Source organism: Cibotium barometz, chromosome 46, assembly GCF_041138505.1.
Source record: "Cibotium barometz isolate CiBa-2024 chromosome 46, ASM4113850v1, whole genome shotgun sequence".
NCBI classification, from domain to species: Eukaryota; Viridiplantae; Streptophyta; class Polypodiopsida; order Cyatheales; family Cibotiaceae; genus Cibotium; species Cibotium barometz.
Genome location: NC_141091.1, coordinates 19,565,780 through 19,637,868, shown reverse-complemented (window position 1 = coordinate 19,637,868; position 72,089 = coordinate 19,565,780).

Below are 72,089 nucleotides of genomic sequence, written 5' to 3'. Positions count from 1 at the left end.
GATATCATTATAAGTGCAACGCAAAACCTTCCATCTTCCCTTCTTAATCTCGCCATCTGGACATGGTCATATTTCCTTTATCATCTCTGTGGTTATGCATTTATTTATGTCTTTCCATTGGGCATAAGTAGGATTTGTCCATTTCGACAACCTGCATGCTGTTCTCATAGCTTCGCGGGCTGTTAGTCCATGTGCAAGGGCCTTCATTTGCTCATATGCCTTCTTGGCTAACTCTTGATGCTCGTTTGCTTGCGCTTCTCCCATATTTGCATGAGCGTAAATGACTTTAGGATTTTAATGAACTGTAAAGATCAACGTAAGATAAATTGACCATTATCCTCAAAAACTTAAAGTTTAACACCACGAGATGAGATATGTATTGCAAAGACTCAATGAGAAATATCCACTTGACTCAAAAAATACTTCAAACAATGCACGCACATCAAATTTTGAAGAGAAAACATAAACTTAAACACCACAAGAGGAGAGAGATATTGCAAAGACTCAATGAGAAAATATTTCAAACAATGGGCACATATCAAATTTTGAAGAGAGACAAACAAAGAGCCATTCTTGAAACTTAATCTCTTGATACTGTATCATTACGAAATTGGGGTGAATGACACCGATAGCTCTACAAGAGGACGTTGTGCCCTCGTTGGGTCAGTATTTAGTGATCTAAAAAATTCCACTACTTGCAAAACAGATTTTCACTCGTCGCGATTAGGCAGACACATCCAATTTTTGACTCTATAAATAATAGTATCCATGGTAACTTTATCATAGAAACTATTGTCCATCCACAACTCTTGTACTTTCTGCCAAAAGTCATATAAAATTTGTAATAAATACCCTAAAGCAAAAACATCAGATGCAGGAGTGTATGCATCTGCCAAAAACGGATCATAAATTTCCGGGGCTATCCACGGTCGTTTATTTCGCTCTCTATCTGCGTAGGAGACCGCCTGTGCCACCTTCTCAGGGGTCTTGTCTGCTTCAAATACAAAATTGAGAGACATCCGTTTTTTGGGCACTCTCAGTAGTAACCCCCAATCAATAATACCTACGTGTGGCTTCAACTCTTTTGTAAGATCCAACACTACATTGAATGGATGTAGGTCGGTATGTACAATTCCTGCCAAATGTGCTGCCGCTAGGCCTTCCACCAGGGCATGCATAATATGTGGCATGGTTATTACTATTTGTTTTATTTTAGAAAGTTCTAGATGACTTAAAGAAATATTATCGAGTGGGGGTTTTCTCCATCCTCGATCCAAACGGAAAATTGCTCTGGTGAACTCACTGAGTTTGAAGGGGACCTTCAGAAGAGTATCACCAAGTGAGCCGCCATTATAGTATGGAAAAATAGTGATCCAAGGAGATTCTTTTGTGAAGGCAATACACCTGACAATTGATGGGTGTAGAACCTACATGTCCTGCTCTGCCTGGAAGCTCTCAAACTTGGCGCTGCCTTCTCCTTTGGAGTGCTTTCCGCAAAAAGTAATGTGCTCTGGCAAAAATGATATACCTCTAACTGTATAATTTTTTACTGAGCCAAAAACACCAAAGCCTATTGTTCGCCCTTCGAGCAGAGCCTCGTGCGGGACGCCAATGAGGTGTGTGCACATAGAATTGTAGATTGTACGATTAATGGCACCTGTCCCACTCACATCTACCTGGCTGGACGTTGCAGCGATGTCCTGGGCAATGCGCACTCTTTTGGGGAGTGACTCTGCATCCAACGCCTTCATGCGCTTGCTCTTGGCTCTTTGCTCACTCCATACAGCGTCCCATAACTGTATACAATGCATATTAGCTTCAGGCGGGGCAGCATCTCTAAGATCATTGCATGCTACATGCATGCTCCCCAAAATAGTTCGTGTTATATGTTGATGGTTGAAGTCTGCTATCTTTTGTCTATCAAGCAACTCAGCGTTGCCTCTGCTTCGAAGTCGACGCTATGCATTTTCCCATAACTGCTCTAATAGATCTCGCATGAGTATCTCAGACTCATTGATCTTTTTGACGTCTTCTGCACATTGTGACACTGCGATGACTGCTTCAATGCGAATTGCTCGTAGAATGATTTTACGCTCTTCAGGGGAAAGCATGTTGGTCATCTTCGTAAATCTAGCAAATATCACTAAACACAATAAAAACAGAATATTAAACAACATTATTGAAATCAACATCAAGCAATACATTATCAAATGTGAGAGAACAGCAACAAGTGTATCATTACTTATCAATGATCAAATAAAAACGGAATATCAAATAATATTACTGAAATCAACATCATCCAATACATCATCAAACGTGAGACAACCGCAACAAGTGTATCATTGCTTATCAATGATCAATCAAAAACGGAATATCAAACAATATTACTGAACTCAACATCATGCAATACATTATCAAACGTGAGACAACCGCAACAAGTGCATCATTACTTATCATTACTTATCAAGTGTATACATGTTGCACTCATCTACACACCTACCGTGACAGAGAGAGAGAGAGAGAGAGTTGTGAAGTGTATCATGAGAGAGAGAGAGAGAGGGGGAGGAAGAGAGAGAGGTGTGACAGATAGAGAGAGAGGGAACATTAGATGACATTTTTAATAGTTTTGTGAGTTCCTAAAGAGAGGAAAATAATGTTTTGTATTCCTAAAGCACTCCTCATCTACACACCTATCGTGACAGAGAGACAGAGAGAGAGAGACAGAGAGAGAGAGTTGTGAAGTGTATCATGAGAGAGAGAGAGAGAGAGAGAGAGAGAGAGAGAGAATTGTGAAGTGTATCATGAGAGAGAGAGGGGGAGGAAGAGAGAGAGTTGTGAAAGATAGAGAGAGAAGAAACATTAGATGACATTTTCAATAGTTTTGTGAGTTCCTAAAGAGAGAAAAATAATGTACTGTTTTATATTTTAAGAAAATAGAGGGAGAAAAAGGAATTTATTAGGGATTATGTATATTTTAAGAGAAAAAAAAAGAACTCCTCATCTACACATCTATCGTGTTGTGAAGTGTATCATGAGAGAGAGAGAGAGAGAGAAAGAGTTGTGAAGTGTATCGAGAGAGAGAGAGAGTTGTGAAGTGTATCATGAGAGAGAGAGAGGGGGGGAGGAAGAGAGAGAGAGATATTCATTTTTTCGAGTCACGATATTATGAAATTAAACTTAAAGATAATATGATGTAAACTTTCATGCCGCGTTACCAACCAAGTATCGCATGGATCACACATAATAAAAACAATACAAGTCAAATCAAGCAAATTGACGACATTTTTTTGACAACAATATGAAAAAAAACAATAGCGGACGACACCAACTTGCCGCGTTAACAACAAAATGCCACCCGATTCTATGGGAATACGAATAGGATACGGACATGCACTGGCCGCGTTACCGACCATATGCTCGCATTTGACAAAGGGAAGAGAAGGGAAGGTGACATCGCCATAATGATATTATGCTTGCTGCGTTACCGCGACTAGTACCGCTACGGTTTGCCATACTTACCATAGGACACAGACCAGCCGCGTTACCGACTAAGTGCCCCAGGATAAGCACCATTCCAAAGAATGGCCTTACACACACACCCCTTGTGTGGCAGACCACCCACATCCTGTCGTGCATTGCGACAATGGGCGGCTGCCCGCATGAACACACACCCACACACACCCACACACCCACAACTATCACTACCTGTGTATACTGTCAGCAATGAACTCCCAAAGGGCCCCTCGGGCCCATATATATACAAAATTGTAGCCCGCCGGGCTAGATGACCAGCGGAGCTATGAAAAAACTTTTATGAAATTGATACATAATTCATTCTTATGCATAACGTGAAAAGAGACTTCCTACCATATTCTAGGATTGGTCATCCTATGCCAAAAGAATGATTTTCATCACATTCAATGGAAAACTAATTTTTAAACTTTATTCATAATTAAATAATTAAGAAAAGAATAACTTATCTACACTTTCCACGCCTTTGACCATGCTCAGTGATGTCTTTATGTTCTCTACAATCGCCTTCAAAATCATCTGGTTAGGAAACACTGTCTTCTTCACAATTTCTTGTAGTTCTGGATGTCGTAAAATCCTACCAAGAATTTTTTATCGTCCTTGTCTGGCTAAAATTGCTAGTAACGTTGAGGAAGTAACGCATTGTAGACAATGCAAGACCATGCTTGTTCCTGTTCGAGCACTTGAATATCCATTTGATGATCCCGCGGACACACATGGTTGAGTTTGAATGCTCCATACAAATGAGATATCTAGAGAGATAATAAGCGGGGGGCAGGGGGAGAGGGAGAGGCAGAGGCAGAGAGAGAGGGGGGGAGGGGCACTCAATGATGAAGTCGAAGAGAACTACCACGCACATGCAAAATTTTTTGAATTGCGGGAGGATTTCTTTTTTTTGAGTTCTAAATTATCTTTCCATGTATTTTTATTTAGTACTAAAAGTATGCTTAGTACCCGCCAAAATTTTACCAAAAACACTACTAAATGGGTACACTATACCATGCTTTCACCCCATGATCAAACAAGATCGGGGAGTAGCTTGTTACCATTGGATTTCAGATATCCAATGCAATTTTTTCACTATATGTGAAAACGGCAAATAGAGGGATCATGCTATTAGTCATCTATGTGGATGACTTAATTATCACTGGTGATAGTGATGCGGACGTACATGATATCAGGATGCTTTTGAAGTAGAAGTTTCAGATGAAGGATTTGGGTGAGCTCCGGTATTTCTTGGGCATAGAGGTGGTGAGATCACCTCATGGAATTTTTCTATTACAGAGGTAGTATGGCTTGGACATGTTGTCCAAGTATGGTATTACAAGCTGTAAGCCTATCTAGTTCCATTGGAGTAGAACACAAAGCTTTTTGCAAATATAGGTGAGATTTTGGAGGACCCCACTACATACAGGTGTGCATAGGGTTTAGTTTGATCTACATGACCATTACAAGGCCAGACTGGAGCTATGCTATTGGACTTGTGAGTCAGTTTATGCAGGCCCCTAGGAAGCCACACTTGATGGATCCTGAGGTACATAAATTCCACAATTGATTATGGACTTTTCTATGAGGTTGGTATACAGAGATACAGTTGCATGGGTACAGTAGTATGGTAGACAGGAGATCTACGAGTGGTTTTATGTTCTCATTTGGGAGTGGTGCTGTGAGTTGGAGCAATAAGAAGCAACCAACTATTGCCTTGTCAAGTACAGAGGCAGAGTACAAGGGTGCTGCTATGGAAGCTTGGTTTCAAAAGCTACTTGGTGACATGGGAGAGCCTGTGGATAGGGCAGTTGTCATATATTGTGACAACATGAGCATCATACAATTGGCCAATAACCCAGTATATCACCTATGGCAACTAGTCCTTCCTTCTTAGTATGCTTGAAGCCTTGCAGCCGCCCCTTCCAATGATGTAGCATATTCCCCAGTTGGACGCACTCGATGTGGTCCCTTAGAGCTTGGCTGCATGTAGAGCCAAGCCCCAATCCTAAATCTTGTTGGAGTCCAAACTCCATTCTCATCTCTTGTGTTATGTAGCACAAGCTCTTCCACCTTCTCCCTACTGGAGGGAGGAATCTTACATCCTACCCCACTTAAAAAACACGAGATGTTCTCATCTTGCAGTGGTGGAGGATAACTCTTTCCCTTAAGATCCATCTAATTCTGGGGTTCCTTATAGTCTGGTCAACCCAAGAGAATCCTGGGATAAAGATGTAAGGTCTCTCCCAAGCCATGTATGTGTCTCTTTTAATATAGATTTCAATAAGGAAAGAAAGTGTACTTAGAGAAGAGTGAGACAATAAGGCTAGAAACATTAGGAAAGTGTTATAATAAAAATATTAGCTCCAAAAATCCTAAAAGAAATAAGAAGACAAGAATAGTTCTGTTACGAGATAAGTATCTCCAAAAATAGAAATTCGAATTTAGGTGATAAGAGGTTATATTTAGAGTACTTTTACATATTTAGAGTCCATGCATACTAAAAATGTGGAAAAGCAATGCATTTCTAAATATGGCGCATTTGTAGCTATATACAGACGTTTTTGCCTATTCTACCCATGTTAGCTTGTAGACTAGATGCCTCCCAGTTCTTTTGAATGGTTATACAACCATATTCTAAGTTTTTATCAGAGAGTTATGGTCGAAACAATTTGCTGATTCTGTCAGGGTCTCTACACAGGAAAAACTATAAGAAGGCAGCAAGTAGCCTCAAGGTAATCTTAGAGCTCGAGATGTATATATCCCTTAATTCTTATCTAATATCGTAGAAGAGAAGCTTAGATTGCTATGGTTTTTTGGAGGAAGAGACCAAAAACTCCATAGCTTTTCTTTTAAAGAAAGAATAGTATGTCGTAACCCTGCAAGAGAAGGCTATTTTGCCATAGATCTTTGACGACGAAAGAGAGAAAAGTCAGAGTACGAGTAAGAGGAGATAAATCTTAGGGATGATTGGATGATTTTAATCGTAAGAGAAGGTATTAGAAGACTCTCTATTCTCATATATCAAGTTCTAAAACTCTTATTAAAACGAGCAAAGACAATGATAAATGATAAATTTCTATAAGGTATATATATTTTTTATTTTTCAATTATATATCCTTCTTAGGGGTGGAGGTATGGCCCCGACTTCTCTATTAATTGTTAATAGTGATCTATTTGATTGATTTACTAGTTAAAGTTTGCATTCTTTTAAACAACAACAAATGCCTTAATAAAGAATGTCTTATCACAATCTCAAGTTGAAATACTAAAATCTTTGTGAAATGGATTGTTTTCTTTAGAAAGTAGCATGGATTCTAGTCCTATGGTTTAGTTGAGTAAATGGATTGTTATCTTGGTTAAATTAAGATGCAGGTACAACTCTCCCTGCCTTGACGCTGCCCCATTCTTGTGCTTGTATAGCCGGATGACGGCGGAGACGTTAGTAAGGCTTGGAGTTAGCGCATGGTATCCCTCATACCATTAGGAGAATGAGGTTTGCCGATTGAGACGAGTGATTGTGATGCTGCCTAGTTTTGAGGGCCCAGGCTAGTGTGGTGAATTAGCCCACCCTAGGGCATAGACATCCCTGTGAGGGGTAGGAGGATCGAGGGACGAAGCTTGAGAGGGTGACAGGTCGGCTTGAGTCCTCGCCACCAACGGCGGCCGACGATGAGGTGTATGGTCCCATAGGGTTTTCCCCAGCATGTAGAGGCTGGAAGGCCGAATTCTACATCATTGACAGTATAAAGGAAAAGAATAAGAGAGTCGGTTTGGCTTGTATAGAATTGATTCATGTATAAACTTGTTTTATAAATCTTGTCTTTGGCATTATTGGGGCCTTAATTAAGAAACATGTTTATTTATGTCAAACAGTGTGGTAGGATTAATTAGAAAACAAATTGATGCATGAGTAGGGTGGAAAGTGGGAGGATGGAATGCCTCGACGGCACTATCCTACGGACGGGTGGACCCGATTAGTCAGGTAGCTTTCCAACATATTAAGTGAAAGCCCTATGTTAGATAAATAGGTTCTTGGGCAATTCTATTCTAGAAGACTAGGCCAGCGGATGTACTTGAATGGATGAAGAAAAAAGCATTGTCTCTAGGAATCAAGACTAGTAGTTGCCCAAATTATGATCAATTGCCCTATGGGTGATTTGATTTTTAGAAGACCATGCTCCCCCTATGAATCGTATCCTTGAATCTCTACATGGTCAAGGTGTCTACTATGAGTAGGAAATTTTCTCCAAGTTAAGACTTAGTGGACTATCTTAAGTGTTTCATCTATTTTGAAAGGGGGGAACCTTACAAGTGGTATCAGAGCCGATCTTAGTTCCTAGGATTTGTTTTTCAAAGCTTAACTGTCAAGGGATTAAAACAAGTGATTGTTTATCATATGAGGACGAATCAAACATATCTACTGGCCATAGAAGTGATTTGAATATCCTCACATGTTGAGACAATCATCCTATGAAATTGTGCTTGTATCTTGGGGGGCGCACATGCAAAATATTTGTACAATAAATTTTGAGAAATAGGATTGGGGAGGAAACCTTTTGAGGAAAAACATAGGGCGATCAAATTAAGAAACAAGTGAGAGATTGAATGACTAGAAGGATAGACCGAAACTTTGTTTAGAGAAATTTTTAGGATATATCTTATTAATTTGCATATTATAAATTATTAAGATTATAACTCCATTAAGGTTTGAATAGTTGACGTGTGAATGCCATCCAATGGATGCTTTACAGTAGGACGATCATCCAAGATCTTGAATCCATCTCAGACAAAAATGGGTCTAACTTTGGATGTGTAATTCCCAGAGGATCATGCTATTAGATGTGTTAATCCGAAGATACTATATGTGTATTTTTCAAAAAATTAATCATCTCAGACGTGCTAATCTTGATAATCTTTAGATGTGTCAATCCCAAGGCACCAGATGTGTAATCCTCAAAAAATGAAGATCTCAGATATATTAATCCAGAGTGCCTTTACAAAGGTCAATCCATAGTGTGAACACAACTACACGATCTAGTGCTATGACTATGCCATAACTCTAATACACCAAAGTGGTTATCACACAACCTATAAACAATTGGAGACATATCAACCACCATAATCTCGTGAACCATGGCAATGGCATAAGTGCAAAGCTGTGATCATTCATCCTTGCTCATCTAAAAATCATAAGAAATGCTGAATTAGTTGGAAGCATCGTTGTCAATCTAACCATTAGAATTAGAATCAGTTATGGGATGCCATGAAAGTACACCTTCGAGAAAGGTTTTGTCCTCCAAGATTTCAAGAGGATAAAATGAATGAATTTTTGGAGCTAACCCAAGAAAGGAAGACCCTAAAAGAATACCACCAAACTTTTATTAAACTTCTCCAATTTGCTCTAGAGATAGATGAGGCAACTCTTCTCCATCGATTCATTTGGAAGCTTAATCTACCATTGAATAACCTCATCAAGAAGGCAAAACCATCCTCTATTTCAGAAGCCATAATTATAGCCAGAGACTACGATAAAGTTTCTTTATATAGAAAGTGTCGAGAAGGACATGAGTTGTAAGATTCCTCCCCCACCCCCTTTTTGATGTCTAGTATCTTTCCCTGTAATCAATCCCTCTTCAGAAATATAAAGACCTTGTTTCTATCTGTTTTAGCCTAGAGAGAGAAATATTCTAGAGAGAGAATATTCAGATTTTGAATATTTTTGGATAGAAAAATATCTCTTCTAATTCAGATGAGTTCCCCTGAAACAGAAATTCAAAAAGAATTTTCCAATGTGCAATTGGAATTAATTGAAAATAGCTATAAAGAACCTTAGCCTAAGGGTCTAGATTTTCAGAAATCTTTAGACTATGGTCCAATTAAGGTTCCTATGGACCAATAGCATCAATCCATGTGTAGGGAGGAGATAAATCCAACTTGTAAAAAGAAAATACCCAAAAATGAGTAAATGCTCACATAAGATGAAGAGTTGAAAATGTACAAGGTTTATTAGTAAAAAATTATGAGCAATATTAAAAGTATGACATATGTAAGGAAGGGGAGTTCTTTAAAGGAGGTGCATATTTCACATAAGATGAAGAGTTGAAAATGTACAAGGTTTATTAGTAAAAAAAATTATGAGCAATATTAAAAGTATGACATATGTAAGGAAGGGGAGTTCTTTAAAGGAGGTGCATATTTCACATAAGATGAAGAGTTGAAAATGTACAAGGTTTATTAGTAAAAAACTATGAGCAATATTAAAAATATGACATATGTAAGGAAAGGGAGTTCTTTAAAGGAGGTGCATATTTCACATGCTTGAATGAGTTTTAAACTCATAAAAATTGAGATATTTCATCTCTCCTCTCTCCTCATTTAAGTCTAGTTCCAAAAAGTTAGCTTAACTGACCTAAAAATGGTCAAATATTGACCAAACTGATTTAGAAAATTCTAGAATCAGTTTGTTTGGTTAGGAGCTCAATTTTTCCTATAAATAGAAGCCTCCCCCTTGTTGAAAAATATATAGTGTTTATGCATCGTTACTCTACTCCACCTAAGCCAGAAACTGTGAATTCATTTAATAATTCACTAGTTTTTGGAGCTTCCCTCTTTCTTCAATCCCCATTAGTGGCTCCATCAACATACTTAACCAATTGATTGGTTGGGGGCCTCTACCGTGAACAAAGAATCAAGCAAGTTGTAAGGTAATTAGTGAATATTGATCTTTCTATAATTTCTCAATGTTTCTCTCTTCTCAACCCCTCTCAAGCTTGAGAAGTTTAATTGGTATGGTTTTTTTTTTAATGCTATTGAAGTTTGAATAGTAGTAAAGAGTTACATAATGCTATTGAAGTTAATTTTCATTTATGTTTAAATTCTAATGATTTTTATGTAAATTCTCTCTCTCACTCAAGAAATGGTCATACTCATGAACCTTTCTCAATCCAAATCAAGCTTTTCATAAAGCTTTTCCTTAACCCAAGATTAAGCTATGCTTGAGGCCAAATTAATGGCTTTTTTCTATGCTTTTAGTTTATGTATATTAATGATTCAATCCATTATGGATTGATAATCCAATTAGAGATTATTTTAATTATTTTCTTAATGATAAGCATTATCCCTTAGAAAAATTGAGATTTATCAGTCATAGCAGCGGAGCTATGGCAAAATTTTTATAAAAATTATGCATAAAATAATCTCATTCAAAGCATAAAAAGAGGACTTCCTACCATATTCTAGGAATTATCATCCTAGATTAATTGAAAGAATTTCATTACAATCATGGAGAAATTGAATTTTAATATTAGGCATAATGGATAAATTTTTATATCAAAAGTGTTATTTTTACCATTTTTATTTCATGCATAGAAGTATGCATAATGGATAAATTTTTATATCAAAAGTGTTATTTTTACCATTTTTATTTCATGCATAGAAGTATGCATAATGGAAAAAATTTTATATCAAAAGTGTTACTTTTATCATATTGGATTTCATGCATAGAGGTATGCATAAAAGTTGATTATTTTATTATAAAAGTGTGACTTTTATCATAATTGAATTTCATGCATATAGGTATGCATAAAAGATATTCTTTTTATACTAAAAGTGTGATTTTCCTCATAAATGGATTTTATGCTTAACTTAGATACATAAGAGAAATTTTTTTATTCTAAAAGTGTAATTCCTACCAAATTGAATTTATGCATAAGAAGATGCATAAAAGATTGATTTTTTAATTCAAAAGTGTCATTCTCATCTAAATTGAATTTATGTATAGAAAAATGCATAAAAGATTAAAATTTAATTCAAAAGTGTCATTTTCATTAAAAATGAATTTATGAATAGGAAGATGCATAAAAGATTGATTTTTACTTTGAAAGTATTAATCTCCTTAAATAGAATTTATTCATAAATAAATGTGTAAAGAAATCTTATATCAAATGTAAGAATTCTCTTGTATTCTATAAATAGATAAGAGATGTGATAGGATGTGATAAGAGATGTGATAAGATGCTTATGAAATAAGTTAGGAGGTGATAAGAGATGTGATAAGAGGTGTGATAAGAGGTGATAAGATGCTTATGAAATAAGTTAGGAGGTGATAAGATGAATTAAGATGTGTATGGGGGGATGAGGTAAGAAGTGTATGTGATAGGATAAGATGTATATGGGTTGTGATAGGGCGAGAATGGATGTGATGTAAAAGATTAGATGTGAAGGTATATGGGGTTATATAAATGGGAATGTGGAAATGGTTGTATGAATGTGGATATGAGATGTGGATGTATAAATGAGGATGTGAAAATGGAGGTAAGCATGTAGATGTGGATGTATGAACGTGAAAATGGATATATGCATGAAGATATATATGCATAGATGTGAATGTGGATGTAGATGTGGATATATAGATGTGAATGGATGTGGATGTATAGATGTGAATGGGAATGTGGATGTGGATGTATGTGAATGTGGATGTAGATGTGGATGTATAGATGTGAATGTGGAATGTGGATGTGGATGTATTTGAATGTGAATGTAGATGTGGATGTATAGATGTGAATGTGGAATGTGGATGTATAGATGTGGATGTATGGGAATGTGGATGTGGATGTATGTGAATGTGAATGTGGATGTGGATGTATGTATGTATGTGGATGTAGATGTGGATGTATGGATGTGTATGTATGAATGTGGATATGGGATGTGGATGTATAAATGAGGATGTGAAAATGGAGGTAAGCAGGTAGATGTGGATGTATGGATGTGAATGTGGATGTGGATGTGGATGTATGGATGTGGATATGGATGTGTATGTATGAATGTGGATATGGGATGTGGATGTATAAATGAAGATGTGAAAATGGAGATAAGCATGTAGATGTGGATGTATGGATGTGAATGTGGATATGGATGTGGATGTATGAATGTGGATATGGATGTGAATATATGATATGTGATGTGAAGAAATTTGAAGTGAAGAGATGGAAAATGAGGTGATTGGATGAGTACACATATAAATGGAATGTGGAATAAGTAATGTGGATTAATGAGGAACAATGTGGAAAAATGAGAGTTAATATAGAAACTGTATTTGTAAACTGTTTGTAAATGCTGTTTGTAAATGGCTGTTTTATGTCAAGAATGCTGGGGAAGCATTTTGACCGTCTTGTGATTAAGGTCGTGGAGACCTAACTGATAAAGTTGCAACTGCTGACGGAGAGTCAATGGAGGACGTCTCGCGTAGCAAGGTCGACCGAGGTCTTGACCAGCCTCGGTTCGATTAAAATGGTGAGCTTCCGGTACGGTGGATGAGGGACCAAGGAAGCGGCCTATGAGTGAAGCGCTAGGTCACCTGCGAAGGATCCTAGAGGGTGCTGACCATACGGTGCTCGGGCTCTGGGTCGCCTAGGATACCCACGCGTGCGTCGAGGAAGATATTGGAACAAGGAGTAAGAGTTGTTTTGTGAAACCGGGCATGGATCTGGTTGACTGACCTTGCTGGTCCTCAACGGATGAGTCCATGGCTCTTTTATATGGATCTGTTGGTTGATCTTGCTGATCTTCAACGAGAGTCCATCTTGATAAATGATTATATTGCCGAGTATTATGGGCTAGGAACTATGGAAACGGCCTCTGAGTGGACAGGTGGTGAGCGTTCTAGTTGCCAATGATGCCATAGATACTCTGATGATGAAGGAATGATGGGAAATTTGAGAATCAACCGGATAATTTGGAAGACTGTGATCAGTGGTACTATGGTTTCATTAAAGGATTGTTTTAAAGTTAGCTGATGCTAAGAATAAGGCAATTTCATATTGGGTGTGTAAGTGGTGTGCCTAATTTTATGTTTGCATGAACTTCCGGCTAGGGGGCCTTGGAACTCTTTTCCTTGGTACCCGGGACAAAACCTAACCAAATTCCAAATTGGATCCCATCACTACAGTGGTTGGGCGGTTGGCTAACCCATGGGATCGGATGGGGTTAGGCTGGACTGATGGATCCGTAAATCGAGACTCAACTTTTGTTAATACGATAGATAAAGTAAATCCCGGACAGAAATTGTTCTATGGATAGGAATCAACGGCTGTGCCTCTTGAATGGGGAAAAAAGCGTTGATCCCAATGATCCAAGTGCAAGTTTCTTCCTTGATCTGATCTAGTATCTTGAAGATACAATTGGATCAGCTTGATCAGAAATGATCTTGTCTTCGTTAGAGAAAAAAAAAATTATCCTGGTGGAATCGCCCGTGCTTTCCGGTAAGGGAAGTTTTTTCCGGGTTCGGTTTTGGAAAAACCGACGGATTAGTCTCTTGTCCGGATATCCGTGGACGAGGCCCCGAATGTGGGACCCTTGTCCCGCGCGAGAAGTGCTACTTCCGCTGCTAGTACCCGAATCCGTTGCTCGGTGGGAATAGGGGGACCTTACATGAGTCCTTCTATGTTAATCAAGAAGAGGTGCCCTAATTCAAGAGGAACGTCAAGCCCACCCCTGGCTACAAGGAATCATGAGCTAGAGCAAAAATTAGGTCAAGAAATAGGGATAGTAGTGTTAGAGATAACCGAATTCAACAAGTATTTCTATGAGTAAATAGAAGAGGATTGGTGCAAGATTCATGTGAAGTAATGTGCATGATGAATAGAGGTATTCTACAAGACGATACTAAGATTATGAAATTTGCTATCATAGGTTAGATTGCGTAAAGGATTGATTCCCTTATGTTTTTCCATGACAATTTGTAAAGTACCATATTACATGGGGGTATAGAATAAGGAATTCGAAGGTTCATATCATATGAGAGATATATGGATGCATGAAATTAGGTAATAAGGCCAATTAACTTTAGAATAATAAAGACCTTTTGGAGAGGCACAACAAAACGAGCCAAATACATGAAATAAGGGACTCTTTATAAAACAATATTTAGATAAAAGAAGATTTCTACCTAGTGGGGGGACACCACTTTGGATGAGACAACAGGATTTACTTAGATACTACCCTAGCTCGCGAGATGAGGACATCTCGAGTGAGGACATCTCGAATCTTTTAAGTGGGGGAGATTGTAAGGTCCCTCCCAAGCCATGTATGTGTCTCTTTTAATATAGATTTCAATAAGGAAAGAGAGTGCACTTACAGAAGAGTGAGACAATAAGGCTAGAAACATTAGGAAAGTGTTATAATAAAAATATAAGCTCCAAAAATCCTAAAAGAAATAAGAAGATAAGAATAGTTCTATTAAGAGATAAGTATCTCCAAAAATAGAAATTTGAATTTAGGTGATAAGAGGTCATATCTAGAGTACTTTTACATATTTAGAGTCCATATATACTAAAAATGTGGAAAAGCAATGCGTTTCTAAATATGGCGCGTTTGCAGCTATATATACATATGTTTTTGCCTATTCTATCCGCATTGGCTTGTACACTAGATGCCTTCCGGTTCTTTTGAGACTGGCTATACAACCATATTCTAAGTTTTTATTAGAGAGTTATGGCCAAAACAATTTACTGATTTTGTCAGGGTCTCTACACATGAAAAACTGTAAGAAGACAGCAAGTAGCCTCAAGGTAATCCTAGAGCTTGAGATGTATATATCCCTTCATTCTTATCTAATATCATAGAAGAGAATGTTACATTGCTATGGTCTTTTGGAGGAAGAGACCAAAAACTCCATAGCTTTTCTTTAAAGAAAGAATAGTATGTCGTAGCCTTGCAAGAAAAGGCTATTTTGCCATAGACCTTCAACGAAAGAGAGAAAAGTCAGAGTACGAGTAAGAGGAGATAAATCTTGGGGATGATCGGATGATTTCAATCCGTAAGAGAAGGTATTACAAGACTCTCTATTCTCATATATCAAGTTCTTATTAACGAGCAAAGACAACGATAAACGATAAATTTCTACAAGATATATATATTTTTTGTTTTTCAATTATATATCCTTCTTTGGGGTGGAGGTATGGCCCCGGCTTCTCTATTAATTGTTAATAGTGATCTATTTGATTGATTTACTAGTTAAAGTTTGCATTCTTTTAAACAATAGCACGTGCCTTAATAAACAATGTCTTATCACAATCTCAAGCTGAAATGCTAAAATCTTTGCGAAATGGATTGTTTTCTTTAGAAGGTAACATGGATTCTAGTCCTATGGTTTAGTTGAGTAAATGGATTGTTATCTTGGTTAAATTAAGGTACAGGTACAGGTACAACTCTCCTTGCCTTGACGTTGCCCCGTTCTTGTGTTTGTATAGCTGGACGGCAGAGATGTTAGTAAGGCCCGGAGTTGACCCATGGTATCCCTCATACCATTGGTGGGAGAATGAGGCTCCCCAATTGAGGCGAGTGATTATGATGCTGCCTAGTTCTGAGGGCCCAGGCTAGTGCGGTGAATTAGCCCACCCTAGTGCGTAGACATCCCTCTGAGGGGCGGGAGGATCGAGCGACGGAGCCTGAGAGGGCGACAAGTCGGCTTGAGTCCTTGCTAGCGGGGCCGACGATGAGGTGTATGGCCCCGTAGGGTTTTGGCCAGCATGTAGAGGAGGCTGGAAGGCCAAATTCTCAATCATGGGTAGTATAAAGGAAAAGAATAAGAGAGCCGATTTGGCTTGTATAGAATTGATTCATGTATAAACGTTTTTTATAAATCTTATGTTTGGCATTATTGTACTATGAAAAAAGGTTGTTTTAACAAACCTTGTGAAAAGGGCCTTAATTAAGAAACATGTTTATTTATGTCAAACAGTGTGGTAGGATTAATTAGAAAACAAATTGACGCGTGAGTATGGTGGAAAGTGGGAGGATGGAATGCCCCGATGGCACCATCCTATGGACAGGTGGACCCGATTAGTCAGGTAGCTTTCCAACATATTAAGTGAAAGCCCTACATTAGATAAATAGGTTCTCGGGCAATTCTATTCTAGAAGTCTAGGCTTGCGGATGTGCCTTGCATGGATGAGGAAAAAAGCATTGTCTCTAGGAATCAAGACTAGTAGTTGCCCAAATTATGATCAATTACCCTATGGGTGATTTTACTTTTAGAAGACCACGCTCCCCTTGTGGGATAGAACTAGGTCTTACCATGAATCATATCCCTTGAATCTCTGCATGGTCAAGGTGAGTAGGAAATTTTCTCCAAGTTAAGACTTAATGGACTATCTTAAGTGTGTCCTCTATTTTGGAAGGGAGGAACCTTACAAGAGATCCCTTCATATAGAACTCATTATCAGATAACAATTCATTCAGAACATATCATTCATATCCTTAACACAATAATGGTCCATTAGACCGAAAATTCCATCTGAACATTACTCCATGGGAATTTCATCTAAACATTACTCCATGGGAATTTCAGTTATGCAGGTTTTTAATTTGTCATCCCTTAAATTGATCCACTGGGTTAAGTGGTAATGGTAGTAATCTGTCAGCACAATCCACTAATCTCATAGAGTGATTTGCTGAAGTCACAATCATCATTCCAGTTATTATCATCATCACTAGGATTCGTCACATTCAAACTTATCTTCTTTCAACTAGAATTGAAGAATCATCATCTTTCAATCGGAATCCAAATCAACTCATCAATTCTCAACGAGAGTTTTAAAATCATATCAACCAACATTCGAATTCATCATTTGGATAGCATTTTTTCTTATAATTTCAAGGTCTTAGATTTACTTGTATATACTGCCAGTAAAGAGCTGCAGTTATACCCTCGGTATATACGTGTAGTCACGGTCCTTGGAATTATAAGGTAAATACTATCATGTCTAGGCCTCAAGCAAGTCAAGGATTCCATACAATTGCGATACTTCCATCTGAAGACCCAATTACAAATTTATGAATCTTCATTTTGAATATCAATTTGTATGAATTTCATCAAATAATTACAACCTTTTACTATTACTTCATAAATTTTTGACATTTCTTGCTTCTCGATTGATCCACTTTAGCCAATTCACTCTAATATACTAGCTAAAAGATCCCTGCCCCCTCCGTGTAATGAATTCAAGGGTGCTAGCAGTAGAAGTAGCACTTCTTGCATGGGGTAGAGCCTCTCACTCGTGGCCTCACCCATGGATATCTAGACAAGAGACTAATCCCTCGGTTCTTCCAAAACCGAATCCGAAAAAACTTCCCTCGCCCAGAAAGCACGGTTTTTACTCTAACGTAGTCAAAAGCCTTAACTAATCAAACTGATCCAACCAAACCCGTAAAGTCCCATGGTCAGATCAAGGAAAAGACTTGCACTTGGATCATAGAGACCAACGCTTTTTTCCTCATTGACAGGAATAGCCATTGATTCTTTTCCATAGAACAATTTCTATTCAGGATTTACTTCATCTATCGTACCATAACAGAATTGAGTCTCATTTTAGGGATCCATCAGTCCAGCCTAACCCCATCCAGTCCCATGGGTTAGCCAACCTCCAACCACTGTAGTGATGGTATCCAATTAGGAATTCGATTAGGTTTTGTCTCGGGGTACCAAGGAAAAGAGTTCCCAGGCCCCCTAGCTGGAACTTCATGCAAACTTCAAGCTAGTCACACCACTTACACACCCAATATAAAATTGCATTTTTCATAGATTCAACTGTCTCTAAACCAATCTTTTAATGAAACCATAGTGTTAGTGATCATAATCCTCCAAAATATCCGGTTGAATTCTCATTTCCAAATCATTCCTTCATCGGTGTACCTATGGCATCATTGGTAACCAGAATGCTCCACCACCTGTCCACTTAGAGGCCTTTTCAATAGTTCCTAGCTCATAGTACTTGGCAATATATTCATTTTTAAAAATCCAAATGGAATCTCTGTTGAAGATCAGCAAGATCAACCAATAGATCCATATAAAAGAGTCATGGACTCATCCGTTGAGGACCAGCAAGGTCAATCAACCAGATCTATGCCCGAATTCAGAAAACAACTCTTACTCCTTAATACAATATCTTCCTCGATGCACGTGTGTGGGTATCTTCGGCGACCTAGAGCCCGAGCACCGTATGGTCAGCACACTCTAGGATCCTTCACATGTCACCTAGCACTTCACTCATAGGCCGCTTCCTTGGTCCCTAGCACTTCACTCATAGGCCGCTTTCTTGGTCCCTCATCCACCGTACCAGGACGCTCACCATTTAAATCGAACCGAGGCTGGTTAAGACCTCGACCGACCTTGCTACGCGAGACATCCTCCATTGACTCTCCTATCAGCTGTTGCAACTTTATCAGTTAGGTCTCCGCCACGACCTCATTCACAAGACAGTCAAAATGCTTGCCCAGCATTCTTGACATAAAATAGTCATTTAAAAACAGGTCATAAATATAGTTTCTCTAACAAACTCTCGTCTTTCCACATTGTTCCACTTAAATCCACATTACTTAATCCAAGTCTAATCATATGTATTCCCATCATCCTTCATCCATTCTCATCCAATAAAATCATTTTCCATCTCATCACATCTTTTCACATTTATACTCATCACATCTCATCCACTCGCATCTACCCATATCTACATCTCATCACATCACATTCATTCATACCTTTCTTGCAAATGCGCTTTCTACCTTTATATAACACCCGTTGTGCCATACCTTTCTTGCAAATGCGCTTTCTGCCTTTATATAACACCCGTTGTGCATTTCTTTTTTTAGAAATGGAAGTCCCTTGCACTCGAGACACGCCCTCCACAACGTCATTTGTCAGTTGGACCTGAGTCACAATTAAAATGTATTAAGTAGACCAACATGCCAATTAAAATGCATTATGTAAACCAGCATGCCAATTAAACCTGCATTATCTAAACAAGCATGCCAATTAAAATGTATTATCTAAAGTGCATACCTTCACAATCTACTACCCCTTTTGGAAGAGGAGCTCCATCACTTGAATCCTCGTTTGGGTAGCCTTCAGTATTCTACTCAGATCTTAGAAGCTCTTTTTGGTGGAGGGCTTTCCTTTTGCATTCATCTCCATCGTATGAGTCCTCGTGCATCCTCCGTGGATTCCAAGTGTAGGCTGCTGTCACCTCCTTTCTCCTCCTCCCCACCATCTAGGTGGCTGGCATCAAAGGCAGGTGGCACCATATGAATTGGCTTCTCCCTCACACGATGGCTTCAATCTACCGGATGGACATTAAGCAGCTTGCCAGATGAGCCTTGTGCAGACCCATGCACACCTATACTGGCATCTCCCTCTCATGCTTCTTTGTGGGAATTCTTCCGGGCATTTTATATTCAGCACGTTCAGAAGTGGATGTTGCATCTGCAAGTAGTACAAACACAACAATGTTTTAGTACTAAACTAGCTCTTCAAGACAAGCTAAAAAACATAGTGCTAACACAGTACTAATATAGTACTAATAACAACCACATATAGTACTAATATAAGATAGTACTAAGTAAGCACTATGATAGAATGGAATAGTACTAACATAGTGCTTACTTTGTGAGTACTAATAATTAGTACTAACAACTACCAATTAACATTATATACAACCCTTTACCAGATACTACATAAAATAGTACTAAATTTTGCTAACACAGTGGTAGCATAGTACTAAAGAGTAAAAAATTGTATACTACTAACCTCTATTGCTCTGCTAATTCAAAAGCAAATACTACTAGCATACTAGTACTAAAGAGTCCTAAGACAATGGTAGTATAGTACTAAAGTATTGCCATGTATAGTACTAGTATATTAAATTGGACCTCTGAGGTTTAATAGAGTAATAAAATATATCTAAAATGGTACCTAAGGAGTAAAAGGAGTACTAAATAGTTCTAGAAAGCAGTTCGTAGTACTAATAGGAACAACAAAGTAATAAATAGTAAGCAGTACTAATCACTTATGAAATTGTACCAAAAGAGTTACTAAATAGTACTAAATTATAATGAGATAGTAGTATATTAAATTGGACCTCTGAGTTTTAAGAAAACACATACGTGTAGGGGGTCTAAAACCCATTGCAGCCATCCAGTTACAGGATATGCTTTCATTGCATGATTGAGCCACACACTATGTGGAGTTGGAGAAGTGATGTGATGAGCGCAACATATGGTATGTGCGCATGCAAGGGGTAAACACAACATCCAATGCCTCCAAGTGGAAGCCCAAGCCATCTGCTCTTTAATACTAATACGAGTGCACTTTGCAGACTGTAGCTCACTTCTAGTAGTATCTAGCTCTCCTTGCATTGTCTCTGCCTCTTTTTGCAACTCGGTTTTGAGCACCTCGCTCTCTGAATTTTGGATTATGCTTAAAATCCAATCAAAAGTGGTTGTAATGGAGTTGCACTTCTTCTCTACTTCACTCTCCAAGATGGAGACCTTGTAAGATTCCTCCCTCTAGATTTTCAGGTGTAAAGGTGTAAGAACCTCCCCTTCTGTTTTGTAATTATTCCCCTCTCTGAAATAAAAGAAAGATCTTGTTTTACCATGTTTTGGCCTAGAGAGAGAAAATGTCTAGAGAGAGGTAATCCAAAATTGAGATATCTTTGGATATAAAAATCCTCCTAGTGTCTAAAATGGTTTCCCTTGAAAAAACAAAAATTCAAAAAGAACTTTCCAATGTGCATATGGAATTAATTAAAAATATGTATAAAGGACCTTAGCCTAAGGATCAAGATTTTTTGAAAATTTTGGATTTTGGTTCAATTAAGGTTCCTACGGACTTATAGGATTAATCCAAGTGTTGGGATGAGATGAATCCAAATAAAAAAAGAAAATACCCAAAAATGAGTAAATGCTCACATAAGATGAAGAGTTGACTGAGTATAAGGTTTATTAGTTAAAACTATGAGATATTACTAAAATTATGAGATATTTTGGAATAATGATACATTTTTGACACCTTGTAAGGAGGGGGGAGACTTTGAGGTAGGCGCCTATTTCACACATGTGGATGAGTTTTTAATTCAAAAAAATTGTGATATTTTTATCTCTCCTATCTTCTAGATCAAACCAAATCAAAAGGGAGCCAAACTAGGTCCAAATCTTGTCCAAATTCAGCCAAACTGAACCTGGAAAATTCTAGAACCCAGTTGGACTTGGTTAGAGGCCTCCCTCTGTTGAGAGAGGGAGAGAGATGAGACAAGAGACACCACATACGCTCCACAAGAATGAATCATATTAGTCACAAGTCACATATATATAGGCAAGACCTAGAGTGAGTTAGGGCTAGCTATATATAGCTCCAACACCCCCACTCAAATAAAGGTCTCCAGCTCTGTGAGTAAAAAAACCCTTGGGAGCACAAGGGAAAAACCTGAGCTCCTACATATAAATGTACAATGCCACCTTAAAGTCCATGTGCAATGTGCTTCTATATAAAAAGTACAAAGAATAAATGTGCATGATGTGAAGTAATGTGTGAAAAGGTGAATATATGTGATGAGATAAGATGTGAATCTGATAGATGATGAATGAATAGATGAGATGTGATGTCATGTGAATGAGAATGTAAATGAATGATATGGGATGTGAGTGAATGTATGTGATGATAATGAATGTGAATATGTGTGTAAGTAATGGATGCGAATGAGTATGTTAAAGAATGGATAAGGATGTGTATGAGAAGAATGGATGTGAATGTCTATGTAAAGAACGGATATAGATGTGTATGTGAAAGAATGTGATGTGATATGACATGAATATATGTGGATGTGGAATGATAGATATAAATGTATGCATAGATATGAGTAGTCGTACATGTGAACGATTGGATGGATGTGGATGAATGAAATGAGATGTGTATGAATGAGATATGATGTGGATAGAAGTGATGTGATATAACGGTGATGAGAATGAATGTGATGGATATGAATGAATGTGAATGTGATGGATATGAATGAATGTTATGTGATGGGATGTGAATTGGGAAAGATGTTAATGAATGAGATGTGAGGTAAAATGAATGGATGAGTTGTGAGTGAATGCGATGTGGTCCGAATGGATGAGATGTGAATGCGATGTGGTCTTTTCCTATAAATAGAAGCCTCCCCCTTTGTAAAAGCTTAATGGTGTTCATGCACTGTTACTCTGCTTCTGTCTTGAGCCATTTAACATTGAATTTCTTGATAATTCAATTGCTTTTTGGCCTTATCCTCTCCAAGTGAATTTGGTGGCCACTCTTGCTGCAAACAAGAGTAGAACCCTCAATCCCTCAAGCTAAAGGAAATCTCACAAGCTCTATGTAAGCTTAATTCTTACTTATTGTGAATTTTTAAATCTATGGTTTTCTTAAATTTTATGCTTTGTAAATGTTGAATTAAAATCTGATGCTATGCCTTGATGGAAAGGCCACCCCCCTTCCCTTCTTTACAATTCAGCCCTTCTCAATCCTAGAAAGTTTAATTAAAAGATTGATTAAAATCTTTTCATTGTTTACTCTCTTGATTTTTGGAAAATGGAGTAGATTAGAGATCTTAGAATTCAAATTGGATTAATTCAAATCATAAATTAAATGTAAAAAAATGAAAAATGGTCAGCCATACAAAGGAGGTTATGGCAAAATTTTCTTAAATTTTGTGGAAATAAGTTTTATCTTTATGTTATTCAAAAAAGTAATCCCCTCCCTTTCTGTATTCTAAGTGTTATTTTGATTTTATGCATAGAAAGATACATAAAGGAATTTATTTTTGTTTAAAAAGAGTTATTCTCATTAATTTTAATTTTTTGCATAGAAAGATGCATAAAAGAATTTATTTTTGTTCCAAAAGAGTTATTCTCATTAATTTTGATTTTTTGCATAGAAAGATGCATGAAGGAATTTATTTTTGTTTCAAAAGAGTTATTCTCATTAATTTTGATTTTATGCATAGAAAGATGCATAAAGGAATTTTTTTTGTTCCAAAAGAGTTATTCTCATTAAAATTGAATTTATGCATAGGAAGCTGCATAAAGGAATTTATTTTTGTTTCAAAAGTGTTATTCTCATTAAAATTGAATTTATGCATAGGAAGATGCATAAAGGAATTTATTTCTGTTTCAAAAGTGTTATTCTCATTAAAATTGAATTTATGCATAAGAAGATTTTTTTTTAATTTCAAAAGTGTTATTCTCATTAAAATTGAATTTATGCATAGAAAGGATGCATAGAAGATTTATTTTTATTTCAAAAGTGTTATTCTCATTAAAATTGAATTTATGCATAAAAAGATGCATAAAGGATTTAATTTTATTTCAAAAGTGTTATTGTCCTAAAATTTAAATTATGCATAAATAAATGCGTAGAGAATCTTTGTATCAAAAATTAGATTTCTCTTAAATTCTATGTTTAAATTCTATGAGTTAGATAGTTGTGAATGAATGGATGGATGGACATGACATAAATTAGATAGATGGAAATGAATGGATGGATGGATGTGATGTGAATAGAAGTTATGAGAATATGAGGTGAATAGATGTGATGTGAATCAGATAGATGATTGGATAGATGTGATGTGAATAGAAGTGATGAGAATATGAGGTGAATAGATGTGATGAGATAAGATGTGAATCAAATAGATGATTGGATAGATGTGATGTGAATAGAGATGATGAGAATGTGAGGTGAATAGATGTGATAAGATAAGATGTGAATCACATAGATGATGATTGGATGGATGGATGTGATGTGAATTACATAGATGCAAATGGATGGATGGGCGGATGGATGTGATGTGATGTGAATAGAGGTGATGAGATGTGAGGTGAATAGATATGAGATGTGATGTGAATCAGATAGATGGGAATAAATGAATGGATGAAAGCAATGATTTTATATTCACGTGATCATAATTTTTTTTGTTAATAACATGTTATTAACATGTTAGCATGTTAACATGTTCCCAAAAAAGCCGGTGGGAGGTTCCCTGATAACCGGCTAAAATCCCACCGAGATTTTGCAATACCCGACAGTCGCGCCGACGAGAAAATTCAAAACCCGACGGGCCCGTCGGGGTCGTCATCTAACCCGGCAGGCTATAATTTTGTATATATATGGGCCCGGGGGGCCCTTTGGGAGTTCATTTTGTTGACAGTATACACAAGTAATGACAGTTGTTGTGGGTGTGTGTGTTTGTGTGGGTGTGTGTTCGTGTGAGCAGTCGCCCATTGTCGCAATGCACGGCAGGATGTGGGTGGTCCACCACACGAGGGGTGTGTGTATAAGGCCATTCTTCGGAATGGTGCTTATCCTGGGGCACTTAGTCGGTAACGCGGCTGGTTTGTGTCCTATAGTAAGTATGGCACGCCGTAGCGGTACTAGTCAGTAACGTGGCAAGCATAGTATTGTTATGGTGATGTCACCTTCCCTTCCCTTTGTCAAATGCGGGCATATGGTCGGTAACGTGGCCAGTGTATGTCCGTATCTTATTCGTATTCCCATAGAATCGGGTGGCATTTTGTCGTTAACGCGGCAAGTTGGTGTCGTCCGCAGTGCATATATTGTTTTTTGCATATTGCAGCATTTGATCGTTAACGCAGTCGGAAAAATGTCGTAAATTTGTTTGATTTGACTTGTATTGTTTTTATTATGTGTGATCCATGCGATACTTGGTTGGTAACGCGGCATGAAAGTTTACATTATATTGTCTTTAAGTTTAATTTCATAATATTGTGACTCGAAAAAATGAATATCTCTCTCTCTCTTCCTCCCCCCCTCTCTCTCTCTCTCTCTTCCTCCCCCCTCTCTCTCTTCCTCCCCCCTCTCTCTCTCTCTCTCCCTCCCCCCCCTCTCTCTCTCTCTCATGATACACTTCACAACTCTCTGTCTCCTCGATACACTTCACAACTCTTTCTCTCTCTCTCTCTCTCTCTCTCTCTCTCTCTCATGATACACTTCACAACACGATAGATGTGTAGATGAGGAGTTCTTTTTTTTCTCTTAAAATATACATAATCCCTAATAAATTCCTTTTTCTCCCTCTATTTTCTTAAAATATAAAACAGTACATTATTTTCCTCTCTTTAGGAACTCACAAAACTATTAAAAATGTCATCTAATGTTCCCTCTCTCTCTATCTATCACACCTCTCTCTCTTCCTCCCCCCCTCTCTCTCTCTCTCATGATACACTTCACAACTCTCTCTCTCTCTCTCTCTCTCTCTCTCTCTCTCTCTCTCTCTCTCTCTCTCACGGTAGGTGTGTAGATGAGGAGTGCAACATGTATACACTTGATAAGTAATGATAAGTAATGATGCACTTGTTGCGGTTATCTCACATTTGATAATGTATTGCATGATGTTGAGTTCAGTAATATTGTTTGATATGTCGTTTTTGTATGAATGAGATATGATGTGGATAGAAGTGATGCGATATAATGGTGAGAATGAATGCGATGGATATGAATGAATGTGAATGTGATGGTGGATATGAATGAACGTGAATGTAAGATTCCTCCCCAGCCTCTCAAGATGTCCAGTATCTTCCACTGTAATCAAATCCCTCAGATATATAAAAGATCTTGTTTCTACCTGTTTTTGCCTAAAGAGAGAAAATATTCTAGAGAGAGATTATTCAAATTTTAGATATTTTTGGATGGAAAAATATCCCTTCTTATTAAAATAAATTCCCCCAAAACAGAAGTTCAAAAAGATTTTCAGAAGGTGCATTAGAAATCAATCATAATCTGTTCAAAAGGCCTTATCCTAGGGGTCCAGATTTTTTGAAAATTTTAAATTAAGGTTTTGCGAGGCCAATCAGATTCATCCAAATGTGTGGAGGAGATAAATAGAAGAAATAAAGAAAATCCCCCCCAAAAAATGAGTAAATACTCACATAAGATGAAGAGTGGACTAAGGGCCCAAGGAAATACTAAAAAAATAAATTTTTGACACCTCAAAGTGGGGATTCCCCCTCATGAAGGAGGCACCGATTTCACATGTGTGGTGGAGTTTTAAATTCTCAAAAATTGGGATATTTCATCTCTCCTCTCTCCTAATTCAAGTCTAGTTCCAAAAAGTAAGCTAAACTGACCCAAACATGGTCAAAATTGACCAAACTGATCTGAAAAATTCTAGAATTAGTTTGCTTGGTTAGAAGCTCACTTTTTCCTATAAATAGAAGCCTCCCCCTTTGTTGAAGCTTAATAGTGTTTTATGCACTGTTACTCTACTCCTCCCCCCAGAGCCAAAAACTGTGAATTTCTTAATAATTAATTAGTTTTTGACCTTTCTCTCTTCTGAAGAACTGGTGGCCACTCTTGTTGCAAACAAGAGTAGATCCCTCAAACCATCAAGCCAAAGGAAAGCTCCCAGAATTTCATGTAAGTTAGAAATCCTACTTTTTCTTATTCTTTTAATGGTTTTATAATTTTTTTGTTATCTTTAAAATGATAATCTGATGCTATGCCTTGTTGGAAAGGCTTTCCCCCTCTCTCATTCCTAAATTCAGCCCTTCTTTATCCTAGTTAAGTAATCAAATTGTTTGAATTAAACTTTTCATATTGTTTCTCTTTTAAAAGTGAAATTTGATTAGTTCAGAATGCTTTAAACAAATTGGGGATAATTTTTAAGTGAATTAAGAATAGAAAAATTTGAAAAATGGTCAGCCATACAAAAGAGGTTATGGTAAAATTTTCTTAAATTTTGTGAAATAAGTATTATCTTTTATTATTCAAAAAGAGTAATCCCCATCGTTTGTGTATTCTAAAAGTGTTATTTTCATTATAGGCATAGAAAAATGCATAGTAAAAATACTTTTATTATAAAAGTGTTATTTCCTTTAAAATTAAATTCTATGCATAAAAAGATGCATATTGATTACTTTTTTTATTATAAAAGTGATTTTCATTAGATTTAAACTCTATGAATAGAAAGATGCATATTGATTTTTTTTTATTATAAAAGAGTGATTTCATTAACACTAGTTCTGTAATTGGACACTTAAGTGTCTTGAGGACACTAAAGTGTCCTGAAAAGTTAGCATTTTTCTTGAATTTTTGTGGGCAATCTATTAAGAGTTTTGAAATGCTTAACATCCATAGATGTTCCTCAAGACCCAAAAAATCCTTGAGATTTTTTAAATTACACTTTTCTTAGCTTTTGCAAGGCAATATTTTAATTTTCTTAGACACATGCTGATAAAACGCATGATTTTTGCTATTTTCAAAATAGTAGTAATTTGGACATAACTTTTAGAAGGGACATAGTTTGATCATGAAACTTAGCTTAATGGAAAGCCCATGATATAAACTAAATCTTGGAATCATCAAACGACAATTATTGGATAAATTTTTGACTCGCTAATATTGAAATGACGTTTTTTATACAGGTGGAGCATGAATTTTTCTCCTTCCATATGCAAGCTAATAATGTAAAACTTGAGGTGCACCCATGTTATATAGGGTAAATACTACTTTGTTTTGAATTTTCCAAAACTTTAGAGCCACTTTTTGGGCCTCTTCTCATACATGGGCTTTTGCGCAACCTGTTTTTAATACATAAAATGTCTAATTATGAGCCTAATTTTGATTTTCATCAAAGGGGAAAGCTGTGTAAGTGCATTATGACTACTTGTGCAAGCATAGTTATGATTAGTTTTTGATAAAAGATGATCAAATTTTGTATTTTTATTTTTTACGATTTTTTTAGAACTAGGCGATAAGAACCTACTTAAGTGGAGGCTAAGTTAGTGTCATACACATCAAATTATGGCTTATTTATCTCATCTCAAGCATGAAAACCAATAATCAACATTCTCGTTGATAGGGTTACATTATTTTTTAGTGGCGTGATTGAGTTTTGATAGTATGCGTTACTTTTGCTGATTTTATGCAACTTTTTTGGAAAAAATTCTAGGAAAGGAAAATGATTTTTTTAGTGAACTTCTACCTCCTTGGACTGATGTATGCTATCAAAATATCTTGGGAAAAATGCTATTGATATCATTGGATTTTTGTTTTTGAGAGAATGATGCTTGCATATTTGGAAAAATCCTGAAAAATGTTCATTTTCAAGACATATGCTACTTTGTTGCTTATGTACTTCCAAATAAAAAGGCATTTTATATGTTTAGCATTTTTTACATAAGCATAGGGTTATGTTCTACATGCCCAATGAAGCATTTTGGTTTTTAAAGCCTACATTAGGAGTTTGATTTTTTTTTCGCAACCCCCCAAAAAGGACACTCAAGTGTCCTGTTTTGGTACCAAACTAGTGTTAAAATTAAATTCTATACATAGAAAGATGCATATTGATTATTATTTTTATTATAAAAGAGTGATTTTCATTATATTTAAATTCTATGCATAGAAAGATGCAAATTGATTTTTTTAAATTATAAAAGAGTGATTTCATTAAAATTAAATTCTATGCATTGAAAGATGAATATTAATTAAATTTTTATTATAAAGGAGTGATTTTCATTATATTTAAGTTCTATGCATAGAAAGATGCATATTGATTATTATTTTTAATTATAAAAGAGTGATTTCACTAAAATTAAATTCTATGCATAGAAAGATGTATACTGATTATTTTTTTATTATAAAAGAGTGATTTTCATCAATATTGATTTTTATGAATAAATAGATGCATAAAAGAATTTTTTTTGTTATAAAAGTGTTATTTTCATCAATATTGATTTTTATGCATAAAATGATGCATAAAAGATTTTTTTAATTAAAGTGTTACTTTCATCAATATTGATTTTTATGCATAAATAGATGCATAAAAGAATTTTTTTAATTATAAAAGTGTTACTTTCATCAATATTGATTTTTATGCATAAATAGATGCATAAAAGAATTTTTTTTATTATAAAAGTGTTACTTTCATCAATATTGATTTTTATGCATAAATAGATGCATAAAAGAATTTTTTCTTTTATATAAAAGTGTTATTTCCATAGAAGTTGGATTTTATGCATAAATAGATGCATACATAATTTTTATATCAAAATAAAAGTTCTCTTTAATCCTATGTTTAAATCCCATGAATAATGGAAAATGAATAAGTAAATACTCAGTGAAGGAAAATTATACCGTTTCATATTCTCTAGGATGGTAATGAGAAAATTCAAAAAAACTATCGAAGTCGAAATTTTAGATAAATGATTAATTTATTCCTCATAGGAATTCATGACTAGTTTTGAATTCAGTTGAGTTCAGTTAAGAAAAATACTCAATGAATGAAATTGAGTAAAGTAGTAATTGAAATATTACCCTTCAAGAAAGATAGTTCAGGGAGAACCTTTCCAGACTCAATTCATGACTAGTTTTGAATTCAGTTGAGTTCAGTTAAGAAAAATACTCAATGAATGAAATTGAGTAAAGTAGTAATTGAAATATTACCCTTCAAGAAAGATAGTTCAGGGAGAACCTTTCCAGACTCAAACCCACTTCCTCCCAACACAAATCAGCTGTAAAGTATGGTGTATGATTACACAATATATACTGCAATCATAAACAGAACAAAACCAGATGTATGTATAAATTAGACTCAAAGTATTGAGAGTCTTTTAAGTTGTCTTCTTCTTCTTTGTGCATCATTTCTAGAACTGTTATTGACTACTTGAGTGTCTCCATGTGTTGATGTTGTATTAATTGGAATCCCCAATTTAGGATTAATTTTCTCATTTGCAAAGCAAGTTTTCTCTGAAATTTTTAACAATATCGAGTTGAAAAGAGAATTAGCACAATCAGTAGTAAGGACGTTTTTTAAAACAAACCCCCACGGGCGCGAATGTTTTTTTGGTAGATGGATCATTAAAGCTTCTATACATAACTACCTCAAATCATCAAAATCTTCATTCTGACAAGGTTTACGTGCATCCAATCAAATATTCACGAGAGTTGAATCATCAAAGCTACATAATACATCCCCGAGCACTAAATTTTATGAGCACACATAGAAACATGTCAATTATGCACATAATTGGATGGCATACTATTTTACACAACTTTATATCTCACAAAGTATGCTAAAAATTGAATGGCATACTATTGTACACACAGCTTCATGTACCTCAGGAGATAGGACAAATAGATTTTTGTTAACTGGGTGTGGGTCCATTGGAAATTTGATTTCTCATACAAGATGCATCGCTATCAAGGCCTCCGACTTGTAATCCCACAACTCGTAGGTTTGCTCGTCTTTAGGTGCATGGAAGAACCCTTTCACAGTAAAACAACCTCATGCAATGGCATTCCCCCATATGTCCTTTGTAAAGATCTTTCTCGTTTGTGCATTTCAGAATGTAAAAGTCCACATTCTCTGGATTTCCTTTTTTCAAATGTCACCACGAAATTGTCTCTTAAAAGAAGGACATCTCTAAGGGTATCATGGTGCCCTTCGTAGGTGGCCTCCTCAATGTTAACATCAATATCAACATTGTCTTCTTCAGTGCCATCTACCAATGGTTCAAGGGCAAATGTAGTCCCAGCTACTATGAATATGAACCTGATTATTGCACCTATGCCATAAGTGTTCCATACAATTACTACAATAACATGATAGCCAACACACAATGTTGTTGGATCGTGCTGAGACTATGTAGAGACTGAATGGGATCTTGTGTTTGTTATAGCCTTGACATTCCATGCCTCATCTCTATCTATATCACCCAACTTTATCTCCCAAAAGACTCTACTAACACACCGAGCTTGTGATTCATATGTGGACTCGACTCCAGGTGAGCATTTATTGTAAAAACTTTACCACATCAATTGCACATTGGAGCTTAGCACCATTAGGCTTGAGTTGTTCATTAGTTAGTGCTCTCTTCACCAAATCTCCTACACCATCATACTCTCCCTTTCCATGACTAGAGCCAAAGAAATTCCAAGTCATTTGCAAACCTGTCGTGGTAGTGTACCTGGAAACAAAGTAGAAAGGCCTTTTTTCTTTAAATTGAGATGAAGCACCATCAGACCAAACCTAATGACGTTGTAGGGAAAAACCATAGGGTAATACCCAATTATAATGTAGCATGAAACAATGTTGCAAAAAATGGGTATCATGCTTCATCAGAGAGATATAAAAGCGGATCATTATTTGAATGTCACCTACAATGCAAAAGTATGTAATATGCACAAATATGGACACTTGGCTTGAATACCAGTGCATTGACTGTATCTCATTTTTCTCCTTAAAAGAGTAATTCTCAGCAAAGTCTACAACAAATATTACCACATCTTCAAGAAAATTGGACAAGCATTCTTTGTATTGCTCAGCTTGCCACTTGTACACAAAATTATGTTTGATAAACTTTCCAAGCTGGTTGTTGAACAGTTGATTCAATTCCTTGTGTATTAACTCTTTTCTCTTCTTTGTCTTTCTCCACAGTCTAGTCATAAAAGATATCTTCACGGTGACAAGTCGACCAACATATGCAGATTTTGCTGGACAAACTGCTATGTTTCGAGACCACAGATAGTGCAACTCCCCATCATACACTTCAAAGCATGGAAAATAGTATCTTCGGCTTTGGGACATAGGATGGACTCCCATGCACTTGTGATGCTCTTGTAGGACTTCTCTGCAGCCTTGCACCCACCTGGATGAGAACCCACTTGTGATGCTCTTGTAGGACTTCTCTACAGCCTTGCACCCACCTGGATGAGAACCCACATTACAAATGACACAATTACATTGACATGCTTTTCCATGCAACCCAAAAGTAGAATCATGCAACCCTAATCCTCTAATATGGATCAACACATCTTTTAAGAATGACATTTGAACATGTGTTATGCAACAACGAGTGTATCGAGATCCTTAAGCTTGCACACAAATTATGGCTTTAATTTCTCAAAAGCTCGTTGATGAACTGGTGCCTGTGGATGCATCTCCTTAAACAACAAATATTGTTCAACAACCTGCAATACAAAACCATCATATCAAGTTAACATTTGGTGGGAAACTGGTTTGTAGTTATAGGTTCCTAGGTGAATGTAGCTGGTTCACCAACCGGTATCTTATTGGTTTAACACCGGTATCATATTATTTCAAAATTGACGTTATTTAAAGCAAATCTGATGTTTACCTTATATCTCATGCATGTTGCATAGAGCTAATGTTCCAAATGGTTATACCGGTACAAAAACACTAGTAGCATATGGCTACCCCAAGTTCTCCTTCCAGTCTTTACCCGGTGTATCATGCCAGTGTTCAACTGATATAATACCGGTTAGAACATTTACTATATACAGGTTAAAAAATTTACTATATACAGAGCACATTAGAGGATACCATGCTCTTAAGCCACTATGATAGCAGTGTTTAACCGGTAGCTGGTCTTTTCCCTATCAGTAGTGTTAGTTGTATACAACTATCATTCCAAAACCGATATCATATTGGTTTGGGAGCAGTGTGATACTAGTGAAAAGCATCAAGAATGCTTATTTTTGCTATATCCTAAGTGTATAAAGGTTGTTTTTTATCAAGTATCTTACTAGTTTAACACCAATCTCTTACTAGTCTTCTTGGTTTTGTTTATTGTTGTCCCAAGTTGAAAACCATTTTGAACCCTGTCCTACCTTGTGAGGGAGGCTATTTTCTTTTTATTTGCTGGAGTTTCCAGTACTTAACTTCTCAAAGTAGTCTAAGATCTATAGGTTGACTGACTTGAAATTTGACAGTGAGACATAATACACATAGACACATGATAAAAGAAGGAAACAATGCACATACAAGGATGACCATATGTAAAGGTGGGTACTGACCTCCTAACCCACTTTGTTGTGGTGTTAAACACCATCACCTTGGCATTATACAGCACCTCCCCGTAAGGACTCTATAACTCAATTGGGTATCTTAGAGGCGGGTCAGATTCTAGTGCATCCTCCTCTGCTTCCTCGAAAAATACTTGCGTAATTCCCAAGTTGGCTTCTCATTGTTGCCTAGCACGCTGTTGACGTTCTTCGGCTTCGACTCTCACTTGTATCTTTTTAAGCTCAGCTTGTTCTTTAGCTGCCTTCTTTTGATGGATTGCATGTAACTCCTCTTGGCTCAGGGGGTCATAGTATCTTTTGAATTTACTCCCATTAAGGAATCCAATGGTTTCAACTCCGTCGAGAGTCTCCACTCTGATGGTACCTTGCGGGGTAATTTCACATACTCTATACGGTCCCTTACCAGCATATTTGAGCTTCTTCTTTTCGTTTCACACTCCATACATCAGGACTTTATCCCCAAACTTGATGTCCTTGTCCTTTAGGTGGCGATCAAACCATTTTTTCCTTCTATCCTTCTCCACAAGGGAATTGTACACAGCCAATTGTCTTTCTTCGTTTAGTCGCTCAAGGATATACAGTCGCTCTACTAAGGGATTACCATCCCAACCCTTTTGAGTAGCAACACGAAGACTAGGAATGACAAATTCCCATGGCATGACTACTTCTTGGCCATATACCATTTTGATTGGTGTGCAATTAATAGCCACTTTGTACGCAGTACGATAGGCCCATAAAGCTGTCGCGTAAGCTTTAGATCCCAATCCGTGCGATGAGCTTCAACTGTCTTTGTCAAAACAGAGATTAATGTCTTATTTGTACTCTCGGCTTGGCCATTCACTTGTGGATAATAAGGAGTAGATTTATGATGGGATATCATGAAATTTGTTGTGAGATCCTTAATCACGTCATTTATAAAATGCGTCCCATTGTCGCTCACAAGTTCAAAAGGATAACCGAAGCGTGTGATTATATTTTCAAAGAGGAACTTCACTGTTGTCCTCGCATCTGCCTTATGTGTCGCTTTCGCTTCAGCCCATTTGGTCATATAGTCAGTGGCCACAATAATATAGCGAGATTGTGTGTTTCGGGCCGCTGGGCTAATTGGACCTACAAAGTCTAAACCCCACTTTTCAAATGGTTGGTTTACTTTGATTGGATGTAGGGGCATCTGATCTTTCCGTTGGGGTTTCTTGTATCGTTGTCATTCATCGTAACCCTTCACAAAGAGTGATGCATCTTGGAACATAGTGGGCCACCAATACCCTGATTGTAAGATCTTTCGCGTAGTTAAGTCTCCTGAGAAGTGACCACCGGCTACGCCCATATGTGCCTCTTGCAAAATGTATAGATACTTATCCTCTCGGGCACAACGCCTAAGAACATCATCCTTTCCTCTTTTATAAAGAGTCCCGGCTATTAAGCAATAAGGTTCGCATTCTTTGATTAGCTTTCGAGCTAGATCTTTACGAAGCTCCTTGGGTGGAAAGCCATTAACCAAAAAGTTAACAATCTTTTCACTCCATTCAGGCATTGTCTCCACCATGAACAGGGAAGTGTCAAGTAAGTCATCATCAACCCCCATAGGAGCCTCACCATTCGGTATGTGAGGCAAATGATCAGCCATAACATGTTTTTTGCCAGGTCTCACAACAACAGTGAAATCAAACTCAAGAAGAATCAATAGCCATCGTGTGATTCTTCCTGTGGAGCATGGTTTGTTTACGAGATACAACAATGCTTGATGATCCACATAGAAAACAAACTTGGTGGCAAGGAGGTAATAACGAAATTTTCTTACTGCATATATCATTGCCAACCCTTCTCACTCCGTAGTGGTGTGGAAAAGCTAATGGGGTAGTCTAGCTTGTGTTCTCCAGGTTGAGTTAACACACACCCAATAGCAAAGTTTGATGCATCAATATGCACATGGAAGAGTAAATCCTAGTTAGGCATTCGCAAGATTGGAGCACTCACTAAGGTCTTCTTTAATAGCTCATAGGCACGGTAACATTCTTCGATCCAAATAAACTCGATGAGAAGTTTATACAATGGTCAAGCTATCTCGGCAAAGAATAGAATAAACCTTCGATAATAACCAACGTGGCCCATAAAGCGTTGGACTCCCTTGTAGTTGGTGGGTGGGGGCAATTCCAGAATGACCTTGATTTTACTCTCGTCAGTGGAAATCCCATTTTTGGACACTATATACCCTAAGATAACTCCGTGTTTAACCCAGAATTGGCATTTGAAAGGATTCAAATGAGATGCGATATAATCTACACCTTTCAAATATTTTTCGTAAACACATCAAGTGCTCATCCCAAGAGGAATGAACACAAAGATCATCTAAGAAAGCTTCACATAAGTCCCTTAGATATTCCTTAAAGGCCGCGTTTATCAATCGTTGGAATGTTGCAGGTGCATTGGTCAAGCCAAAAGCCATGACGCGAAAGGCAAACACTCCAAACTCCGTGATAAATGCTATTTTAGCTTGGTCCTCGACTGCAATTGTGATCTGATTGTAACCCGAGTACCCATCTAAAAAGCTATATGCCTCCTTGCCTGCCACTCTTTCAAGCACATGTTCAGAATATGGCAAGGGATAATGATTCCTTCTGGTGGCTGCATTAACCTTTTTGAGATCAACGCACACTCTGAGTTTCCCATTCTTCTTTGGTACGATGACTATCGGAGAAACCCATTCTGAGTGCTCAATAGGGTATATGAATCCACATTTTACAAGCTTTTCAATTTCCTCTTGTACAATCTTTGCGTACTTAGGATTCATTGGGTAGGGACGTTGCTGGACTAGTTTAGCAGTGCTAATCATTGGAATCTTGTGTTGCACCACCGAGGGTGGACCACCCTTCATATCATGATATGTCCAAGCAAATATGTCCTTGAATTCTTTAAGAAGCTTCGTAAGTGCAGCTTCTTCCGCCTTGGTGAGGTCTTGAGCAATAAAAACTGGTTTAGACTCCTCACCCGGATCTGCTAAGTCTATCTCCTTAACTACCGCAGGGCCATCGTAGACACCGCTACTCCCATTGGTAGTAGGCGGTCGTTGGGCTTTTGTGTAGACCACTTTACGTTCCCCTGTGGTAAATGATTTGAAATGCTCGGGTGCGGGGTGTAAGTCTACTGGTTCTTGTTGTGCCATGCTTTTTTCTTTCAATTCCGCTTCCTTTTGTTGCTGAGCCAACTCTTGGTTTTGCCGCCTTCTTGTTGCAGTACGACTTAGCTTCGGCTTCTCTTCGATTTCTAATTGGGCGACGTCATGAGGTTGCGGAATACACCACATGACACTTTGGAGGTATTGTCCCCAATTATCCGCTAATTTTCGATGAGCATCAATGGCTCCTACATAACTAAGCCATTCTGTAATGGATCTTTCCTTGTTTATTGCAGTGCGTACATTAGCTCGATAGCGTTGGCGCTTATGTCTCGTTTTCTTCTTACCAAGTTTTTGATTTTTGTTTCTATCAGATTCGGACTCACTTGGTCAATCTTCACTCGTGTCGGACTCACTTGGTCGATCTTCACTTGTGTCCCCCTCACTTTCGGATGAACTGCAAGAGGTCACTGTCCTAGGCCTTGAGCACCTTGCTTCCACATTTGGGTGAATATTTGATTCATCCCCCCCATCAGGCTTAGAGTTAGTTTCTTCTTGAGATTCATACTTAGAGTTGCATTGGTCAGAGTCTTTGCTACTTTCAGTGTCAGTGGAGTTTGCCACTTTCTCGCCATCAGGAGTCAAGTGCATAACACCTATCATATTTATTGGCACTAATGGTGGCATATCTTGCCCCTCAGGTGTTACCCAACTTGTGCCTCTATTTTCCCATGTGTCTATGGTTGCCGCTAGGTGTACCCAATCCACGCTATCCGACTCAGTCATACCCGATAGGACATCCATATAAGGAGAATCTTTTCCATCATCAGTCTCTTTTTTGCATGTATAGCAATACCTTAATGGGGCGGAGTGAATAGTGGTATCCGATCGATTATCTCAATGATAACCTTGCTTCCTAAAGGATGTGCACGACCATTCTCAAGATCAACTCGAATGACAGAGTCCTGGAATTGTAGATAGACATGGTTTTTCGACCAGTCATGCACCATTTGTGCTTCCCTCATGAAAGGACGTCCTAAGATCATTTGATATGACATAGGATGCTTGGAGAAATCCATTACAATGAAGGTATGTTTTACCTTGTATCCCAAAACCTTGATCTTAAGGTCCCTTAACATTCCAATAGGTTTAGCAATAGTTCCGTTTGCCATCTTAACCACTATGTTTGTGACTTCGAGGTGAGGTCTTCCCATAGATTCCCAACAGTTTTTAGTCACAATGCTCACTCCAGTACCACCATCAAGGATTCCCTTTAGAGTTAATCCCTTGGTAGTAATGGGGAGGGTTGCATTAGATTCGTCACCTTCAAAGTACTGTCCCAACTTATTAACAGGTATTTTAACTATTGGGAATATCAAGGAACTGCATCTTTTATGGACTCATGCTATCACTCACCTTTCCTTCATGGGGGGGTGTTAGAACATGAAGTCAAGTTGAGTGTTCTAGTTTGTACTAGGAACTAATATTTGTGTGAGAGTGCCACGTGTCATATTGGGAGTTATCCCATATACACTAGGTACTTTAGTTTGTGTGTGCACTCTATAAGAGTGTTGTACTTCCTTGTGTCAAATCAGTGAAGTCTACATCAACCTTTCTCATCATGTAAGTACTTTGGTTATCTTTGCTTTGCTCTAGCATTTTCATTATGTCTTTCCATTCTATTCTTGCACCTTCATGTGGTATCAGAGCCAGCTCCCTTCCTCCTTGCCTTCCAAGGAATTGAGTTGAGAGAGGCCAGAAAGAGAAGCTTCTCTCTCTCTCTCTCCTTGGAAGGCTTCCCTTCCCATACCCCTTCATGTGGAGCTGGAGCTTCCCTGTGGTCTTCATCAACATGTAGCTGCCCACGATTTACCTCTTCTCACTTACCTCGCCATTCTCTTGCTGCTGCCCGCCTCTACATCAGGCTGCTACTACCCTGCTGCTGCCCGCCTCTACATCATGCCGCTCTTGTTTGTCCCTGATGCTGCTCCAAATCTGGCCGCACCTCTTCCAGCCATCTTCTTCCCGCCATATCTCTGATTCTCCTTGCCAAGGCTGCCTCGATTTCTGTCCACCATTATCAGTTTCTGCCCGCTCCTGTTGCTGCCCCACATCAGGCTACCACGTCTTATTTTCAGCATCGCCACATTGCTGAATCTGCCCAGCCCCTGTTTCCTGCACGTGCTGCATTTGGTCGCTCCTATTTTCTCCGAGTGCTGCACATTTTATGGCTGCCCCATCTCTGAAGCTGCCCATCATCTTCTTCAACGAATTCAATACCAAAATCAGCACACTTCTTTGGTGAATATCTATCCACGATTTGGCCAACATATGTGATTCCTCACAATGATAAACACCCACGCTGCCATTGAAAAGTTCAATGGCCAAGGATTTCACACTTGGCAAATGAAGATCAAGTTCCACTTGATGAAGTACAATCTGTGGAATCTGGTCAAGGGAACTTCTTCATCAAACGAGAAGGAAAAGGAACCTCAACGTCTCGAGCAAGCATTCGCAATCATTGCATTGGGTCTTGGAGACAATTATCTGCATCACATCTCTGATCTTGAAAACCCTGCTGACGCTTGGAATGTGCTTGACCACTTATTTGGTGCAAGTAGCAAGCATTCAAAGTTGTCACTCAAGATTGAATTCTTTGAGTTAGATCTAAAACCTGGAGCACCTTTGGATGCTCATATCAACAAAATGCGAAGCCTAATGAATCAATTGGCTTCCGTTCACTCTCCGGTGACAGAAGATGATGCTATGGCAGTGCTTCTCAAAAGCATGCCTGAAGAGTATGACAACTTGGTCACGACACTGAAATATGGTCCCGATCCTTCATTTGAAGGGATCATAAGTGCATTGCAGGAAGAAGAAAGGAAGCGGGAGAAGCGAAAGGATCACCAAGTGGAGGGAGAACAAGCTTTGGCAACCAAGTTCAAAAGGATTTCTTTTAAAGCTTGTAGACATTGTGGCAAAAACAATCATGATGAGAAAGATTGTTTTCGCATCAAGCCATGTGGGATTTGTGGCAAGAATGGCCACTCTGAAAGTAACTGTTTCTCAAAGAAAAATTCAGCAAATATGGTGGAGGACACAAGTGATGAAAAAGCATATATGGTAGATGATAAAGATTTCTGTTTCTAGGGTTCCCTGCCTGGATCATGTTTCCAAATAGGATTTTTGTAAACCTGTTGCAACCGCTATGAGTATGCAAGGGTATCTTGTCTTATCTGTTTGAACCTCTCAGAGGTATCTATTATGTTTTGTGTGTTTGTCCTGGTATATCCCATATTTTGTACCTACCCAAGGATGTCCAACTTGCATGAGAGACTAGAGCCGTGGATTTATCCTTGACCAGAGACCCTGGCATGAGAGACCATGAGCCTATGATTTATCCTTGCAGTATGAGGCATTTCCTTGAGGGGGGATTTATTGGGAATATCAAGGAACTGCATCTTTTATGGACTCATGCTATCACTCACCTTTCCTTCATGGGGGGGTGTTAGAACATGAAGTCAAGTTGAGTGTTCTAGTTTGTACTAGGAACTAATATTTGTGTGAGAGTGCCACGTGTCATATTGGGAGTTATCCCATATACACTAGGTACTTTAGTTTGTGTGTGCACTCTATAAGAGTGTTGTACTTCCTTGTGTCAAATCAGTGAAGTCTACATCAACCTTTCTCATCATGTAAGTACTTTGGTTATCTTTGCTTTGCTCTAGCATTTTCATTATGTCTTTCCATTCTATTCTTGCACCTTCATTAACGACCGAGTCTTCATCTAGGTTGGGTTGTAGATCCCAATGTTCCCCTTCATCTTGAAGCGTTCGGGTCTATCCATATTTGCAAATTGTGGTAGCCCCGCCTTTAGTTCTCCATTGAGAAATGCCCGAAGAGCTAAGAATAGCTCAGGATCTCTATATAATTTGGATATGATCGTGGTTCTAATCTCATAGGACATGAAATCCATTAGCTTGGACACATTCAACGGTACTTTTCGAGATATCGCCCCTTGACTAGGGACTGGTGAAGATGGAATTACTTCCTCTTCGATGGGGTCAGGCATTCCTTCACTAAACATTATTTCCAGAGCAAGAAGGGTGTTTGCCCACTTCCTGATGTCCTATCCTCACTTTCTTCCCGAATGATACTAGGTATAGCTAACGGTTTATGGTTCCTGTGAGGCTGAACTTGCGTAGGAAACACTGTGTCTGGAATTTTGATTTTTCTCGGGTTTGACTCCAATTCTCTTTGTGTTTCTTCCACCAAACCCCTTAAGTGTTGCACTTGTTTAATCTCCTCAACTGGGTTTGGGTAAGTTCCAATCTTTTTCTTGAGGGTTTTTGGCCCACGTGGCTTGTCTTGGGGAGTCTCAGTTAGTTTGGGTGGTCGAGAGGGCATTAACTGACTTGGTTGTGGAGCCGAGGAAGTTTCCTTCCGTTTCCCCTTATTTATGTACTCGCTTGATTCTCCTTCATTGAGCTCCTGAGTGGGTTCCTCCCTTAAGGTAGTGGCTTTGGTCCCCATGGTTTCTATTGAATTAGAATCATCTTCAGGATCATTCATATACACGGGGTCGTCTCCCGTTCCTATGTTAGTCTTTGAACTAGGCTTGGAGCTCGTGGCATTAAGCGATCTCTTCTGCCGCGTTTTCTTTTTCTTTGCTTGAGCAATTGATGCAGTATCCCTCTCTTCAAGAATGTAGTTTTGATTTTGAAGCATTGATCGTGTAACTACATTCGCGGGTACAACGGGTGTGGTTCCTCGTGTCTCATTGGTGACCTCAACCAAATTCAATGGCGTAATCTTGGGTGCATTAGGATTATGTGGACATTGAGCAATCAAATGATCTATGCCACAACGATTACATGTAAGTACCAGCATTCCTGATGTGCTCCCTTGATTTGGTTGCATCTGAGTAGTGATCTTCTGTAGCCTATTAGGACACTCCGCTACACGATGCGGTCCACCACAATCGTAGCATTGAAGAGGTGGTCTCCTTGCCATGGTATTAAGGTTTTGCCCTCTTGTGGCGAGAGCAGCCGCTTGATATACAGGCTTGACTTGCCCGAAACGATCCTCCATGTAGTACTGGGGAATCATTTCAAACGTATCAATCCCATATGGAGCAGTGGGGTCTATCTCCTCTTCATAATCCCCACACGCACTATGTGACTCACAACCCATCTGGTTTATTGAGGTAATCCTTGGATGTGGAGGTTGTGGTCCTAGCACTGGCGGTGGTAACGGCACAGACTGGACTACATTCGGGTTCCTTGGAACTATGTTCTGTGACGGTTGCTCAACAGGTGGTGCAGGCATTAGCGCGGGTACTTGAGGTGTGTTTGACCAGGCTAGGGGTGCCTGATTTGCTAACATACGCTTAAGTACTGGGCAATACTTAGATTGATGGCCATACTTACCACATGCATTGTAATTTCCATTGAATTTGACTTTTAATGTGGGACATTCACTCGTGCTATGTGGTCCTAAGCAAACCGAACACCATTGTTGCTCTCTCCTTGGGTACATATGGCTATTCTGAGGAGCTCGATTACCCCTAAAGTATTCTTGGAGAGCCTTAGTAAGGTCGGTCATAGACATTTCAGATATCTTGGGCTCCTTGGCAATAGGTTTCACCATCCTTGGCTCGTGTCCAGATACTTGCGAACTAATGGATTTTGTCTCCGAAGACACCTTTTTACCTGCAATCATCAAGTTGTCTTCTAACTGGATTGCATTGGCAGTGACTGCTTCCCACGTTGTAAGACCTCTAATGACTAGGCCATTGTATATGTCCTCGTGGCACCATACTCGAATGAATCTATCAAGCAGTTGGTTATTATTGAAGCGCTCATCGGAGTGCAACGAGAATTTAAATGCTTCAATCGACTTATAAAGTCTCTCACTGACTCCCCTTCCTCGCGTTCAGCTTTTTGGAGTTGAGATGCTACTCCCCAAAGCACACCCTCACGTTTGTATTCTTTCAAGAACAATCTCTTGAGAGTGGGGTAGTGAGTGCGCTCTTCAACCCTTAAGGTTTGATACCAATCTCAGGCCTTCCCACTCAAGGTTAAGCCTAAGGCTTTACACTTATGCAGCTCATTGTGCTCTTCCAACGAATCACACATGTGTTCAAAGACTTCAATGTACTTCCTAACATCCTCGTTACCACTGAAGTTTTGAGTGAGCTTAGCCACTTGTACTGCCTTGCTTCTAGGTTCTCTCTCAGGCATACCCCGCATGTTTTCCGCAATAGATCATCCGATCGTTTGAGCAAACGCTGCGAGATCACCTAGGTGAGCAGGCATAGCTGGTGGAGGCACTTCTGGAATAGCTTGGTTGATAGGAGTTGGCGTTGGTCTGGGTATGTTGGCAAATGACGTAGGATATGATATGTGGCTAGGCCTAGCTCCTCTTGGATAAGGGTTGTGATAAGGCGGTCATGGAACATACGCCATTGGCATACTAAGAGGCATAGGAGCTACATGAGCATGAGTAGCGATAGGTACATAGGGTCGATAGGCACTAGCACGCACTGTTGTAGGTACTGTTCCACTAGGTAGCGGTGTCGTACTAACTACAGTGGTAGCAGGTGCACTTTTTGCTATGCTCATCATTGGGGTAGGCATTGTGGATTCCCTAATGGAAAGTTGAGCCAAGGTTGGAAAGCTAAAGTTACTGCTCGTGGGCTCAACCTGCATTGAGACTCCAAGCGAAACAACGTATGAAGGGTCTATGGGACTCACTGAGGGAGTCTCCAATTGTGATAGGGGTGGTTGTTTGGCCTTGCTCGTATCCAAAAACCTCACAGGGCCAGTGGAAACTAGGTTCACTCTCCTATTTTGCCTCTCAATTTGGATAATTCTATGAATAACCTCACATATCATTTGCTATTGCTCTTCTAGATTAGTGGCGCTAGATGTAGATCGTAGGACTTCTAACCAACCTACATGGTATGTGTAACCCGTCTATAGGTCCGTTAGAGTCTCTGTGTGTAGATCATATTCCCAATTTTCATTGAGAAATATCCCATCCAGACTTGGTGTGCCAGACGGTTCTCTTGAAGTGGATGCAATGTCACTTCTTATGGGTTGGCTTCTAGGGACCTCTACTTTAGGAAGAGCATAGATAGCTCAGTAGGGCCCTCATTAAACGAAGTGGGTAGAATATCCACATGGACACTCTTTGGGAGGGTGGGGTCTACATAAGATGTGAATGGCGAATCTACTACCCCTCCTTCCTCATTTACTTCGCTTGTCGCATGTTCAAAGCGTGTAGCTCTACTAAAGGTCTCTATTAGACGACTAAACATGCTAGATCCGGGTTGTGGGACCCAAATTGGCATGTTTTGGCTTGTTTCCTCAGGGTTCTTGGTAGGGTGCCCTTCCATGGCTTCTGAGTCAGAGGACGAGTCACTATCCACTATTCGTGGATCTTGGGTTGCACTTCCTTGGGTCCCAGCGGAAGGCCAAGATGCTAACGTGGAGGGATGGTGTGAGCCTTCGTAGACTGAAACGCTTTCTAGTGGCTCAGGCTCTAGCACTCGACCAGAGCGTAGATGCATGTGACGTGGGTACCCTACGTGCGTTGGTAACTACCCTTGAAGCCCACACAAGTGGTTTCTTGGGTATTTCGCACCCTGTTTTTACTTGTTTTTAGATTGTTTTTAACTCGTTTTTGACCCCCTTACTTATGGTCGAACCTGGACTAGGCGTGTGATAGCTCGAAATGAGCGTATCGTTCAAAGGGTCCTAGTGTGCTTTACAGCACCGTATTCGCCTATCCAGAGCTCTTGTAGTCCTCAAAACAGTCTGTTTCCTTGTGGGGAAGGGGCAAAAGCCTATTTGCTTGTGGAGGAAAGGGTGAGGGCTTTATCCCATATGCTCACTTTACTCCTTGGGGGCTGGGCTACATATAGGGCATAACTTCCCATAAGCTCTCACTTGAAAGAAAGCTATGGAGGCTCACTCTCCTATATATATATATATCAATAGACCGAGACCGAGACCGAGGTCGGGGTCAATTGGGGGTTTTTCTTTTCCAAAATTTTTCTCCAATTAAAAAATCTTTCCTCTCCACACGTTTGGTTTTTCTCTTTGAAAATAAAATAATTTTTTTAATTTTTAATTTTTATTTTTATTTTACATTTAGTTTTTTTTTTGGAGATAAGTTTTCTAGTGTTTCTTTCTAGGGTTCAGACTTTGCCGCGACGCAGTTCGCACACAGCACAGGTCTGGGGATTCAGAAATCCCCCCTCGCACGCAGAAAACCAGATAACAGAACGTACGTCCACACGCGGAGCGGACAAATAGCAAAAGAAACAGAAATGCAAAAGATAAATTGCATAACAAATTGCAAAACACAGAAATGCCTCAACAACAAACACACATATGCCTTTCCTACAGTGTAAATTTCACTTCACGCAGCAGCCCGAGCTGCAAACTGGAGCTTGGTGCAGGGCAACTCCTCGGCAGAGCGGCGCCAAAATGTGCGCTTTTGCTGCACAGATCGTAGCTGGGGACTTGCCGAACACCGTATGCGAGCCACGAATGGCTACAAGCATACAACCAGGAAAGCAAGCTCAAACAGAATGCAAAAGGTGTGTCACTCACCGCTCAACCACCACCTTGAAGGATTCTCGCGTCGCACTGAAGAAGGAGCCGCCGTCGCCGCTCTACCACCTCTCCGCCGCCGTTGTGCCACTACACAGTGCTCGATCGCTCTCTCACTCTCTCTCTCTCTCTCATACACACGCAGGAGAAGGAAACCAAGGAGATAAGGCAAGAGCACTCTTGTATTCACAACACATGAGAATGAGGGTTTTAGGGTTACATTTGACTCTTATAGGTGACTTGGCTGTTCACACATGGGGACCCATACATGGCCGGCCGATCCTAACCCTTATCCTATTGATATTCAAGGTGCGCCTCTCATCGGCGATCACCCAATCCCTTTATCCTTTGCATATGGTACCGACAAGCCCGGCCCATGACTCAGAATAGTTAAACTAATTACATGACATAAAACATAGTACGTCTCAATGTCCATCACATAGGTTAACATTGATATATTAACGATAGGAGTGTAATGTTTTCTTGAATCTTTCTTTTGAATTTCTTCTCTTATGCGTTTGGCCACTGTAGGTGCAGAGGGGTGGGTACATGACTTTTTCTTCCCTCCGCCTAAAAAGTGTTCTCTTAGTCGAGGCGCCCCACCTGATTTTACTGCGTGGCATAGCTTACACTCCCAATCTATGAATCGATCACCAACGTTAATTGCATATTGCCACTCTATCCCAGGTGCCTTTTTTTTCCTACTGTTTGGAATTTGGACTCTATTAGAGGTATCACTGGATCCAACATTGTCGTCCATCTCAAATAACCTATTCAACCAAGCATATAACAATGAATACACAAATGAAAAAACAACAAAATCACTCACGTATTACAACACATACATTAGCAGACAAACTACTTCGAAACTATCTTGACAAACACAAAAGATCATCACATAACACAAAACTACTTCGAAACTATCTTGCAAGGTCTGACTACAAAACTACTTCGAAACTATCATGCACATTGTACTCCCAATGAAGGATGCCTTTTGTACCCAATTAAGGATACTTTACACAATCAAAGATCTATGCTTGCCCAATACTCTAGTATAGGACAATAGACCTTCTCTAACATTCACAAAGAAAATCAAAGATCTATGCTTGCCCAATACTCTAGTATAGGACAATAGACCCTTGTCTACTCTAAACTATATCAAGTATCAAGAACCAATACAAGCCCCTAAGCAGGACTCTTGGCTCCATCAAACCATTCATAAAGCAGAATGAGGTAGATTACCTACATTGCTCAAATGCAAAGCTGAATGACTCCAACTTTGTCCCTAAATCTCCGCAAGTATTAGCTACGAACCACACCCCGTCCCCAACTCAAAGAACTAAGGACGAGTGGCTCAATAGTCTTAGGAGTGCCTATAAGGAAAGACGACAGTCCCTAAGATAAGAGGACACTTCTAGCAACTCGAGAGCTCTACAAGTACTTTGAGGAGAGATATCACGTCCCCAAAACAAGGACTATCTCCCCAAAAGTTGCATGATGGGTGTCGGGCAATGTTTATAAACATGACAGTACCCCCTCGGGATTCCAATGTTTTCCCGGCGGGCCCGTCGGGAAAACGAAAAAAACCGGCGGGGTTACGGGGCTAGTAGGTTTTGGCAGGTCATTGCTCAGGTCATGTGAATATACAATGTGATCACAAGTTTTAATATGTTAACAACAGGTTTTGTTAACGTGATCACGAAATTGTGAAGACGTTACCATACATTGGAAACTATAACCATAACCATAAACATGACCATACCGTGACCATAACCATGACTATGAGCCATACCCATTTCCAACCAAAGCAAAGACCATAAATGATAAACATGACCGTAATGACATAACCATAAGCATACGCTGGAACGATGGGATCCATAACCATAAACATCATATACACATGACACACACATGTGGTGGTAACTTGTAAGTAACAAGAATGTGCATCCAACAATGCAAGGGAGCCAAAAGAGACATAATAATAGCCACCATGGGGTTGGTTATTGAAGTACAAGGAGAGACATAGATACGGGCAGGTACCCGCAATTATTATTGGTTTATTTTTTACGGGGACAATTATTTCCATTTTGTGTTTGACGGAGTGGCGGTCAAAAACCAAATATTATATCAGGGAGGAGAGAGAAGACGTCTCCAACGAGGTTGCCAGCCACAGCAGTAATTGAATGGAGAAGTGGGTTGAGAGAGGTAATGCGGAGAGCGGAAGTGGAGGTGGCGTTCAGGACAGCAGAGACGCGAGCACCAGTGTCAAGGTTGAGGACGGTGACAGTGATCAGAGTCAAATTATTGGCCACAGGGAGGGTAATTAGAGGGAGGGTGGCATTTGCTTCTGCTCCCACTACCACACTTTGGAGGGAATTGCTCACATCCACACGAGCGCTCACATTGGGAGACGTTGAGTATTGCGAGAGCAGCAGCTGCTGCTGCATCGGCCTCATGAACAACACATAGCCCCGCTAACACTACCACAGCTACCACTGCTACCATGTTTGCCTTCCTGCTGCACTCCATACCCCTCTCTCTCTCTCTCTCTCTCTGTTTATGCTCAAGAGTAGTATATGAATTGCTTCTCTGAGCACTAAGGTACTGCTCGTTGCCCCTTTTATACAGTGACACGCTCCCCATGGCAGTTACTTTCTGCCATGGAAAAGGCCACGTAGCAACTGCCTTACCCTAAAAAAGGCCAGATCGTCAACGTGCCACTTTTGGTGTGTCTCTCTCTATATATATATTATGGTTACTCACTCGATATTATGGTTAGTGGAAGTATTATTACTAGTGGGTTGACCCCTCCCAAATTCAAACTCTACCCCAACCTCCTCGAACCTCTTCTCAAAGTTAACCTCCACATGGCAGCTTTGTGAAATTCTTCTTTAAGATAATATATAGAGAAGCGATAAGAGATGTGGAGGTCATTTTGGTGTGTCTACGTGGTTAATCTAAGTTATTGTGTGGACGTGTCGCTTTCGGTGTATCTATATTGTGGTTAACCTAAGTGCCATCGTTATTATTATGTGGAGGTTCAGATGTCCCTTTACTCTCCACTTTGTCTAAACTGCTCAAAATTTGTATAAATCATCTTTTAAAAAAAACCTCAAATAAATCTTAAGCAGGCCAAAATGCTATGAAAAACTCATCTCCTCCATATGTAAGTAATACATTTACAGAACTACTACAATGTTTATATAAAAGCTCTCAACATTTTCAACATCCCCAAGTTGCATTACACGATGTTGTTTTTGGTGATTTTAAATTTTATTGAAAAGTGTGACTTCCTTATTTTGGACATTTTAACGAACAAAACAATACTCGATCTTTTCTATATATCTAAAAAGAACATCTAAGAAGTTTTTTCAAGTTTTACAATCATATAAGAAAGTTTTATAAGAATTACATAAAACTGTCCCAAGACCTGAGCTAGTTTAGTGGCTCAAGCCATTATTGCGGCTCAATTTACAAGACTAGTGCCCTCTCTCTTTCCTTCTCTCTCTCTCTCTCTCTCTCTCTCTCTCTCTCTCTCTCTCACGATTACACACATACACACTATCTCTCCTCATCACTCTCTTTAGCCACATCAACCTCCCCCACCCAATGTTCGGATGTCAAGCTCAACTAGAGCTAACACTCATGGTACACCTGGATGACCATTCGCACGACATTCACTCGATATTATAAATCTCAAATAAATCTTAAGCAGGCCAAAAATGCTATGAAAAACTCATCCTCCATATGTAAGTAATACATTTACAGAACTACTACAATGTTTATATAAAAGCTCTCAACATTTTCAACATCCCCAAGTTGCATTACACGATATTGTTTTTGGTGATTTTAAATTTTATTGAAAAGTGTGACTTCCTTATTTTGGACATTTTAACAAACAAAACAATACTCGATCTTTTCTATATATCTAAAAAGAGCATCTAAGAAGTTTTTTCAAGTTTTACAATCATATAAGAAAGTTCTATAAGAATTACATAAAACTGTCCTAAGACCTGAGCTAGTTTAGTGGCTCAAGCCATTATTGTGGCTCAATTTACAAGACTAGTGGCTAGACGCCCCCCCGCTCTCTTTCCTTCTCTCTCTCTCTCTCTCTCTCACGGTTACACACATACACACTATCTCTCCTCATCACTCTCTCTAGCCATTGTTTCTATACCCGCCCCCCCTCCCCGGTGTGAGAGCCATTGCCATTAATTTTTTTAAATCTCTCCCCATCATGGGGGGCCCATTATGGGCATCCATAGGTGATGGAAATGCATGCGAGAGGATCTGATGGCACACGAGAGAGGTGGTTCCCCTCTCTATTTGGTCCTTCTTATTGACTCCCTTCATTGCAAATGGGTTGGTGCAGGCATTTTCTAGGGGAAAATTCATGGGGGTGGTAGGCGGGATGGGCTTCTAGTTTCTTGCTTTCTTTGCATGAGACTAGGACCTCATGAAAGGCGGCCTTCGAGCTACCTTCAATGAGAATATGACCATAGGTGCCATGCCAGAGAGGCTTTCAGAGGGTTTGATACATGATTCCTAAGGAGGGTGGTGATAGATTGGAGATCTGATAGTGGAGACCCATCATGCTTCTTGGGACCACCTTACAAGATCTTGGCCGAGTCCATTAGGCAGAGACTTCAGCCTTTCCTCCCTAACTTGATCCATGACACTCAGATAGGTTTTGTTCACGATTAGAGCATTTTGGACAGCATATTCACCTTTTAGGAGGCGACAGCTTCGGCTAGGATGTGGCAGCAAGACCTCATAGTGCTCCTCCTGGACTTTGAGGAAGCTTATGATATGGTTGATTGGACCTTTTCGGAGGGCACGATGAGTCAGATGGGGTTCCCTATGGAGTGGATCCATGGTGTTTCAGGACTTTACTCATCCTCCTACAGTCAATCTCATTCATGGAGCCCATGGTGATAGATTCCCCTTTCCCACTTGGTTTGGTTGGTTTGGTAGGGCTATCCTTTGGTAGGGCTATCCTTTGGTTGGTTTGGTAGGGCTATCCTTTGGTAGGGCTATCCTTTGGTTGGTTTGGTAGGGCTATCCTTTGGCACCTTACCTTTTCCTATTCATTCGCTGAGGCCATGAGCAGTTTTCTCTAAGCCCAAGAGATGGGGCTTGAGAGATTGTATCTCCACCTCCGTAGTCAGGAGGAGCTCTTGGACTCACAATTTGCAGATGACACAACACCGTACCTATCAGAAGATGTGGGGAATCTCCAAAGATTTGTTCGTTGAGGCGATCAATATCTCCTGTTACACATCAAGAGCATAGATCGACTGACACAAGTCGTGTGGTTTTTGGGTTGGCTCTACACGCGCCCCGACTTGGCACCCAGTTAAGGCTTTCTAGTGGATCCCAAGGGGGCCTCCACTTCACTATCTTGGATGTCAAGTGGGCATCGATATCTCTCTTGAGCAACAGCTCACCCCTCTTTTTTTGAGCATTCGGAAGAAGCTTTTATACTAGAGTTCTGTGAGGCTCTCCCTGGCTAGTAGAGTGGTGACAGCGAACCAGGTCCTTTTTGCCACATGTGGTACATGACTTCTTGTTGGGTCTTCTCCCATGCATGTATTGGTTAGGTACAATGGTTGATCCATAACTTCTTATAGGCCCATAGTTACATCGAGAGTGATCATCCACAACATAGAGGCGGCCTAGGCATCGTTGACCCTGCTATTCAGAGCCCTGCTTTGCTGGGCAAGCTAATTACTAGAGGACTCCTTCCTAGTGATGACCCTTGGAAGGACTTCCTCTTGGCCTGGATTTTAGCCCATACTCCAAGTCTAGGGGGACCTTGGCCACATAGTACTAGATGGATCTCCACAAAGGCACATGCCTATGGATGTAGCCTAGTTTTTAAGGATAGAATTGCATCTAGTTTACTCTGAGCTTGGGATCGCGGCCCTTAGGCAGCTAACTCTAGTAGCCTTAGAGGGAGCATCTTTGGTAACTGTTGATTTAGAACCCCCTGATTCGTTTACCTAGTGGCCGTACGTTGGGAGCTCATTTATCATGGGGCACGTTATGAATAGGACTAGCCAGGTCCCTTGGAGATTGGCTTCACACATGTAGTTACCCTCGGATGTTTAGGAGAGAGGCCTAACAGGGATCTGGGGTAGACAGAGGTTCATCATCGACATCAACTCTGCTATTCCTCGAGAGTGGCTGACTCCTACTATCCCAGACTAGAACCCCCCATTGTGGCTAGGAGTGTTTACCATGCATGATATTCTATTGGCAGTCAATGGAGTGGATGAGGGCTCTGGTTAATCACTTTTTCTATTGGTCCCCATGGCAGCTTAGAGAGATTTGAGCCCCCCTTGGTTCATTCGTTGCACCTTACAAAGGGTGCAGGTGATTGGATTTCAAGCACGTGAGTGGCACATAGACCCCCCGCCAACCAAGGTGACCAGGGAGAGATTCTAATGGGGGCTATGGATATGGGAGAGCCAACCTCTCACGTTCCTCCAGTGAGACCCGAGAGAGTGGACTTGGCGTGATCCTATTTATTGGGAGGAGACTCTAGATGCTCCCTTTTTTTGCATACACAGTGCGGCTAGGTCGTAGGGTTTAGATGTCAGAGATTGATGGCACCCCGGCAACAGCAGTACATTGCTAGTCACCAGGCCTCTCCTATCATTTCCTCTCACATTTTTGGAAGAGGCTCTGGGAGATTTTTTGGCCTCAAAACAATACTCTTTCTTTGGCTAATGGGACATAGTAGGTTGGCAGTCGGCACGTGATTGGCCATTGGAGGTCGACAGCAGCAGCTTGCGCGAGGTGTCTTTGGGATTGCTTGAAGTCTCAATAGGTTTGGATGCAAATTCTCTGCATCTTCACGATGGACCGGGCCTCAACTGGCAGAATCATTACATGGGGCACTATCGGTTGGGCCACAGAGGCTGAGGTTGTCAGGATTTATGAGAGGAGGATGGTGGGGGGATAGCCCTTTAGGTCTCTCAACCTTCATATTTCGGTAGTACCGTCAAAGCCACATCTACTAACCCACAAGAGACCCAACTCATGCCCGAGTTGGGAGATTTGTAGTAGCATTACAACCTACTAGCACATATGGCGAGCTAGATACAGCGAAGCCATCGAGGGTGCCCACACTCCACCCTCTGTGGAGTCCATCAGGAGCATTTGGCTCAACATCATCCATACCCTCCGTGGTTGGTGAGCCTTGATCACCATGAAACTTGGCAAGTATAGGAAAGAGGTCTCTCTAGGCATGCTTGTAAAGTTTCATGGCCATCGAAGCTCAGATGGGTTGGGTGGTGTGCTGGAATTGCACAAACCATAACCATAACTGTACATTCATGGGGAACTGGGGAGACGTTGAGTATTGCGAGAGCAGCTGCTGCTGCATCGGCCTCATGAACAACACAAAGCCCTGCTAACACTACCACTGCTACCATGTTTGCCTTCCAGCTCCACTCCATACCTCTCTCTCCCTCTCTCTCTCTCTCTCTCTCTATTTATTCTCAAGAGTAGTATATGAATTGCTTCTCTGAGTACTAAGGTACTGCTCATTGCCCCTTTTATACAGTGACACGCTCCCCATGGCAGTTACTTTCTACCATGGAAAAGGCCAAGTAGCAACTGCCTTACAGAGGAAGAGCTCCCTAAAAAAGGCCAGATCATCAATGTGCCACGTGTCTATATATATATATATATATATATATATATATATATTATGGTTACTCACTCGATATTATGGTTATTCGAAATATTATTACTAGTGGGTTAACCCCCTGCTGTACTTCACGTCTCCAACCTCCCAAATTCAAATTCTACCCCAACCTCCTCGAACTCTTCTCAAACCTCCACATGGTAGCTTTGTGAGATTCTTCTTTAAGATAATATATAGAGAAGCGATAGAGATGGGGAGGTCATTTTGGTGTGTCTATATTATGGTTAGTTTAGGTGCTATCGTTATCATTATGTGGATGTGTCTATGTGGTTAATCTAAGTGGAGGTCATTTTGGTGTATCTAGGTGGTTAATCTAAGTTATTGTGTGGGCGTGTCACTTTCGGTGTGTCTATATTGTGGTTAACCTAAGTGCCATCGTTATTATATGTGGAGGTTCAGATGTCCCTTTACTCTCCACGTTGTCTAAACTGCTCAAAATTTGTGTAAATCATCTTTAAAAAAACACCTCAAATAAATTTTAAGCAGGCCAAAATGCTATGAAAAAATCATCCATATGCAAGTAAATACATTTACAGAACTACGACAATTTTTATATAAAAGCTCTCAACATTTTCAACATCCCCAAGTTGCATTACACGTTGTTTTTGGGGATTTTAAATTTTATTAAAAAGTGTGACTTCTTTATTTTGGACATTTTAATGAACAAAACAATACTCGATCTTTTCTATATATCTAAAAAGAGTATCTAAGAAGTTTTTTCAAGTTTTACAATCATATAAGAAAGTTTTATAAGAATTACATAAAACTATCCCAAGACCTGAGCTAGTTTAGTGGCTCAAGCCATTATTGTGTCTCAATTTACAAGACTAGTGGCTAACTCCAGACGACCCCCCTTATCTCTCTCTCTCTCTCTCTCTCTCTCTCTCTCTCTCTCTCTCTCTCTCTCTCTCTCTCACTGTTACACACATACACACTATCTCTCCTTGTCACTATCTCTAGCCACATCAACATCTACGACCCAATGTTTAGATGTCAAGCTCAACTAGAGCTAACACTCATGGTATGCCTGGATGACCGTTCGCACCACATTCATATCATTGGTGTGTTTAGTAGTAGCTCCTCTATGTATTGTGTCCACACTATAGAGACTAGTTCACTTAGGACACTCTTATATCTACTCTTATGTTATCTTTTGTAGACATTATTTTGTGGTAAGAAGAAGTAAGGTTTTACCCTCCCACCTTGTGAGTGTGTCTTCTCCATTGTGTTGTGTGTGTGCTTCTGCAAGAGCTCAATCTCTCTCACCCCCCACTCTTTTCATGGCATCAAAGCTTGTCTAAGATCTAGAGATGAGCTACAAGCAAGTTTTCATGTTTCATGGCCATTAGAGCTTGGACAGGTTAGGAAGCTCACTGGAATCACACTTTCTGCATATGGCTCCAGAGTGGTGGGGTTAGGGCCAAAAACTAGGGGAATCTAGCACACCACTCAACTCGTCTGACCTTGAATGGCCATGACACTTTGCAAGCAAAGGATGATGGTTTTTTTAGGCATGCTTGCCAAGTTTCATGGCCATCCAAGCAAAAGGATGAGGGTTTTTTTAGGCATGCTTGCCAAGTTTTATGGCCATCCAAGCCTGGACGGGGTGGGCGGTGCACATGAATCATGTTTTTTACATATGGCCTCAAAGAGTGGCTGTAAGATTACTCCCTCTGGCTTTTGAGGTGTGCAGGTGTATAAACCTCCCCTTCTGATCTTATAATTATTCCCCTCTTTGAAATAATAGAAAGATCCTATTTTACCCTATTTTGGCAGAGAGAGAGAGAGAGAGAAAATGTCTAGAGGGAGATAATTCAAAATTGAGATATTTTTTGATATAAAAATCCTCCTAGTGTCTAAAATTGTCTCCCCTGAAACACATATTCAAAAAGAAATTTCCAATGCACAATTGGAATAAATTAAAATCAGGTAAAAAGGACCTTAGCCTAAGGATCCAGATTTTTAAAAATTTTTGAATTAAGGTTCCTATGGACCAATTAGATTAATCCAAATGAAGGGAGGAGATAAATTGAAGAATAAAAGGAAATCCTCCCAAAAATGAGTAAATACTCACATAAGATGAAGAGTTGACTAAGGACAAGGTTATTAGTTAAAAAAGAAAAGATATTTAGAAGAAATGATGCATCTTTAACACCTCAGTGTGGGGGAATTTTCCTCATGAAGGAGGCACCTATTTCACATGTGTGGTTGAGTTTTAAACTCACAAATAATGATATATTTTTATCTCTCCTCTCTCCTGCTTCAACTAGATCCAAAAAGTAAGCTAAACTGACCTAAAAATGGTCAAAATTTAACTAAACTGATCTAGAAAATTCTAGAATCAGTTTGCTTGGTTAGAGGCTCAGTTTTTCCTATAAATGAAGCCTCCCTCTTTGTAAATGGTTAATAGTGTTTTATGCAGTGTTACTCTACTCCTCCCTAGAGCCAAAAATAGTGAATTTATTGATAATTCATTAGTTTTTGACCATTTCCTCTTCAAAAGAATTAGTGGCCACTCTTGTTGCAAACAAGAGTAGATCCCTCAAACCATCAAGCCGCCAAAGGAAAGCTCACAAAAATTCATGTAAGCTAGAAATCCTACTTTTTCTTTATTCCATTTAATGGTTTTCTAATTTTTATTTTCTTTATGATGAAAAATGATGCTATGCCTTGTTGGAAAGGCTTTCCCCCTCTCTTCATTCTTGAATTCAACCTTTCTTTATCCTAGATGTGTAATCAAATTATTAGAATTAAACTTTTCATATTGTTTCTCTTTAAAAAGTGGAATTTGATTAGTTTAGAATGCTTTAAACCATTTGGGATAATTTCTAAGTAACTTGAGAATGAAAAAATTTAAAAAATGGTCAGCCATACAAAGGAGGTTATGGCAAAGTTTTCTTAGATTTTGTGAAATAAGTTTTATCTTTTATTATTCAAAAAGAGTAATCCCCATCGCTTGTGTAATCTAAAAGTGTTATTTTTATTCTATGCAAAGAAAAATGCATATTAGAAATATTTTTATAATAAAAGTGTTATTTTTATTAGAATTAATTTCTATGCATAGAAAGATGCATATTGGAAATATTTTGATTATAAAAGTGTTACTTTCATGAAAATTGATTTTTATGCATAAATAGATGCATAAAAGAATTTTTTTATTATAAAAGTGTTACTTTTATTAAAATTAAATTTATGCATGAATAGATGCATAAAAGAACTTTTTTTATAAAAGCGTTACTTTCATCAAATTTTAATTTTATGCATAGAAAGATGCATAAAGAAATTTATTTTTATTTCAAAAGAGTTACTCTCATTAATTTTTATTTTATGCATAGAAAGATACATAGAGAAATTTATTTTTATTTCAAAAGAGTTATTCTCATTAGTTTTTAATTTATGCATAGAAAGATGCATAAAGAAATTTATTTTTATTTCAAAAGAGTTATTCTCATTAATTTTGATTTTATGCATAGAAAGATGCATAGAGAAATTTATTTTTATTTCAAAAGAGTTATTCTCATTAATTTTGACTTTATGCATAGAAAGATGCATAAAAGATTTATTTTTATTTCGAAAGTGTTATTCTCCTTAAAATCAAATTTTTGCATAAATAGATGCATAAACGAATTTTTATAAAAGTGTTTTGTGCCACTGAAGTTGTTATTTCCCACTGAAGTTGTTCTTATGCATAAATAGATGTGTAAAGAATCTTTATATCAAAAATAAGAATCCTCTTACATTCTATAAATAGATGTGATGATATGTGATGCGAATTAGATAGATGGGAATGAATAGAGGATGGATGTGACGAGAATAGAAGTGATGAGAATGAAAGGTAAATAGATGTGATGAAATGTGATACAAATCAGATAGATGGGAATGAATGGATGGATGGATGTGATGAGAATAGAAGTGATGAGAATGAAAGGTAAATAAATGTGATGATATGTGATGCGAATCAGATAGATGGGAATGAATGGATGGATGGATGGATGTGATGAGAATAGAAGTGATGAGAATGAGAGGTAAACAGATGTGATGAGATTGGATGCGAATCAGATAGATGGGAATGAATGGATGGATGGATGTGATGAGAATAGAAGTGATGAGAATGAGAGGTAAATAGATGTGATGTGAATCAGATAGATGGAAATGAATGGATGGATGCGATGAGAATAGAAGTGATGAGAATGTGAGGTGAATAGATGTGATGAGATGTAATGCAAATCAAATAGATGGGAAAGAATGGATGGATGGATGTGATGAGAATAGAAGTGATGAGAATGAAAGGTAAATAGATGTGATGATATGTGATGAGAATAGAAGTGATGAGAATGAAAGGTAAATAGATGTGATGATATGTGATGCGAATCAGATAAATGTGAATGAATAGATGAGATGTGACGTCATGTGAATCAGGATATAAATGAATGATATAGGATGTGAATGAATGTGATAACATGTGAATCGGGATGTGAATGAATGTGTTAGCATGTGAATCGGGATGTGAATGAATGAGATGTGATGTGAAATGGATGTGATAAGATGCGATGTAAACTGGATAGATGTTAATGTATGTGAAGTGATGAGATGTATGGGTAGATGCAAGTAGATGTGATCTGATGAGGATAAATGAAGAAATAAGTGATGAGATAGAAAAAGATGTGATTAGATGAGAATGGGAATACTTATGAATTGAATGTGGATTGATGTGTGGGTAATGTGGATTGATGTGGCTGGATGAGTGAATATTGTGGATTGATGTGGATGATGTGGATGGATGTATGGATGATGTGGATTGATGTGTGGGTAATGTGGATTGATGTATGGATTGATGTGGATGGATGAGTGGAAGATGTGGATGGATGTGTGGATAATGTGAATTGATGTGGATGGATGAGTGGATAATGTGGATTGATGTGGATAATAAGGATGGATGTATGGATGATGTGGACTGATGTGTGGGTAATGTGGATTGATGTGGATGGATGAGTGGATAATGTGGATTGATGTGGATGATGTGGATGGATGTATGGATGATGTGGATTGATGTGTGGGTAATGTGGATTGACATATGGATTGATGTGGATGGATGTATGGAAGATGTGGATAGATGTGTGGATAATGTGGATTGATGTGGATGGATGAGTGGATAATGTGGATGATGTGAATGGTTGTATGGATGATGTGGATTGATGTGTAGGTAATGTGGATTGACGTGTGGATTGATGTGGATGGATGAGTGGATAATGTGGATTGATGTGGATGATGTGGATGGATGTATGGATGATGTGGATTGATATGTGGAAAATGTGGAGGATTGACGTATGAAATGATGTGGATGGATGTATGGAAGATGTGGATAGATGTGTGGATAATGTGGATTGATGTGGATGGATGTATGGATGATATGGATTGACGTGTGGATTGATGTGGATGGATGTATGGAAGATGTGGATGGATGTGTGGATAATGTGGATTGAAGTGGATGGATGCATGGATGATGTGGATGATGCAATTGGATGTGATTTGATGTGGGAATGATGTGATGTGATAAGGGATCGATGAAAAAAAAATGTGGGAAGATGAGAAAAGATGGGGACTAATGTGAAAGGATGTGGAGTGATGAGAAAAAATGGAAATATTGTTGGAACTGTATTTGTATGTGAAATCTGTTTTTAAATGACTGTTTTATGTCAAGAATGCTAGGGAAGCACTTTGACCATCTTGTGAATGAGGTCGTGGAGACCTATCTATAAAAGTTGCAACTGCTGTGAGACGGAGAGTCAACGGAGGACGTCTCGCATAGCAAGGTCGGCCAAGGTCGACCAGCCTCAGTTTGATTTAAATGGTGAGCTTATGGTACAGTGGTGGATGAGGGACCAAGGAAGCAGCCTATGAGTGAAGTGCTAGCTAACCTACGAAGGATCCTAGAGGGTGCTGACCATACGGTGCTTGGGCTCTGGGTTGCCAAAAATCCACACGTACGTCGGGGAAGATATTGGAACAAGGAGTAAGAGTTGTTTTCTAAATTCGGGCATGGATCTGGTTGGTTGACCTTGCTGGTCCTCAACGGATGAGTCCATGGCTCTTATATGGATCAGTTGGTTGATCTTCAACGAAGATTCCATTTTGATATGTGAATATATTGCCGGTTACTATGAGCTATGAACTATCAAAAAGGCCCCTGAGTGAAGAGGTGGTGAGCGTTAAGGTTGTCAATGATGCCATAGGTACACTGATGGAATGATTGGAAATAAGGATTCAAGCGGAGATTTTGAGGATTGTGATCAGTGACTCAATGGTTTCATTAAATGACTGTTTTAAAGATAGCTGATACTAAGAAAAAAGGCAATTTCATATTGGGTGTGTAAGTGGTGTGACTAGTTTTAAGTTTGCATGAATATTCGGCTAGGGGGCCTGGGAACTCTTTTCCCTGGTACGCGGAAAAAAACCCAACCAAATTCTTAATTGGATCCCATCACTACAGTGGTTGGTGGGCGGTTGGCTAACCCACGGGACTGGATGGGGTTAGGCTGGACTGATGGATCCTTAAATTGAGACTCAATTCTGTTATGGTATGATAGATGAAGTTAATCCCGGACAAAAATTATTTAATGGAAAAGAATCAAACGGTTGTGCCTCTCAATGAGGAAAAAAGCGTTGGTCTCTATGATCCAAGTGCAATCTTTTCCCTGATCTGATTTGGGACTTACGAGTTTGATTGTCAGATAAGTTCACTTAGTTAAGGCTTTTGAGTACATTAGAGAAAAGTTATCCTGGAGGAATCGCCCGTGCCTTCCGGGCAAGGGAAGTTTTTCCAAGAGCGGTTTTGAAAGAACCAATGGATTAATCTCTTGTCCAGATATCCATGGTGGGTGAGGCTCCAAGTGTGACCTTGCCCTGCGCAAGAAGTGCTACTTCCGCTGCTAGAACCCCTGAATTTGTTGTGCGGTGGGGAAAGGGATCTCACAGCTGGTATCAGAGCGAATTGGCTAATGAGGATCAACCGAAAAGCCAAAAATGTCAAAAATTTATGAAGAAGCAATAAAAGGTTGTAATTGTGTGAAAAAATTCATATGAATTGATATTAAAATTGAAATTCGTAAATTGGTAATTGGGTCTTGAGATAGAAGTACTGCAATTGTATGGAATCCCTGACTTGCTTGAGGCCTAGACATGATGGTATTTACCTTATAGTTCCAAGGACAGTGACTACCCGTATATACCGAGGGTATAACTGCAGCTCTTTACTGGCAGTATATACGAGTAAATCCAAGACTTGAAATTATAAGCATTAATACTATCCAGATGATGAATTCGAATGTGATTGATATGATTTTAAATTCTGGTTGAGAACTGATGAGTTGATTTGGATTCTAATTGAAAAATAAAGATTCCTGAATTTTGGTTGAAATGTAATAAACTAAGCAAAACCACAATGAGGATGAATGGGACGACTCGCTGTGATGATGTTCGTAGCTGGAATCACGTTAATGACTTTAGAAAATCACTATGAGATTAGTGGATTGCGCTTGGCAGATTGCTGTTGTTAACATTTGACCTAGTGGATCAAGTTAAGGGATGTCAAATTAAAAATATGTATAATTGAAAATTTCCATGAAGTACTGTTCAGATAGAAAATTCGGTCTAATGGACCATTATTGTGATAATTAAGGATTTGAATGATACGATCTGAGTGAATTATTATCTGATGATGAGTTTTATATAAGGGATCTTTATCCCAAGATTCTGTTGGGATCACCAGACTATAAGGAACCCCATAATCAGTTGGATCTTAAGGAAAAGAGTTCTCCTCTAATTTTGCGAGATGAGGACACCTCGCGTTTTTTAAGTGGAGTAGGATGTAAGATTCCTTCCTCTCCGGCTTTTGAAGTGTGCAGGTGTAAAAACCTCCCCTTCTAATCATATAATTATTCCCCTCTGAAATAAAAGAAAGATCCTGTTTTAGCCTGTTTTGGCCTAGAGAGAGAGAAAATGTCTAAAGGGAGGTAACTCAAAATTGAGATATTTTTGGATATAAAAATCCTCCTAGTGTCTAAAATGGTTTCCCCTGAAACAGATATTCAAAAAGAAATTTCCAATGTGCAATTGGAATAAATTGAAATCAGGTAAAAAGGACCTTAAGAGTCCAGTTTTTTTGAAACTTTTGAATTAAGGTTCCTATGGACCAATTAGATTAATCGAAATGTAGGGAGGAGATAAATTGAAGAATAAAAGGAAATCCTCCCAAAAATGAGTAAATACTCACATAAGATGAAGAGTTGACTAAGGACAAGGTTATTAGTTCAAAAAGAAGAGATATTTAGAAGAAATGATGCATTTTCTACACCTCAGTGTGGGGGAGTTCCCCTCATGAAGGAGGTGCTTATTTCACATGTGTGGTTAAGTTTTAAACTCACAAATAATGAGATATTTTCATCTCTCCTGCTTCAACTAGATCCAAAAAATAAGCTAAACTGACCTAAAAATGGTCAAAAATTGACCAAACTGATCTGGAAAATTCTAAAATCAGTTTGCTTGGTTAGAGGCTCACTTTTTCCTATAAATGAAGCCTTCCCCTTCGTAAATGGTTAATAGTGTTTTATGCAGTGTTACTCTACTCCTCCCTAGAGCCAAAAATAGTGAATTTATTGATAATTCATTAGTTTTTGACCATTTCCTCTTCAAAAGAATTGGTGGCCACTCTTGTTGCAAACAAGAGTAGATCCCCAAACCATCAAGCCAAAGGAAAGCTCACAAAAAATCATGTAAGCTAGAAGTCCTACTTTTTCTTTATTCCATTTAATGGTTTTATAATTTTTGTTTTCTTTATGAAAAATGATGCTATGCCTTGTTGGAAAGGCTTTCCCCCTCTCTTCATTCTTGAATTCAGCCTTTCTTTATCCTAGATGTGTAATCAAATTATTAGAATTAAACTTTTCATATTGTTTCTCTTTAAAAAGTGAAATTTGATTAGTTTAGAATGCTTTAATCCATTTGGGATAATTTCTAAGTAACTTGAGAATGAAAAAAATTGAAAAATGGTCAGCCATACAAAGGAGGTTATGGTAAAATTTTCTTAAATTTTGTGAAATAAGTTTTATCTTTTATTATTCAAAAAGAGTAATCCCCACCGCTTGTGTATTAAAAAAGTGTTATTTTTATTCTATGCATAGAAAAATGCATATTATAAATATTTTTATAATAAAAGTGTTATTTTCATTAGAATTAATTTCTATGCATAGAAAGATGCATATTGGGAATATTTTGATTATAAAAGTGTTACTTTCATCTAAATTGATTTTTATGCATAAATAGATGCATAAAAGAATTTTTTTATTATAAAAGTGTTACTTTCATTAAAATTGAATTTATGCATAAATAGATGCATAAAAGAACTTTTTTTATAAAAGCGTTACTGTCATCAAATTTTGATTTTATGCATAGAAAGATGCATAAAGAAATTTATTTTTATTTCAAAAAATTTATTCTCATTAATTGTTATTTTATCCATAGAAAGATGCATGAAGAAATTTATTTTTATTTTAAAAGAGTTATTCTCATTAATTTTTGTTTTATGCATAGAAAGATGCATAATTTTTTTTTAATTTCAAAAGAGTTATTTTCATTAATTTATAAAGAAATTTATTTTTATTTCAAAAGAGTTATTCTCATTAAAATTAAATTTATGCATAGAAAGATGCATAAAAGATTTAATTTTATTTCGAAAGTGTTGTTCTCCTTAAAATTGAATTTATGCATAAATAGATAGATGCATAAACGGATTTAATTGATGCATCTATTTATGCATAAATAGATGCATAAATAGATGTTATTCTCCTTAAAATTGAATTTATGCATAGAAAGATGCATAAAAGATTTAATTTTATTTCGAAAGTGTTATTCTCCTTAAAATTAAATTTATGCATAAATAGATGCATAAACGGATTTTCATAAAAGTGTTACTTCCCACTGAAGTTGTTCTTATGCATAAATAGATGCGTAAAGAATCTTTATATAAAAAATAAGAATCCTCTTACATTCTATAAATAGATGTGATGATATGTGATGCGAATCAGATAGATGGGAATGAATAGAGGATGGATGTGACGAGAATAGAAGTGATGAGAATGAAAGGTAAATAGATGTGATGAAATGTGATGCGAATCAGATAGATGGGAATGAATGGATGGATGGATGTGATGGGAATAGAAGTGATGAGAATGAAAGGTAAATAAATGTGATGATATGTGATGCGAATCAGATAGATGGAAATGAATGGATGGATGGATGTGATGAGAATAGAAGTGATGAGAATGAGGGGTAAACAGATGTGATGAGATGGGATGCAAATCCGATAGATGGGAATGAATGAATGGATGGATGGATATGATGAGGATAAAAGTGATGAGAATGAGAGGTAAATAGATGTGATGCAAATCAGTGATGCAAATCAGATAGATGGGAATGAATGGATGGATGGATGCGATGAGAATAGGAGTGACGAGAATATGAGGTGAATAGATGTGATGAGATGTAATGCGAATCGGATAGATGGGAAAGAATGGATGGATGGATGTGATGTGATGAGAATAGAAGTGATGAGAATGAAAGGTAAATAGATGTGATGAGATGTAATGCGAACGGATAGATGTGAATGAATAGATGAGATGTGATGTCATGTGAATCAGGATGTAAATGAATGATATAGGATGTAAATGAATGATATAGGATGTGAATGAATGTGATAACATGTGAATCGGGATGTGAATGAACGATAAGGGACGTGAATGAATGTGTTAGCATGTGAATCGAGATGTGAATGAATGAGATGTGATATGAAATGGATGTGATAAGATGAGATGTAAACTGGATGGATGTTAATGCATGTGAAGTGATGAGCTGTATGGGTAGATGCAAGTAGATGTGATCTGATGAGGATAAATGAAGAAATAAGTGATGAGATAGAAAAAGATGTGATGAGAATGGGAATACTTATGAAATGAATGTGGATTGATGTGTGGGTAATGTGGATGGATGAGTGGATAATGTGGATTGATGTGGATGGATGCATGGATGATGTGGATTGATGTGTGGATAATGCATGGATGATGTGGATTGATGTGTGGATAATGTGGATTGACGTATGGATTGATGTGGATGGATGTATGGAAGATGTGGATGAATGTATGGATAATGTGAATTGATGTGGATGGACGAGTGGATAATGTGGATTGATGTGGATGATATGGATGATGTATGGATGATGTGGATTGATGTGGATTGATGTGTGGGTAATGTGGATTGATGTGGATGGAGGAGTGGATAATGTGGATTGATGTGGAAGGATGTATGGATGATGTGGATTGATGTGCGAGTAATGCAGATTGACGTATGGATTGATGTGGATGGATGTATGGAAGATGTAGATGGATGTTGGATAATGTGGACTGATGTGGATGGATGAGTGGATAATGTGTATTGATGTGGATGGATGTATGGATGATGTGGATTGATGTGTGGGTAATGTGGATTGACGTGTGGATTGATGTGGATGGATGAGTGGATAATGTGCATTGATGTGGATGATGTGGATGGATGTATGAAAGATGTGTGGATAATATGGATTAATGTGGATAGATGTATGGATGATGTGGATTGATGTGGATGGATGTATGGAAGATGTGGATGGATGTGTGGATAATGTGGATTGAAGTGGATGGATGTATGGATGATGTGGATTGGTGTGATGATGCGATTGGATGGGATTTGATGTGGGAATGATGTGATGTGATGTGATGGGAATCGATGAAAAAAAATGTGGGAAGATGAGGACTAATGTGAAAGGATGTGGAGTGATGAGAAAAAATGTGAAAGGATGGGGATCGATGAAAAAAAATGTGGGAAGATGAGGACTAATGTGAAAGGATGTGGAGTGATGAGAAAAAATGGAAATATTGTTGGAATTGTATTTATATATGAAATCTATTTTTAAATGATTGTTTTATGTCAAGAATGCTAGGCAAGCATTTTGATCGTCTTGTGAATGAGGTCGTGGAGACCTATCTATTAAAGTTGCAACTGCTGATGACAGAGAGTCAAACGGATGACGTCTCGCGTAGCAAGGTCATCCGAGGTCTTGACCAGCCTTGATTTAATTTAAATGGTGATCTTCTGGTACAGTGGATGAGGGACCAAGGAAGCGGCCTATGAGTGAAGCGCTATGTGACCTGCAAAGGATCCTAGAGGGTGCTAACCATACGGTGCTTGGGCTCTGGGTTACCAAGATACCCACACGTACGTCGGGGAAGATATTGGAACAAGGAGTAAGAGTTGTTTTCTAAATTTGGGCATGGATCTGGTTGGTTGACCTTGCTGGTCCTCAACGGATGAGTCCATGGCTCTTTTATATGGATCTGTAAGATCCCTGTTCCCACCGAGCAATGGATTCGGGGTACTGGCAGCGGAAGTAGCACTTCTCGCGCGGGACAGGGGTCCCACACTCGGGGCCTCGCCCACGGATATCCGGATAAGAGACTAATCCGTCGGTTGTTCCAAAACCGAACCCGGAAAAACTTCCTTTACCGGAAAGCACGGGCAATTCCACCAGGATAACTTTTTACTCTAACGTAGTCAAGATCATTTCTGATCGAGATGATCCGATTACATCTATAAGATACTTAGTCAGTTCAAGGAAGAAACTTGCACTTGGATCATTGGGATCAACGCTTTTTTCCCCATTCAAGAGGCACAGCCGTTGATTCCTATCCATAGAACAGTTTCTGTCCGGGATTTATTTTTATTTTTTTCTATCGTAAAAACAAAAGTTTGAGTCTCGATTTACGGATCCATCAGTCCAGCCTAACCCCATCCAATCCCATGGGTTAGCCAACCGCCCAACCACTGTAGTGATGGGATCCAATTAAAAATTTGGTTAGGTTTTGTCCCGGGTACCAAGGAAAAGAGTTCCAAGGCCCCCTAGCCGGATGTTCATGCAAAATAAAACTAGTCACACCACTCACACACCCAATATGAAATTGCCTTTTTCCAACCAGATTCAACCAGTTTAAAACAATCCTTTAATAAACCATAGTATCACCATCTTCCAATTTATCCAATTGATTCTTAATTTCCCATCATTCCTTCATCAGAGTATCTATGGCATCATTGGCAACTAGAACGCTCAGGAGCCGTTTCGATAGTTCCTAGCCCATAATACTTGGCAATATAATCACTTAACAAGATGGACTCTCGTTGAAGATCAGCAAGATCAACCAACAGATCCATATAAGGAGCCATGGACTCATCCATTGAAGACCAGCAAGGTCAATCAACCAGATCCATGCTCGATTTCAGAAAACAACTCCAACTCTGTTCCAATATCTTCCTCGACGCACGCGTGGGTATCCTAGGCAACCCAGAGCCCGAGCACCGTATGGTCAGCACCCTCTAGGATCCTTCGCAGGTAACCTAGCGCTTCACGCATAGGCCGCTTCCTTGGCCCCTCATCCACCGTACCGGAAGCTCACCATTTTAATCGCACCGAGGCTGGTCAAGACCTCGGCCGACCTTGCTACGCGAGACGTCCTTCATTGACTCCCCGTCAGCAGTTGCAACTTTACCATCACGACTTTAATCACAAGACGGTCAAAATGCTCCCCCCAGCATTCTTGACATAAAACAATCATTTACAAACAGCATTTACAAACAGTATTTACAAACAGTTTACAACACAATTTCTATTTTAACTTTCATTTTTCCACATTATCCCTCATCAATCTACATTACTTATTCCATATTCCATTTATATGTATACTCATCCCATCACATCATTTCTATCTCATCACTTCAGATTCCCTCACATCGCATATCGTATATTCACATCCATACATCCACATCTATATGCGTACATTCACATCTACATGCATACATCTACATCTCTATGCATACATCCACATCCACATTCACATTCACCTCCATACATCTACATCTACATGCATACATCCACATCTCCATTCACATCTACATTTATACATCTACATCTACATGCATCCATCCACCTCCACATCCACATCTACATCTACATGCATACATCCATATCTCCATTCCCATCTACATCTATACATCTACATCTACATGCATCCATCTACCTCCACATCCACATCTACATCTATACATCTACATCTACATGCATCCATCCACCTCCACATCCACATCTACATCTATACATCTACATCTACATGCATACATCCATATCTCCATTCCCATCTACATCTATACATCTACATCTACATGCATCCATCTACCTCCACATCCACATCTACATCTATACATCTACATCTACATGCATCCATCCACATCTCCATTCACATCTACATCTATACCTCTACATCTACATGCCTCCATCCACATCTCCATTTACATCCTCATCTACACATCTATTTCTACATGCATACATCCACGTCCCATGCATACATCCACCTCTACATTCACACTCACATCCATACATCTACATCTACATGCAACATTCACATCTCCATGCATAATAAAATTCTTTTAATTAATCTAGGATGATAGTTCCTAGAATATGGTAGGAAGTCCTCTTTTTATGCTTTGAATGAATTTATTTTATGCGTAATTTCTATAAAAATTTTGCCATAGCTCCGCTACTATGACTGATAAATCTCAATTTTTTTCTAAGGGGTAAAGCTCATTATTAAAGAAATAATTAGAATGGTCTCTAATTGGATCATCAATCCATAATGGTCTCTAATTGGATCATTAAGAAAACAATTAGAATGGTCTCTAATTGGATCATCAATCCATAATGGTCTCTAATTGGATCATTAAGAAAACAATTAGAATGGTCTCTAATTGGATCATCAATCCATAATGGTCTCTAATTGGATCATTAAGAAAACAATTAGAATGGTCTCTAATTGGATCATCAATCCATAATGGTCTCTAATTGGATCATTAAGAAAACAATTAGAATGGTCTCTAATTGGGTCATCAATCCATAATGGATTGAATCATCAATGTGCATAAACTAAAAGCATAGCAAAAGCCATTAATTTGGCCTCAAGCATAGCTTAATCTTGGATTAAGAAAAAGCTTTATGAAAAGCTTCATTTGGATTGAGAATGGGTCATGAGTATGACCATTTCTTGAGTGAGAGAGAGAAATTATAAAAACCATTAGAATTTAAATATAAGTGGAAATTAACTTCTATAGCATTTATTAAATTATGTAACTCTTCACTACTATTCACCAATTAACTTCAATAGCAATTAAAAAAAACCATACCAATTAAACTTCTCAAGCTTGAGAGGGGTTGAGAAGAGAGAATCATTGAGAAAACATAGAAAAGATCAAAATTCAATATACTTACCTTATGATTTGCTTGATTCTTTATTCACGGTAGAGGCCCCCAACCAATCAATTGGTTTAGTATGTTGATGGAGCCACCAATGGGGATTGAAGAAAGAGGGAAGTATCAAAAACTAGTGAAATATTAAAGAATTTACAGTTCTTGGCTTAGGTAGAGTAGAGTAACAAGGCATAAGACACTATATATTTTAGCTTAGGTGGAGTAGAGTAACAAAGCATAAGAGACTATATTTTGGCTTAGGTGGAGTAGAGTAACAATGCATAAGACATTATATTTTTTTCAACAAGGGGAGGCTTCTATTTATAGGAACATTTGAGCTCCTAACCAAACAAACTGATTCTAGAATTTTCCAAGTCAGTTTGGTTGAATTTGGACTAGATTTGGACCTAGTTTGGTTACTTTTTGATTCGGTTTGGTTCCATTTTGATTTGGTTTGGTTCAAGAGAGATGAGAGACAAAAATATCACATTATTTTTGAGTTTAAAACTCATTCAAGCATGTGAAATATGCACCTCCTTTAAAGAATTCCCCTTCCTTACATATGTGTCAAAATTTTATTGCTCATAGTTTTTTACTAATAAACCTTGTACATTTTCAACTCTTCATCTTATGTGAAATATGCACCTCCTTTAAAGAACTCCTCTTCCTTACATATGTGTCATAGTTTTTTTACTAATAAACCTTGTACATTTTCAACTCTTCATCTTATGTGAAATATGCACCTCCTTTAAAGAACTCCCCTTCCTTACATATGTGTTTATTTACTAATAAACCTTGTACATTTTCAACTCTTCATCTTATGTGAAATATGCACCTCCTTTAAAGAACTCCCCTTCCTTACATATGTGTTTATTTACTAATAAACCTTGTACATTTTCAACTCTTCATCTTATGTGAGCATTTACTCATTTTTGGGTATCTTCTTTTACAAATTGGATTTATCTCCTCCCTACACATGGATTGATGCTATTGGCCCATAGGAACCTTAATTGGACCATAGTCTAAAGATTTATGAAAATCTAGACCCTTAGGCTAAGGTTCTTTATACCAATTTCCAATTAATTCCAATTGCACATTGGAAAATTCTTTTTAAATTTCTGTTTCAGGGAAACTCATCTGAATTATAAGAGATATTTTTCTATCCAAAAATATTCAAAATCTGAATATTCTCTCTCTAGAATATTTTCTCTCTCTAGGTTAAAACAGCCACAAACAAGATCTCTTATATTTTAGAAAAGGAATTGATTACAGGGGAATATACTAGACATCAAAAAGGGGTTGGGGGAGGAATCTTACATTCTACCCCACTTAAAAAACGCGAGATGTCCTCATCTCGTAACTTGGAATAATTTCGCAAGATGCACGAATATGAGACTTAGAGAAAAATTTTAATCACGATTAACCACCAAGAAAAGTCTTTCAAAATAAGAACAAGATTTAAACTTTATTCATTCACGGGACTTATACAGTAAAGATAGAAGAACTCTTTACACTTCCATAAGCCCGTCCATCATATGGTCACAAAAGCAGTCCTCACAAGCTGCACAAGTATAGGGTAACTCATCTATGGGAATGATTCTGCTGGTTATTGCCGCACCTATCTCAGTGGTATGAGGTGATCTAACAAAAGGACCTCTGAGAGGCAAGCCAAAAACGGGATAAAGGCATATCTTCTCATGAGGAAGAAAACACGCCAGTAAGAAGACCCGCTCAGAAAACCCAAGATGCCTTGATCTCATGACGCAGTAGTATCGAGGACCCAAACCCAAAGCTTCAATAACCATGGCCAAGCGGACATTGTTATGAAAGTGCTGCTGACCCCAGGGTGTTACCCTAGTTATGTTTTGATAGGTCCGCCATTTGGTCTGCGCTACAGAAGTTCCTAGGTGAGGAAAAAGTGAGCGCTCATACTGTTCTATAAAGTCTTTCTTCACAGACTCTCTTGCGTCTTGAAGGTGAGAAATCATCAGGGATAAAACTAATTCCTGTTGCCAAGCCATGAAGGAGATTAAGAAAGAAAGGAGATTGATGGGAGTAAGATTACTGTGAGCGACAAGTAAAAGTTACGACTTATATAGAGGAAGGAGCTAGCGTAACCTAGAAGCCAACGGTAACTTGCCACTGAAGTTTTATCGTCTTTCCATAATTTGTGTTTGACACATTTTTCTATAGAAGGCATTAAGAATTTTGAGATGAGGAGATAAAAGAAGCTTGTAGGCTAAGTCACCTACTTTCATTGAATTCAGATATAAAGGTCACAATATCTGGGGGATAACTTCTTATACTCCCCAAGAGATAAAGAACTTCTTTTGGGCCATACTCGAATGAAAACCAAAACCTTGGTATCCAAAACACCGATTCTCACTTCTAAACTCATTGTTCTAAATCCTTAAAATAGGCGTGACTCCTGAGAAGTATTCTAGGAAAAGGGTCTTCCTTTTTTAAACAGAAATTTTCTTTTATTTTAGAGAGGGAATAATTATAAGATCAGAAAGGAAGATTCTTACTCCAGTATACCTCGAAGGCTGGGGAGGAATCTTACATTCTACCCCACTTAAAAAAATGCGAGATGTCCTCATCTCGCCAAGTAGAGGACAACTCTTTTTCTTAAGATCCAATTTATTCTGGGGTTCCTTATATTCTGGTCAACCCAACAGAACACTGGGATAAATATCCCTTATATAGAACTCATTATTAAATAACAATTCATTCAGATCATGTCATTCATATCTTTAACATGATAATGGTCCATTAGACCGAAAAGTTTCCTTCGAAACATTCCTCCACGGAAATTTCAGTCAAGCAAGTTCTCAATTTGACATCCCTTAACTTGATCTACCGGTCAAATATTAACAGTAGCAATCTAACAGCACACCCATTAACCTCATAGTGATTTGCTGAATTCATTATCATCATTCTAGTTATGAATATCATTACAGGGATTCGTCCCATTCCCCCTCATTGTGGTTTCATTATATTTCAACTAATTTTTTAAAAATCAACATTTTTCAATCAGCATTTTCAATCAGCATTTTCAATCAGAATCCAAATCAATTCATCCATTCTCAAACAGAATTAAAAATCATATCAATCACATGCAAAATCATCATCTGGATAGCATTAACGCTTATAATTTCAAGTCTTAGATTTACTCGTATATACTGTCAGTAAAGAGCTGCAGTATACTCTCGGTATATACGGGTAGTCACGGTCCTTGGAATTATAAAGTAAATACTATCATGTCTAGGCCTCAAGCAAGTCAGGGATTCTATATAATTGCGGTACTTCCATTTGAAGACCCAATTACCAAAATTACGAGTTTCAGTTTGAATATCAAATTGTATGAATTATATCACACAATTATAACCTTTTTGTGTTTCTTGATAAATTTTTGACCTATTTGTCTTCTCAGGTGATCTTTATTAACCAAATGCTCTGATACCAACTGTAAGATCCCTGTTCCCACCGAGCAATGGATTCGGGGTACTGGCAGCGGAAGTAGCACTTCTCGCGCGGGACAGGGGTCCCACACTCGGGGCCTCGCCCACGGATATCCGGATAAGAGACTAATCCGTCGGTTGTTCCAAAACCGAACCCGGAAAAACTTCCTTTACCGGAAAGCACGGGCAATTCCACCAGGATAACTTTTTACTCTAACGTAGTCAAGATCATTTCTGATCGAGATGATCCGATTACATCTATAAGATACTTAGTCAGTTCAAGGAAGAAACTTGCACTTGGATCATTGGGATCAACGCTTTTTTCCCCATTCAAGAGGCACAGCCGTTGATTCCTATCCATAGAACAGTTTCTGTCCGGGATTTATTTTTATTTTTTTCTATCGTAAAAACAAAAGTTTGAGTCTCGATTTACGGATCCATCAGTCCAGCCTAACCCCATCCAATCCCATGGGTTAGCCAACCGCCCAACCACTGTAGTGATGGGATCCAATTAAAAATTTGGTTAGGTTTTGTCCCGGGTACCAAGGAAAAGAGTTCCAAGGCCCCCTAGCCGGATGTTCATGCAAAATAAAACTAGTCACACCACTCACACACCCAATATGAAATTGCCTTTTTCCA